The sequence below is a fragment of the Ascidiella aspersa genome, chromosome 2, assembly GCF_963924565.1.
Source record: "Ascidiella aspersa chromosome 2, kaAscAspe10.2, whole genome shotgun sequence".
In the NCBI taxonomy this organism is placed as follows: Eukaryota; Metazoa; Chordata; class Ascidiacea; order Phlebobranchia; family Ascidiidae; genus Ascidiella; species Ascidiella aspersa.
Genome location: NC_139448.1, coordinates 32,931,628 through 32,992,575, shown reverse-complemented (window position 1 = coordinate 32,992,575; position 60,948 = coordinate 32,931,628). Strand labels below are relative to the sequence as shown.

At 37.7% G+C, this 60,948-nt stretch overlaps 5 protein-coding genes and 1 pseudogene across 6 annotated transcripts; 2 read left to right on the top strand and 4 right to left on the bottom strand.

Annotated features, from left to right (window-relative positions):
* Window positions 1-1,958: 1,958 nt before the first annotated feature.
* On the bottom strand, window positions 1,959-2,996 carry LOC146165016 (uncharacterized). The gene has a single exon (XM_083382161.1). The coding sequence runs from the start codon at window positions 2,951-2,953 to the stop codon at window positions 2,150-2,152; it is 804 nt and encodes a 267-aa protein (XP_083238287.1). The 5' UTR covers window positions 2,954-2,996; the 3' UTR covers window positions 1,959-2,149.
* Window positions 2,997-17,560: 14,564 nt separating this feature from the next.
* Window positions 17,561-26,505, top strand: LOC146165015 (sentrin-specific protease 1-like). The gene is made up of 12 exons (XM_083382185.1): window positions 17,561-17,709; window positions 18,791-18,863; window positions 19,413-19,479; window positions 19,959-20,204; window positions 20,442-20,548; window positions 20,842-20,918; window positions 21,242-21,356; window positions 21,996-22,173; window positions 22,903-23,034; window positions 23,705-23,911; window positions 24,814-24,978; window positions 25,611-26,505. Exons 1-12 carry the CDS (start codon window positions 17,658-17,660, stop codon window positions 25,770-25,772), a joined length of 1,581 nt encoding a protein of 526 aa, XP_083238311.1. The 5' UTR covers window positions 17,561-17,657; the 3' UTR covers window positions 25,773-26,505.
* Window positions 26,506-32,967: 6,462 nt separating this feature from the next.
* On the top strand, window positions 32,968-39,566 carry LOC146165014 (transmembrane protein 43-like). 2 transcript variants are annotated; one of them, XM_083383237.1, is made up of 7 exons: window positions 32,968-33,199; window positions 33,298-33,426; window positions 34,963-35,177; window positions 35,634-35,898; window positions 37,124-37,343; window positions 38,270-38,490; window positions 38,802-38,934. In XM_083383237.1, the coding sequence occupies exons 1-6, from the start codon at window positions 33,062-33,064 to the stop codon at window positions 38,467-38,469; spliced, it is 1,167 nt and encodes a 388-aa protein (XP_083239363.1). In that variant the 5' UTR covers window positions 32,968-33,061; the 3' UTR covers window positions 38,470-38,490; window positions 38,802-38,934. The 2 variants fall into 2 exon arrangements, with proteins under 2 accessions (XP_083239363.1, XP_083239362.1); XM_083383236.1 differs by having other exon boundaries at window positions 38,270-39,566.
* Window positions 39,567-40,453: 887 nt separating this feature from the next.
* LOC146165012 (troponin C, body wall muscle-like) lies at window positions 40,454-49,662 on the bottom strand. Its single transcript, XM_083383238.1, has 6 exons — window positions 49,529-49,662; window positions 48,843-48,873; window positions 44,992-45,138; window positions 43,720-43,883; window positions 41,875-41,974; window positions 40,454-40,688 (listed from the first exon to the last, which is right to left on the bottom strand). The coding sequence occupies exons 1-6, from the start codon at window positions 49,529-49,531 to the stop codon at window positions 40,654-40,656; spliced, it is 480 nt and encodes a 159-aa protein (XP_083239364.1). The 5' UTR covers window positions 49,532-49,662; the 3' UTR covers window positions 40,454-40,653.
* On the bottom strand, window positions 45,145-48,832 carry LOC146165013 (troponin C, body wall muscle pseudogene; annotated as a pseudogene).
* A 1,232-nt stretch (window positions 49,663-50,894) lies between the features above and the next one.
* LOC146165011 (uncharacterized) lies at window positions 50,895-60,618 on the bottom strand. Its single transcript, XM_083382471.1, has 3 exons — window positions 60,251-60,618; window positions 54,749-54,887; window positions 50,895-52,376 (listed from the first exon to the last, which is right to left on the bottom strand). The coding sequence occupies exons 1-3, from the start codon at window positions 60,566-60,568 to the stop codon at window positions 51,949-51,951; spliced, it is 885 nt and encodes a 294-aa protein (XP_083238597.1). The 5' UTR covers window positions 60,569-60,618; the 3' UTR covers window positions 50,895-51,948.
* Window positions 60,619-60,948: the final 330 nt, after the last annotated feature.

The following is a 60,948-nucleotide window of genomic DNA, read 5'->3' as shown; positions in this document are numbered from 1 at the left end:
GTTGTGTTGAAATGACTTTTTAAGTCATTTGTAAAATAACGTAGGCTAAGTCAAAGTCTTTTTGCACAACAAGTCAAGTCCCAGTTAAGTCATAATTAGAGAACGTCAACGCCAAGTCAAGTCCTTGACATTAAAATTAAACGTTAAACCATTAAAATTGGCCAAGTCTTCTGATTGTGAGCAATAAGTAAACTAAAAAAATAATACAAAATATTACATAAGATAGCAAGCTTATTGTTTGAAATGCACCAAATGAGATAAATAACCCAATTTTACAAAAAAGCCGAATGGAAACAATTCCATTCAACCCGACACTTCCACTCAACCCGAGGCATTTGTCCCAAAGACTAGTTAAGTCAAATAATTTTTCCCAAAAAACTTAAAAACATTAAGTTAAGGGCACTTAAGTCAAGTCAACTAGCAACATCGGATTTTAACCCATCTCTCGACTTAGACTAAACCTAGTTAATATTATTATACACTATATACACTATACAGCCCTAGTGGATAACACTGTACGCTTGTCGAAGCAAACATTAGTCACCTAGCTGAGGCTTTTTTATTTTAAATTTCAATTTATCCACTTCTCTATAGTTTCTATGTAGACAAGTTAAGCCCGATGTATACCGAACAGCAGACACATTACCTGAACGTCTGCATATCTTCAATAGCATTGTGAATGTATTGGTCTTTCTACAATTCTGTACTGCACACTGATACTCTTGGTAAATATTTTTTTAAACTGTTATTTCTGTGGTCATGTCAACTCTTAGCAAAACATGATTATTGAGTTAGAACGACTTAACAAAATAAACCTCATTCATCTTCACAAATAAGTTAACAAAGTTTTAAATATTAAAACGGCAATAATACGTTTATTTGAATATGAACGACATAGATAAAAGTACTAAAGTTAAGGAATAAAGCAAGCAAAAACAGTTATCTTGTTTTTGTCTGCTTAAATGGTAAACAGCATTCTGCGGTCTGGAATCTAAAATTCGTTTAACAAGAGAGAAAACTTATACGAGAGGCATGGTGGTACTTTTATTAAAATCTTAGTTTTTACGACTAGATTACGCAGTAATAAAATAACACAGCAAGAAAACAACACCACTGACCCCATTGTTATTACAGATGTCAGTTCTTTTCAAGGACTGAAGTAATGTTTTTTACGTATGTAACTACAATACACCAATACGTCGCCAATACAAACGCTGTAATGATATAAAAAGCCAAATAAAATAAACCTTCGTACGAAGCCCAAGCGATCATTTTGATTGTTTTTCACACCTATCCATTCAGTTTTTTCAATTTTGTTACGAACTGAACACGCCGTCTTTATTATGTTTCCAAGAAAAGTTTTTAAGATCTTTCTAAGGTTTAAAACTTTATGCTTCAGTTTGTGCTTCAGTTTGATTCTTATGATGAGGGAAATATAGACCACTAACTGACTGTGTAAAAACGAAAACAATACCGAAATTTTGCAAATTATATCAGAATAATTTAGATAAATTTAGAAGTCAAAACAAGTTCTTCAGGGTTAGAACGTTAAACAGATAACAGGGCGATTGACAGGTTTAAACCCTCTCAATGAGTCTTTAGACTCAGATAATCCTTTATGTTTCAGTTTGATTAATATGATATAAAGAAACAAGATCAACGACTGATTGTGTTAAAACAAAAATGCACTCTTTATTAAACATTAAAAAATTCAAAAAAACATGGTTTCGGTAAATATACAAGTCTTAAACACGAAAAATGCTTTAGAAAAAGGCGTCGAATAGGTTTATAGATCAGTGGGTGGCAAACTTTTTCTTGTGATTGAAAAGTTGGTAGAAAGTGCGACGCAATTATAATTTTACAAATTTTGGATTTAATTAATATTATGTTTGAATCAAAAAATCGAATTTATGCTGCGGTTCGTCATCACTTTAGTTTCTCACGCACATGTCTGGGCTTAATCATATTGACAAGCACTGTATTACCTCAATGGAGTTTATACAGAATTGGAATCATTGTAGGGCGTCTTTGGAAAGTTAAAACGACGCACAAGGGCGTCGCCACGCACAGTTTTGGGATCTCCGGGCTAGTGTATAACAGTAACACTATAGACAGGATTATGCGCTTTCTATAGGTCTGACCACCTCCATTAAACATCCATGTCTCGTTTCGCAAGTGAAGTCTCAGCCGTTGCCGAGTTGCGCGAATGAGAGTTGACGTTTTGCTGGGCGCGGCCGCTGCCCATCCCACGACACGCCCACGTCAGGATTGACTGCCAGTCGTCAAAGGACAGCAGAACGCTGAGCAGGTTAACGGAAAGGTTTACGTCGTAAACGGTGGAGGAAACTTGCCGAAGCGTGCTCTCAGGAAGAGCAAAGACGAAGATGAGCATGGTGATAACATCCGAAGCCACGGAGAGTCCTGCGAAGACTGAGGAGCGCTTGAGGATCGCTAGTATCCTCTTGCTGCTGCTCCCGTGCACGTGGCTCTGTAGAGGATACAGGAAGAGGAATAGAAGAAGACCTTGACCTAGCAGGCTCATGCCGCTGCACATGTAAAGCGGCCAGGTGGTGAACTGGTCCTTTGGCTTGGAAACGCACCCGCGCAGTGAGCGATCGTAGTTTTGAGGTAGAGTGAAGGCAATGCCTGTCGCCGTCATGCCGACCAGGATCACCACTAGGGTGGCCCAGTTGATAATTTGGAGCCATTGTTTGTCCAGGCCGATCATTTCCGGGTGCTGGTAGAGCGAGCGCTGCCTCAGCCAGAGAAATATGTAAATGCTGATGATGGTAATAGAGTATCCAAGTATAGAGGCGTCCATTGCAATTTCGCAAGGCTGAGACGTTGAGTCGAGATATCCAACGTTGAAAGCGAATTGATCCGAAATCAGTCTAATGTAGTAGAGGAAAAATGGCACCACAGCGGCCGTGTACAAACCGCCTGCGTTCACCATGTTAGAGCCGTGGCCCTTTTGCCATTTTCCCGTGCGAATTCCGTGCGCTATGAGACTGATTCCGATCCACGTGGTTGCAATGAAGAAGAAAACGTTGAAGGTTTCGGCGACGATCCATTCGACTTGATGAAAACGCACAACTGCTGATTCAGCACCCATTTTGCTGTTTTTATCTAGTCTGCTGCTAGAAACAAAAACAACAAGAAATTTTATCTTTATCTATGCAGGGTAATGTAGCGCTCTCAAGTCTCAACCGGGTGTATTGTATACGCAAACTTTTGCCTAATCTGTACTGCTTTTATACGTTTTTGCCTTTTTTTGTTAATTTTATATTTAATCGGGTTTTTAAACTTTGAGTTTTAGTGGATACCCAAACCAAGCGTGTACTAAATCAAAGCTATGAGTAAACAAGTATACAACTGACAAAAATTATACAGATTAAGTCGGAATTAGTGCATATCACAACCGTGACAGTCTGGGGCGCCCGCAGAAAATTTTCCAGGCGGGGCCATCAGGAGCGTAACCACAAAATCATAAAGGGGGGTCCTGAATTTTCAACTTTTTTTTTACGTTAATGAATGATGACGTCATAAAACTGTCTGCGAAATCATAGTGTGCATTCAAGCTGCGGTTGAGGGTAAATAAGTTGTGTCTGTTGCACACTTAGCACGTGGTCTTACAGTATGCTTAAAGAGCATAATTTTGCGTTATCATTATTACTTAAAATGGAGACTTTGAAACGTGCACGACAGTCACCATTATACCTCCTTTTAAGAATCTGCTTCAGTTAACAAATGTCGATGTTACACCAACATCCGATATTATAGCGCAGAGACCGAACAGCGAGGGACATACTGCGTATAACTCGACGTTTTTTAGCGAGAAAAAAAGAAAGAAGGTTTGACATAGCGTTGTCAATTGTCGAATGCACACTTGCTAATCAGTCAACTTAAGCAAATAACGAAAAAGAAAAACTTCCAGCGTTTACGGTCGACCAAACAAAAGACGAAAAACGGCGTTTTGCACTCGATTTTGGTTTCGCATTAGATTAAGACACGTGACCCAATTAATTAAAAAGCACGCCGCTTCGAACAGTTTGTTAAACCATGACAAAAACGAACGAAAAACGATGATATCACTTACAAAAGGGGGTAAGAATTCCCGCGCCCCTGGATACGCCCCTGGGGCAATGGATAATGTATAATATTTTTAACCTTCATAAGTAATACATATTACACTAATAAATAATACTAATATTCGCATTTTTAAATTCCAGGGGGCGTGCGGGCGCCCATGGTGACAGTATGTTTTTCATCTGTCCTGATGGCCTATGCGGAATTATTTTATAGCTTTTTTTCGAAAAGCTACTTGTGGAAGGAATACGAAGGGCAGAGGTATTATTAATTGGGTAAAATTGGGTAAAGAGCACTGGGTAAAATTATGAATTTGACACGTAAATGTAATTTTCAGGTTTACCATACGAAAAACGGTTATTAACCAAATCTCGTAACACTCTAATTCTGCGTATACTTGTTTTACGTATAGTCGCGTAATAACATTGCTAGTCGTTTGCGTAAACTTATACATTATAAACATCCAGTTTTCCCAAATCAACGAAGATAAAAAAAATATTACACTATACAAATAAGAAAAAAAGCTTAACACTAAACTTGTAACGAGTCTAAAATTTAAACTCTAAATACATTTTAATAAGTTTAACTTAATTGCAAAGATTATATTATCTATATTTTACAAGACACTGCTGGAATACCTTGTCACACTTGTGCCCATATAGTTGCAAGTAAAGCTATTTTAAAGCATGGCGCTATTTTTATTTAGTAGTGGCCAAGTTTCAGTCCAAGACGGTTATGGAATTGACAAATCAGTTATCGGCTGGAACGGCTTGCGACACTGCCCACGTTCTTTGACTAAACTGACTCTTACAGACTGTGCGTATGTGTTGCCGTTTCACACTTGAAAAAAAAACTCGATATTGTATTTACTACGTTTCACACGTCATTCATTCGGTCATATTTAGAAACAGTTTTGCGAATTGTTTAAGGGCTGCAATGTACATTATAGCGTAGGATTTAAACAACGATACTTTAATTGCGAAGCAAACGCCTCGCTCTATAAATTACTGTGTAAGGTTTTAAAAATGGTCATAAAATATGCAGAAACAACAATTTTGCCTGCGTTAAGGTGTATCATTACGTGGTATTTAGATTACACGACTGTAATAAATATTCTCAGATTGTTTGTGTTCAGGCTGTTATGAATATTCTTAGATTTGTTTGCACAAAGGAACATCGTTTGGCATATAAATGTGTCATAAGCACATTAGGGGTAGACCAATGATTTTCGTTTTGGAAGATAATTATCTTTTAACTATTGTCTTTTAACTATTTGTTTCAAAAAAAGGGGGGGGGGGGGCAGGGGGGCGGGGCTTTATTTGCAACTTTCCCTGGATTATCCACAACTTGGCCTGAGCGAGTCTACGTACAACAAATAAGGTATTTTTGGCGTCAAGTGCAAATTGCCAAAGTGCGACCGGTTTAGCCATTTCAGTGCAGAAGTTTCGATGGCCTTATTCAGCTCTTTCCGTCGATGCTAAAAGGTGACATAACACACGTTTCTTCGCGAACGAACCAGGAAGTGTCAACTAAACGAAAATGCGAAAAAAGCGGGAACGATTGCTCATTACCGGGATAACGTGGGATGGATCATCGGGTAGTTTACTCTGGTTAACCGCTTTCAGTTTTGATTTCCTTGCAACGGCTAGTTTATAGAGAAAACGAATTGCTTTTCTGTCTTTTTTAACCTGGCTATTATAGGATAAGACTAAAACCTAGTTAGTATAATTATACAGCCTTAATTGATAACACAGTATGCTTGTCTAAGCAAATATTTGTCACCTATATAGCTAACGCTTTGGTATTTTAAATTTAATTTTTTTAACTTCGCCTTATTTTGTATGTAGACTTCTTAAGCCCGGTTGTGCCACCGTACATCAGACACTTTATCTGAACGTCTGTATGTCCTTTAATAGCTTTGTGAGTGTATTGGTCTTTCTTCAATTCTCTAGTAAACAATCGCACTCTTTGGTTTAATTGCTATGCCTGCGGTTATGTCAACTCTTAGCAAAATATTATGTGGTTATGTCAACTCTTTAGCAAAACATGAGTCAGATCGATTTAACAAAATAAGTTCAGTTCAGCGTAACAAAATGAGTTAACAAAGTTTAGCCTACTTATGAAAATTGTTGATTTCGACATTACCAGCACATAACAGCTTTACGAGTTTTAAGCTACCATTAAGCTTTAAATTCGGATTGCACCATTTTCTTTGGGTTTAAAGTTTATGAGAAGGTAATACCAAATATATAAAACTATGATTTTGCCAACGTTTTACTGTTAAGATACGAATTGTTTTGCGGTATGCACGAACATTTTTCCGTTTAGGCTACTACTTTTGTCTGTTTTAAGGAAATGAGTTTTTCATTAAACTTTTATGTATCTTTACCATTTCCGCACTATTTAAACTGCCAATTTATTTTTGTAAACAACTATAAGGGCAATTTGTTCATTTGGAATAGTCTCCCTTCACGACAGTGTTTCAAACAGCAGGGGCTACCCTATGACCATGTTACCAAATTGTGCTTCACCTTATCGAATCTTTGATTGTACATAGTAGTTCTAGTTTGTTTTGCCTAGTGTTGTAACTTTATATTCCAACCTAATTAGAACGTAAAACCATTTTTTAAGTAGAAACCACGAAGTTCATTTGCACAATTCTATTTCTGTACAAAGCGAAACACGTAAAACTTTTCCATGAAGATATTGTAAAGACAGGGTTATCCAAACACAACTCATTTTTTTAATAAAAAAATATTCGTAAATCAATTTACCCAATTGTAAACACGTCCATTTCAATGTCGTTTGTGGGCTTTTTAAACTTAGCAACAACACGCTGCTTACAACTGCTGAACAAGTTATCAAAAATATCAGAGTAAAGAAAAGGGTTCAAGGCACTGTTAATGGGAAGCAAAATACCAGCACTGATAATGTAAATATCTTTGGAAAGTGGAACACCAGAAACAGCTAAGAAGCCACAAATACACAACGGAATCCAACAACAGAAGTCGGTAAAAAGCAAACGAGAAATGCGCCTTTGTAATTTGCTGTTAACTTGTTTCTTTCTAGCTTTTGACATTTTGTTGCTTTTAATGTAAATTACTATATAAGATAAAAGCATGAATACAAACAGCATAAAGTTAAGAGCTATAAGAAATGTGGAATATTGCCAAGAAGCCTCATTTACAGAAGCAAACAGTCTCGGTATACAAACGCTAGTTTCACCATAGTAGCCAAATTCACCCCTTATAGGATATTGTGGGAATGTGAAAGTTATCAGTTCCTTGACGTCATACCAAGAAAGCTTGGTAAAATTTTCACCCAATATTCGTTTTGCAAGAAGAATCGTTTTGTTTCGGGAAACTCTATCGGTTTTATAGAATCTGGATGAAAACCAGACATGCGAAACAAAGTATTCAGTCGAAAAATTCATTAGGGGTACGGCAGCCAATAAAATACTAACAACCCATATGCCAATGCAGGAAAAGTAAGCCCACTTCAGTTTCAGGGTTTTAGAAGCAAATGGTTTACTTACAGCATAAAGTCTAAAAGCAGTCATAGTGGCCATTATTAAAGCACTAGCTTGGGAAGCAAACAAAGCAATGAAGCCTAACACATCACAAGTATTACTGGTTCGCCAAGCTGCATCATTTGAGCAATAATCACCTGAAAGTTGAGCGCCTTTAGCAGCTATACCAAGCAAATATAAAGCCATTGAAAAATCTGCACAGGATAGATTTAAAATAAGTGTTTTATTTATTTTTTTGATTGCTGTGGCTTCTTTATCAGTGACTATTTCCCGGAGGGTGGTAACAAACACCAGAATGTTTCCACCCACAGCTAGAAACCCCATTACCCAAAACATGGCTCTGAAAAAGGGGTTAGCAATCATTTCTTTAACGTTAGAAAACACGGTGTCATACTTGCTAACAGCCGGGCATTCGTCACTCCCGTCTGAACAATGTTTATATCCGTCTTCAACCAAGTCGATGTCGACAGACAATGGTTGTTTGTTGTCGCAATAAAACCTCGCCTTGTTGCATCGCGATTCCGTTTCATCTGATCCATCGTCGCAGTGAATTATGCCGTCGCAAACTTGGTCGACGTCGATGCTAGTGTACACTTTGTTGTTGCGACAATTGTGGCGTTTTGGACAGAGCTTCTTTCCAGTTTCGTTGCATCTTGACAAGTCAGTGCTGGGGTCGAGCAAGCCTCTGCACACAACTCCAGGTTGACCGCTTAAAGCTGCTTTCCATGAACACTGGTCGTTGCAAAATCGTGGTCGGTTGTCGCAAACTTTCTTCCGCGAGTCAAGATCGCATTCATCGTAGAAACCGTAACACTCGGGTCTTCCGTCGCACTTTGCCGCCGATATAGTTCCTGATGTGCCATTGCATGAGATAGTTCCATATTGTTCCTTCGTTTGTGTCTGTACTTTACTGCAGGGGATATCACCAACACATTTGATGTTTTCCTTGCATAAAACCTCTTCAATAACCGCGCAGTCTGTTGCATTGTAGCAGTGCATTTGGTTGGGAGGGCAAGTGTCTCTAGCGTCGCCCAAGATTCCCTGGCAAACTGTTTGGTCGTCACACAAACATTCATCGGAAAGATCATAGCAGTCTGGCACCCCGTCACAGACTTGCTGCTGAGATATTATTAGTCGTTTGTCCAAACATAAGAAGCATCTAAGCTCACCATCAACGAAACATAAATCTGATTTATCGCCGCATTGGTGAATGTTGTCGTAGAGATTATTTTGTGGTAAGATGCAATTTTTTGCCTGGTTAGAAACTTGACTTAATGTCGCTGGACATTTAAACCCAAACCCGGAAGTTAAGTCTTTGCAATCAAGATCGGAACATCGCTGTGAAGTATGTTTGTATAATCCGTTATTGCATCCGTAAAAGTCCTCCAAGGGTTTGGCGCAAATCCATGCCCCGGTCTCACATTGTCTGTTCCGTTTATCGCCACATGATCCTAATTCTTTGTCGCAGTTGTGACCATTCCCATGTAAAAGAAAGATGTCTTTCATAGCCTCATTCGAACAACGAAACGCCAAGTGACCTTCCACTTTCAAGTTTTCACAAGGTTCGTCGTCACCGCCTTCGCATTCTTTCTCTCCATTGGATAGAAGTGATGTAGGTATACACTTTCCAGTTTGTTTGCAAGGACTTTGCTTTGTCAAGCAACCGCACATAACCGCCTGATCATTGCAAGCTGTGCAGTCCAATTCGTCGCTATAGTCTTCTTTACAGTCGTTCAGTCCGTTGCAAACATTCCTTTTGAGAATACATTTAGTTTTATCTTTGCATAGCCACTCATCTTTTGGACATGATGTTGTACAATATGTCTCGTCGCTTTTGTCGACGCAGTCCTCATTACCATCACAAACCAACGTTATGGGAATACAAATACTTCCATCTTTACACAACCAGGCATTATCTTGGCATGTTGTGCAGTTTGCCTCATCGCTATTGTCGCTGCAGCTCTTCAAACCGTCGCAACGATCACTTTGTGGTATGCATTTAGTTTGATCTGCACACAGCCACTCATGGTTTGGGCATGATGTTGTGCAATAAAACTCGTCGCTCGTATCAACGCAATCCTTGTTAGCGTCACAAACCAACGTTTGACGAATACATCTACTTCCATCTCCACACAACCAGGCGCCATCTTTGCAAGTTTTGCAGAACAACTCATCGCTATGGTCCTCATCGCAGTCCTTTACCCCGTTGCAAACACTGCTTTGATTAATACATTTGCTGCCTGTTTTACACTTCCAAGGCCGATTGTCGGGGCAAGTTGTACAGTTTAACTCGTCACTGTTATCTTCACAACCCTTAAGTCCGTCACAAACAGTATTTTGGTGAATACATTCAGTTTTATCTTTGCACAACCACTCATCTTTCAAGCATGATGTTGTGCAATACTTCTCATCACTATTGTCGTTACAGTTATTCTGTCCGTCGCAAACTTTTATTTGATAAATGCATTTACTTCCAGTTTTACACTTCCAAGGCCGATCTTTGGGACAAGTTGTACAGTTTAACTCGTCGCTATTATTTTTGCAAGTTTGTTGTCCATCGCAAACACTACTTTGATTAATACATTCACTTCCGTTTTCACACTTCCAAGGCCGATCGATGGGTCAAGTTGTACAGTTCAACTCGTCACTATTATCTTCACAATCCTTAAGTCCATCACAAACATTATTTTGATGAATACATTCAGTTTTATCCTTGCACAACCACTCATCTTTTGGACACGATGTTGTACAATATGTCTCGTCGCTATTGTCGTTGCAGTCCTCATAACCGTCACAAACGAACGTTTTGGGAATACATTTGCTCTTGTCTTTACACAACCTCGCATCATCTTGGCACATTATGCAGTTTACCTCGTCGCTATTGTCCTTTTCGCAGTCCTTTAACCCGTCGCAAACATTACTTTGGTTAATACATTGACTTCCACTTTTGCACTTCCAAGGCCGATTGGTGGGACAAGTTGTACAGTTGGACTCGTCACTATTATCTTCACAATCCTTAATTCCGTCACAAACATTATATTGGTGAATACATTTAGTGTTATCTTTGCACAACCACTCATCATTTGGGCATGATGTTGTGCAATACTTCTCGTCGCTTCTGTCATTGCAGCTCCCCCAACCATTACAAACCCTACTTTGCGCAATACATCTATTTCCATTTTTACATTTCCAAGGCCGTTCTTTGGGGCACGTTGTACAGTTTGACTCGTCGCTCCTATCTTCGCAATCTATAAGACCATTGCAAACACCACTCTGAGTTATGCATTTACTTTTATCTCTACACAACCACCTATATCTTGGGCATGATGTTGTGCAATATAACTCGTCGCTATTGTCGTCGCAGTTTTTCCATCCATTGCAAAGATCACTTTTGGGAATACATCTACTTCCATCTTTACACATCCAGGCGACATCTTTACAAGTATTGCAGTTCCACTCATCGCTACTGTCGTAGCAGTCATTACTTCCGTCGCAAACATATCCTTTCGGAATACATTTATATCCAGTTTTACAATGCCATGCATCGTAATTGGAACAGCTAAACCTTGTGCTCCCACTCATCCACATTCGATCCCCGCTGGCAAAATGCGAAATATCCCACAAACATGCAGATACAAGTAAAATAATAACAATTAATACGAGCTTCATCATTGAAACTATGAACAAATTTGAAGAATAACGGTTCGAAGTGGTAGTAAGACGTACAACATGTTAAAAATAAATAAAGAGTTATCGAAACGTTCAAAAAGTACCTACTTCTCTATGGGTTTTGATATTCTTACCACTGCTCAAACAATTTTACATTTCTATAAGCAGTACCGACTCTGTAAAGTTTTAAGTTCTTCGCCTCTCACTATATTTTTATAAGTGATAATTTATTACTAGCTATCACACTTCCCACTGATGTTTGTCTTAGTTTAAATCCAGTAAATATTAACCTAAATGCACAGTAAATGTTTCACGTACGGCTTTTCTCTACTAATTGTTGGCAAGATTCCCTGCGTGAAGTTTTTTAAGACACCAATGCTTTGTGATTTGCATAATTTCACCAATACTTACCTTTATAGTCGTTCCTATTCGGAACGCACAATAGCATTGCTCGAATATTTATATCCAGGTGTTAACGGCAATGCAGTCCGCTTATGCAAAATTTAAACTTTTGTACACGGCAGCGAATCTAATAATGAAGAATCTTACAATATTCAAGCACTATAAGTTTAACGCTACCCTAAACGTCTTAAAGTGTTTTTAAAGTGTATCTGTACATTTGTAAACGTGATTTCGCGCAATCTTTCACACTCTCTAAACCAGGGGTCGGCAACATATGGCCCGTCGATGTAATTCATCCGGCCGGACGCCTCTTTGACAAATTAGACACGAGTCTATTTCACATAATTTTTGACCATTTTAAGTACGTAGCTCAAAATGGCAAAATATATTAAAAAATATGCAAAACTATTTAAAATAAATATTGGATATAAATTTTTTAACAATTTATTTATTTTCTATTTTTCGGCAATGTAAATAAAAACAAAAAATTTAAAAGAAATACCGGTATACAAAAAAAAATCGCGCTCGCTTCGCTCGCCTGGTGCGCCTTGACTTCAAAGAGTTAACAAACACTGAGCTAGTTAACTTTAAATGTTATCGCGTTCCCTCGAAGTCATTTTATTACACTTTTCATTCGCTTTGCATCAAAACTTTGCTGTCTCTGTAAATATAATTAAACACGTTATCTATCCGAGGCCTGCCTGATTCACAGTTGTTCTAACATTTTAATAACACAATTCTTAGTTATCATTTTGTGCGGCCCGCAGAGACTTTTTCAGGTTTGGTTTTGAAACGCTACTAGAAAAAGGTTGCCGACCCCTGCTCTAAACAAATGGTGCGACGATGGAAGCGCGAAAAATATTCAGTTTATTTTGTTTTACTTAGCAAAACTTTTCATTTAGGAGGAGATGTGACTTATTGGGCACACAAAAACACATGGACATATTATTTAGGCTACTCTTGTTAATACAACACTGAAACCCAGCATCCGCGGAAAAATTACTAAAACTTTTATTTAGAGAGTTCCATGCTACCGGTATTAATAATTTCCACTTATGGAGTTCCCATGCCTACGGCGCTTTCGGGTTGACAAGGTTCACTCAAAACGCAAATATAGTGCAATGATTTACGGAACGCGCAGTTGTTTTGCATTTGCGTAGAGTTAAAATAGCCAAATTTGGGGCTTGGTGACTAGTCTGCAAAAGAGGTGGCTGGCCGTACGCGAGTTTTTCGCATTAGCCTTCTAAAAAAACCTGGAACATTTTTATACTTTTGAAATATTCAAGTTACATATTTTTGTTAAAATTACATATGTAAGGTCTTTTGAAAGAAGCCAGACAGATTTTTTTTTTTCTGTTTTTATCAAGAGGTTGTCGTTTTAAACGCTAGAAAACTAACTACGTTAAAATTTAGATTTTAGAGTCAGAAGTCAATCAGCAGTTATTAGTGCAAACGCAAAACGTCTCCAACAAGCCCTTACATTGAAGACTTGACGTATTGCATTTTAATGATTGTGACTAATGGGTTGAATCTAAGTGATCCTAAATTCTCATTGGGTTTTATAATTGTTATCCGTTTTATTAAACATTTTTAACACCAGAGGCATTGTTTCTTGTGATGAAGAAAAAACCTTTGGTAATTATTATGCACATAGACGGGGGTTCGAGAGTGGGGTTCACAACTGGCGAAATTACGGTCTTGATTGAGGCTCGAAGTCCTTATAGCCGTAACTGGTGCAATCATCAAAAATTTGACACGTTGCTGTATGACTTGAAATCCTTACAACCGAATTTCCGCGTACGCGCGCTGTAGGTTGGACAAATATATAGGCTATAATATTTATCAATGCTCTTGTCTGGTAAACCTAGTTGATTAGATATTACCTAAAATATTTCGCAAATTTCCTGAAATTATAAGTTTGCTGAGTTTTCAGCTTTAATTCAAGATCTTCAGTTACGTGTTTGTACGAATAAACGTAAGAAAGTTAGAACAAGAAAATACCCTTCACCAAAATACATTTCTTTAGTCACAGGACTGTCGTGTGATTGCCTTTAAATTAATAAAAAAAATGAAATCATTTCAACTGTCAAACAAACAAAACATTTATAAAAGAATAGGCTAAAACTTGCCGTTTTAACTTCCCGCTAGTCCTTTTAGGGTGCGATAGACAAATTCTGCCTTTGAAGTGTTTAAAAATGATCAAGACCTCGTTGACTTTAACTAATACTTGTAGACCGCCTGTTTGTAGTACCTTGCAAGGTTAACCATAGCCATTGCGCTTTAGTTTCTGTTTATGAAGTTATCAGAGCTAAATAGGCACTTTATCTAAAACGCTGGTTGATCTATACTTGACGCCCACTATTTTAATGTTGGCGTTTCTGTAGGCAATGAGTCATATATTTAACTATATGCTAATTGTACGCGAAACTTTGTTGCTGCGCGTCGTTTTAAATGTTATTTCTTGGGTTAATAATTTAAGGTTTTTTATTCGGATTTCCAAATTCGGATTGGGTCAGTGGTTCGCCATCCTTAACCTAATTCAACTATATATAAATTAACTAAACAGGAGAGGCTAATCATTGTGCGACAGCCTCAAAAGTAAGCCCCCTTGCCACTAGTCATATGAAAAACAAATCAAGCCGAGGTGAAGCATAAATGACGCACATTTTACTTTTGAGATTTTTAATTTGTTTTAAATCAGTTTCAAAATTTACAATTTCTGAAAACATATTAAATTCTGTTAAATTAAGTTCTTCGCAAAGTGATAATTTATTACTCGCTATCACAGTTCCCACTGATGTTTGTTTCAGCTCTAACTGCAGTAAATATTAACCTGAATGCTCAGTAAATGTTTCACGTACGGCTTTACTCTGCTAATTGTTAACGAGATTCCCTGCGTGAAGATATTTAAGATACCAATGCTTGGTGATTTGCATAATTTCACCAATACTTACTTTTATAGTCGTTCCTCAGGTTCCCAACTTAGCATTGCGACACGACCTTACAGTGGGAAGGTACAATGGCGCAACCCGCAGACAACCTTTCTTTCGGTACCATGCCCTTAATTTGAAACGCACCGTAGCATTGCTCGAATACTTATATCCAGGTGTTAACGGCAATGCAGTCCACTTATGCAAAATTTAAACTTTTGTACACGGCAGCGAAACTAATGATGAAGAATCTTACAATATCCAAGCACTTTAAGTTTAACGCTACCCTAAACACCTAAAGTGTTTTTAAAGTGTATCTGTGCATTTGTAAGCGTGATTTAGCGCAATCTTTCACCGTCTCTAAACAAATGGTGCGACGCTGGAAGCGCGAAAAAATTTGGTTTATTTTGTTTGGCAAAACTTTTAATTTAGGTTTATTTTGTTTGGCAAAACTTTTAATTGAGGAGACGTGACTCATTGGGCACACAAAAACACTAGGCTACTCTGGTTAATACAACACTGAAATCCTTCCGCGAAAAAAAAATCACTGAAGCTTTCATTGAGAGCGCAGTGGTTCTTAACCTTTGGTAACCTGTGTTATTATTCTGCAAGCGTTCATCGAACCCCAAATTTTCCCTCAGTATTCGTTTATTCCTCCTAGCAGCTGCACTGGGCATATTCAAATTATAAACTTGCATTTATGTAGGTTAAATTGGCCAAACTTTCAATTTATAACGTCACATGACACCTTGGAGCATAAAAGAGATTCGAATTTAGCTTGAAATAACGGCTTTTATGTTTCAGAGGACGTTCTCGCCAAACCCTTGAAACAGCTACGACGAACCCCAAGGGTTTGATCGAACCCTGGTTAAGAACCACTGATTTAGTGTTACATGCTACTAATAATTTCCACTTTCCATGTCTACGCTGCCTTTGGGTGTATAAGGTTCACTCAAAACGCAAGTATACTGATTTGTGGAACGCACAGTTGTTTGTTTTGCGTTTGCGTAGAGTTAAAATAGCCAAATCTGGGGCTTGGTGACTAGTCTGCAAAAGAGGTGGAGTGCCGTACGCGAGTTTTTTCGCATTTGCCTTCTGAAAGAACCCTGGAACATTTTTATAGTTTTGAAATGTTCAAGTTACACGTTTTTTTTAAATTACTTTTTTGGATTAAGGTTCAAATCCGGATTGAAAAGTAATCCGTTCCAGTTTCGTAATTACATGGCGCGAAATTCAAGCCAGCTTGAGTGTGCAAACTGCACTGATATGCATTATTACGTAATATTCTAGCAAACCTCCGACGCACAACCGATTTTTCGGCTTAGGCTACTTCTTGCGGTAACAATCTATTTCTGCTTTTTCGTTTTTATTAACCTAAAATTGAAAAAAAATAATTAATTGAGTTAGGTTTGCCGATTAAGTACGTTTTTGACTGTAGAGTGTTTTACCTGGCACACAGATTGTAAGTGCAAGAAAGTTAAGCTTATGTGTGCTGGTTAACGCTATAATATACAAGGCAAAGTGGACAAAATAATGATAAGATGTACCAAACATGACTATTGAAAACTGTATTTGGCGCTGGCCTAGAATCCTACCACAGAGTTGAGCCAAAGTATTACTATTTAAACCTACCCAAACCCGCATCCTAACCCAAATAATGTTCGATTTTGTGGATTCTAGACCAGCGCCTCTGTCACAAATTAGTATCTAACGATTGTATGTAATATTCTTTTTCCAAGCAGGTCATTCTACATTAAACGATTTCGGCCGTCGGCGAAACGAACAGATTAAGCAGCGAGCGGATTGAAAACCACTCCTTTTGACCGATTACGAAACGAGAGAACTAAATTCATTCCAGCGCCAAAACGAGAGAGAATGAAATAACGAAAAATCAACAACGTGCAGTGGCTGTCAACCAAACAAAACATTTACAAAAGAATAGGCTAAAACTTGCCGTTTTAACTTCCTGCTAGTCCTTTTAGGGTGCGATAGACAAATTCTGCCTTTAAGTGTTTAAAAATGATCAAGACCTCGTTGACTTTAACTAATACTTGTAGACCGCCTGTTTGTAGTACCTTGCAAGGTTAACCATAGCCATTGCCCTTTGGTTTCTGTTTATGAAGTTATCAGAGCTAAATAGGCACTTTATCTAAAACGCTGGCTGATCTATACTTGACGCCCACTAATTTAATGTTGGCGTTTGTGTAGGCAATAGACACAGGTATGTCGTAATATCTTATTGTGGTGAATAAAAGCCGACAAGTCAACCAAACTACGCAACACCAGTAGGAGTCATATACGCCTCGTCTGATGGCGAAGATTTTCCCTTTAAACATCAAGTTGTCTTTATATAGCAAGGGAAAAACAGCCGGAGGTCCGCATAGTAAAAATATGTGATTTACGACAGGGATTCTCTCACGAGCAGTTTTAACGTTTATGTAAATAAAACGTCTTAATAGTGCAGTCAATTTGCCCAGGTGTTTATTTGCAAATCTATCGGGAATAAGTGCATTTACATTCTGTTTAATGGGTTGTCGCTCATACGAAAATTGCTTAGTAAGGTATATGGCCTTGAAAATCCCGTGAAGTTTGGCATTTCTTTAAAGTTGGCATTTGTTTAAAGAATATAAAATGCTGTTTTTTCACGCCCCGGCCGAATACTTCTATTTACCTGCATATTATTGCACAAGTTCGTTCGATTATTGCACGAGTTCGCCCAGGTATTTGGAGACTAATTGTTTTATGACGTGACTTTGTGACGTCATCGATAAAAAATACCATTCCTTGAAACAAAAATCCTTGATCAGCCCCTGGTTACGGCCAGTTTCCACAGTCTGAAAATACACAGATTTGACGAAAAAATGTAAGTTTTCTATGAGACTGTTCAAAACTTATTGATACGGATGAACAACCAATCCTGAGTAAAAAATGATAAGTTGTGTTAAAAGATGACCAGTGCTTCGCATTTGATAATAAACCTACTTATTTAACCGCTATATCGTTTATATACTTGCCTGGTAAAATTTATCTTTCGCTGAGTTATGTCTAATACATCTGTTCTTTATCGCTCAAAACTCAATGGTCAACGATCTGGTAAGTTTGGTGCGATAAATTGAATTATATAGTTTGTTTTTTTATAAATCTGCAACTTATAATCAGGGGCACTGGTCTAAAATCCTACCACAGCGTTGAAGAACAATTATAAAGGCAAAGCATAATATTTGGGTTAGGGTGTCAGTTAGTGCTTAGGTAAGGGTGGGTAAAGTATTATTATTTAACAATATTTCTTGACTCACCCAAACGCTAACTGGCACGCTAACGCAAGTACTGGTTGTTGTGGTAGGATCCTAGACCAGCGCCCAATCTGTTTACACAAATCAGGTTTACTCATTTTTTGTATATCATACTTTGCAAGAGACCTCAAGAAGTCTTAAGTGATTAGTTGCCCAAGTCCCACTGTGGGAAAGTATGACAAGTGCACCTGCAAGTTTTTTTAACCTTTCAAAAAGGTGCACCCCCAAAAAATCTGAACTGCATCCAAAATATGTAAAATGCTCGTGCACCCTTATTTATCGCATTTGCATACACTTACAGTGCAAAAGCGCATCGCAAAATCATAAAGTGCACTCATGGTGCACTTCTTTTGACCGATATTTCACCAGGTCACCCGGATTTTTCAGCTGTGTACCCGAGATCTGCCATACTTTCCAGACTGGCCTAAGTCAAGTTATATCATTAAGATTGGTAGTCAAGTTGGGGAATTTGCACAAAAAAACTTTGAGTCAAGTCAAGTAATTTGAAAGCAATACCTTTCATCTAATCTTTGTTTTATGGTACCTTCTAGCCAAAGATTGCAGCTTTTCACGTTCTAAACATTGTCACGCTTATAACCAAATCGCCTTAGAAGTAACTTTTTATTATTTCCAGAGTTTTTGCCTCACTCCTTGTTACCAACCCAACCCATAGCAAAAGGGCCTAAGTCATTTTTTTGCACATGCGCATGAAAAATGTCCTAAAAATGACCTAAGCACTATTTCTATGGTTGGGGATGGTAACAAGAAGTGACTTAAGCAAAAACTTTGAAAATCAGTAAAAAATGACTTCGGCAATTTGGTTATGAGCGGGATGACGTTTAAGTTGCAACGTTGTTAAATTCATTTCTCTTGCTTTCAAGATTCCCAACTAAATTTCAGTCAAAGAAGTTTCACTCCACAATCGAATCGCTACCAAAAGTCTGGTAGAAATAGGTTGGTTATTTGAAAAATTGTATTGAATACGTTTATGGATTTATTTGGTATTAGTAATTTTTGATGTATTTGTTTAGCAATAATATCTGCCAATAGTTTGCGTTTATTGATATATCTGTATCAGTACTTTTTGGCCCAAATTTATATGAAATTATCGTATATTTTTTCTTAAAAATTTGACAAATTTTTTACTTTTTTCCAAAAAAATTTTTTCGTTAGCATTTGACCAAGTTAGTAAGCAAAATGAGAGTATGATAGATATAGATAGATAAACTGAAAAGTTATTTGGATTTTCTTTTTGGTTATTTCAATTTTTGACTTTCTCGCATGTATATATATAAAAAAGTCTGTATGGCATATCAGTAGGCAAAAATGTTAAAAAACAGGTATCACCCAGAACAAGGTGATATATGTCAATCTCTAATTAGTAGTCTAGCTATTTTTAGGATCTGCTGTTCAGTAAGTTAAAACATCTATGTAAATATAACTTTATTCTTTTTTGTTTTTATGCTAAAGATCTTATTTCAACACAATATGTAATTTTCACAGGTCCTCTACCATGTTTGATAAAGTGTTCCGTATTACACCATCGAAAAACAGCAGAATCATGAAAAAGGTTTGTTTGTTTTATTTCAAAATTTAAGCCACCAGTGAAACTTTTAAGTGCTAAAAAACCTGAAAATGTAACAACCGAATAGGGTAATTTAAAATTGTTTAAGATTATCTGAACGATTTTCACTTAACATACAGTAATGCCAGTCTGCATTTCATGGCCTTTTTGTCAAGATCTTGGGCATCAAATTTTCAGGTGTGCAACCCGGTTTTATGCATAGTTAGTTTCAAAGTGCTGTCACACAAAAAACTGAACATTTTTTTTTAAATTTAGTTGTAAAATACAAATTCAAACAAATTATTTTTAAAAAAATCTCTGGTGTTCACCTTTACAGGAAGGTAGACTGGAAGTAATATGCTAATTTCAAAATAAGTCAACAGTTTAAATATTGCATGAAGCATGTTTTATATGTTACTGATTTCTTGTTTGAATAAATTGCCTTAAGAGCAATCTCCCTAAAGCATGCTGTATATTTTTTACAGATAGTTCGAAAACCGCACAAAACAAACGAGGTGGACAGGTGCACAGCAATTCACCAAAGAGAACAATACAGGCTTCTCATTGAACAATATCGTACCAAGTCGTTAGCTGAAACCGCAAAAATTTTCACCAAGCATGACAATGTAAAAAATTCCGCTGCGAAAAATCATGTTGGTGAAAATCTTCCACAAACGCAAATCATTGACCTGTGCAATACTCCACTTACTACGAAATATCAATTACCAGAAGTAAGTCATAAATTATCTGTACCCAAACCTGTTGTTATTTATGTATTTTTTGTGTAAGTTTATTATAATCAATTGCAAGCAGCATATTAACACAACACTGCACAGTGTCTTTGTTTACATAGACTAGAAAGGTTTTGATGTTAATATCGTTTAAAACAAAACAAAAAATGAGAAAATACTATACAATATATAAATATTTGGGTATTGTTTTAGCTATATTCAACAAATTTATTTTAGAAACCAATTACCATCATGTCACAATCAAGCACTGACCGATTGCCTTTAAGTACCAAAGCAAAATCAAATGGAAACCTTCAAGCTACACCATCAGTGTCAAACAAAAGGTATATGTGCTTTTATAGCTTTGAATATTGCCCAAAACCTAAATTAAAATCTATTTAAACTAATCACATGGCAAAACATCCCCCTTATCAACATTGGATGACTCTGCTGGGTAATTTGACTTTAAAAAGTCAACACATTAACACCAAATTCATCATTATACTAATTTTATATCATAAATGATACTAAATTAACAATGCGTATTGTTTTTTTATGTTAATTATATATTAATAACGACTTTTACAATTTTCATTAAAAAATGTAGCCCCACTAATGCAAAATGTTTTTTTTTTAGTGAGAATCGTAAATCACCAGCTGTATCACTACAAGCACAGTTTGAAAAGCAAATAAGTCCAGCCACAAAACAAACTGGTAAGTCATGAGGAAATCTAAATAAATTATTAAAAAAATAATTCTGTTCTAAATAGCGAAGCTAGTTGGAAGGTTGGTTAACAAAGGACTTGATTTTTGACCTGAAAATTTTCATGTTTGTCAATTAACCTATCCCACCGTTTTGCTTTTGGGGCCAAGCTTTCTATTTCATTATTAGTCGTGGTCTAACATTTAGGTTCGATTTTCATGTATCAGCAATGCGTTTATTATCAAGACATGCCAAAATAGTTAGTTTTTATTTAAAAGTTTTTACTTTGTTTTTTTTTTACTTTTCGGCCCATTATGTTGCTTTGATGTTTCAGCTACCAAGTCAAATGACAGTGTCACTCACACCCCTCCATCAGCTGCCCGCTCCCCAGTGATTGATTGGTTCTCACCTTCAAGCCCATACCTTGCTCGCAACTTTGTAGCTGATCTGTAAGTGAACGACACTGAACTTTTCTCTTCTATTTCTTGGATTTTTTCGTTAAATGCGCCTCTGACCTTTATATTTTCAACTGTTTCGTTTGCTGTTTAAAATGTTGGACAACTATAAAATTAAAAGGTTTGATTAAGTTTTTTTGGTGTTTATATGTTATAGTTGCGATAACAGTCCCAATGACTTTATTTTTGTGTACTGGTTGCACAAGGCTTTTTGCGTGGTAACTTTTGAACAGCTGTGCATATGTTTCTTTTAAAGGTATTCTTATTAAATCATGTCCAAAATTGTTGGTTTCTACAAATGCCACAGCGTATAAATTTTACACTTCTGTTGATTTTTTGTCAAATTATTAAAGTAGTAACCTTTTGGTAAATATACTTTTGGAAAAAAAACAAAACTAATTTAAATAATAACCACCAAATTTAATGTTAAAATATACAAAATGCTGAATGAACAAATTGCACGTTATATGCGCCTAATTTCATCACAATTGACCTGACTTTAATATACTTAGGTTTGTCAAAGGACAATTCAAATTTCACTCCGAAGTACTATTTCAAAAGTGTATTGAAATCCAATTTTATTCAGAAAGTATGTAGATAGTCATTTATAACAAGCAGTGACCCATTTTTCAGGATGAGCACGTACGGTCGTCGCGAGCGTGATCGTAAAAAGATCCTCGCGGAAGAAGAAACGCGCGCTCGCCTCTTCAAGGAACAAAGGCAGCTCCGGGAAGATCGACTCTCCGAGCTGCTGGAGGAGAGGTTGCGAGTTGTTCCTGCCGAAGAAGAAATAATTGCCGAACTTTCGTCGGTGCGTTTTTATGTTAAAGCGGTTTTGACGCGTGACGGTTGATCGACCCAGTGTTGTAATAACTTAAGTCAATGGCTTGACTTGACTTGAGTCACTGTTTTCAAATGACTTGACTTGACTTAAGTCTTTTGGGCAAATGACTTGACTTGACTTAAGTCTTTTGGGCAAATGACTCGACTTGACTTGAGTCTTTTGGGCAAATGACTTGGACTAAAATAAAGATTTTTTATGTTTTTCCAACCTATACTACATACCGATAACCGATTTTTTTTTATAAATCTGACTTATGTATATAATTCAAAAGCGAATAATATTCAGTTTATCCCCTATTTTATCATACAACGTTTTTTGCATATTAACTTTGCATTAAGCTTAACGTCATCAATCAAACCCTATTTTAAATAGGTTAGCCATGAAAACGAAAGCGAAGAAGAAATTTACAACTGAGAAAAAATAGGAAAATCAAAAATATAGCATTTGGAGTGCTTGCAGGCACAACATTCACATTAAAATTTTATAAAACCTTTTTTGTTTTGTGGAATGTTTACCGGTATTTTGCTCAAAAGCACATTGTTGGTGTATGACTTGCAATTTTTAACATTAAAAAATGCCAGTTTTATTTACTTAGAAATTTAAAATTTTACCATTAGTTTTTTTCCCTAAAAAAAATTCTCATTTGTTGTCAGGCCATTCCTAGTGTTTATAACATCTCTATTTGCTTTTTGACAGGAAGCTGATGAAATGGTGGACGGTGCCCTTGTACCTTACCCTCCACATGCCAGTCTGGTCGAGGAATTTAACATTTGCATCACCAGGGAACACATGGCAACCTTGAGCAGCCTTAACTGGCTGAACGACGAGGTATTCTTATTCCTAGACTTGCTTTTTTGATCCCCTGCAATTAAGGTTGTATATATGCAGCAGACAATGGTGCTATGGTTATTTATTGACATGCTTTCCTCTGGGAGAGTGATAGTGAATATTCCAACTGATTTTATTGTTGATCGTTAAATTTTGGAGATATAACTCTGGACACGCCTTAAGTTATCATTTCTACCTTACATTTAAAAAAAATAATAATATCACAGCTCATAGAAATTAATATATTTCGAGATACTGAAAAGTTACAATAATCAAATTTCAATCGGGATAGATAAATTATATCAAATTGCATTTTACAAAATTATTGTTAAAGTTTAGAGTTTTTCGTTCAATTGCAATGTTGTCTCCAATTCAATCAATAATGATTCATGCTGAAGAATAAAATCGACGAATAGAAGTGATTAGCATCATAAAAGCATTATAAGCATCAAACATTGTTTCTGAAAGTCCGCTATATAACGGTACCGTTTAATTTTACAGTTTTGCTGTTAATAGCGATGTTATCTCCCATTATATTTATCAACTACCAAAGTTTCACGCTGCAGAATAAAACTAACAGAATAAAAGCGGTTTCTAAGCAATTTCCAAAAACTATTTCAAACAGTAAAAATCTATAAGTAAATGCTGTTTAACTGAGTTTTCAACTCAGGTGATCAACTTTTACATGGAGCTGATCGTCAAGCGATCGAAGGAAGTCAAAGGCCTTCCCAGCGCCCACGCAATGAACACGTTCTTTTACCCCAAGCTGGTCGGCCAGGGCTACAAGTCGGTGCGGCGGTGGACCAAAAGAGTCGATATCTTCACCAAGGATCTTTTCATCGTTCCCGTACATTTGGGAGTGCATTGGACACTTGCGGTTGGTCTTCGAATATTTTTTATTTAAAAAAGCTGGACAAAGGTGTCAAACTACCCAAGGGCGCGATCTCCTTATTTGTTGTTAAAGAAGATAGGGTTTGTCTTTTTTTAAACTAAAAATTTCTTGAAAAGTATAACAGTCAAGAGTACTGCAACATGAAACACAAATGCTCAACATGTACACGGCTTGGGCTGAACCTTGCCTCTAATCACGAGATGAAGTTGTGATTTAAAAGCACCCTTAGTGATTCTCACTAACTGACCTCTTTCGATTTCTTAAGATAATAATAGAAAATGCTATAAATTCTTGAAACAAAGAAAGTTAAACAGCATGAGAAACCACTGACTTAAATCGTTTCGTTTCAACATAAAGTATTTTTCAAATCACTGAATTTAATATAAACCTTCTAACCCCGACTGTTTATTTTACGAACTTAGCAGCTGTGAGCAACGCAATTGTTAATTGTTTTTGGCTAAATTAAGCAATAAAGATTATATTCAGGCACTTACCAATGTAGCCGAACACTACATATTTGATTTTTGTTTTGTACATACTTTAGTAGTTTACTGCGGCAAGTCAGTTTCACATGTTAAAAACCTGCAAAACTCACTAATTTAGTTCATTTTTTACATTTACACACAAAAAAGGAAACATGGTAAATTTACCTGTATTACTTGTCATTGGGTCTTAACAACGCGTACAATTAAATGTTTTGAATTGAATCCTTTTAATTGTCTCTCGGTATGACAAAACAAACGCGTAAAACAATAGAACCAAACAATTGACTTTTCAAAACGTCATTTTAGCTGCACAACTCTCAATGTTATGACTTGAATCATCTTTAAATGGTTTCGGGTATGACGTAACACACATAGCGAACAATGCAAATTGTGACGTCACAGATGGTGGACTTCCGCAGCAAGGAGATCAGCTACTACGACTCGATGGGCGGGCCAAACCACGAGTGTCTGGCGACCCTCAAGCAATACTTGGTGAGCGAACACCTGGACAAAAAGAAAAGCGAGTACGACGTTTCGGAATGGAAAACCATCTGCAAATCTACAAAGGTAGCCGTAATCGTTGGTCATAAAGCAGCTTCCGAGGGGCTAGATCACAGTTGTTATTAAACACATGTGTGTGTGTGTTTCATCTACAAAGGTACTTTTGCATCTGCGTGTATTCTACATTTCGGTAAATGTTTGAGCAAGTTAAAGCAGGGTAAATGACCTGAAATCATGCACTCAATTGCTGTTTGAAAATATATTTTATCTGTATGATATTTTTTGTTTACAGTTTTTGTTTTGTCGTATAACTCTGGTTAATTATTACCTGTTGAAAATTGCATGATTTGCAAAGTGTAGTTTTAATAACTTTTAAATGCTTTATATATGAGCTCGATAGCATTTGGTGATCGTCTGCTAATTCAACTTTTTCGTTGCTATCTCCCTTTATTCCAATAAAAACTGAATTAGACGGGGGTAAATTAGTGACAGTAAAAAACGTTCAAGGTTAAAACATCTTGTAATATAAGTAACGCAATACATGAAATTTAATTTCCTTACATTATAAATAACGCACTACAGTACTGGAAAATTAGAAAAAAATATTCTTACCGCGTTATCTATAATTTTACAAAACGTGCAAAAATATTTTCCTAAAGCAAAAAGAAAAAACCTTATGTTATTTGACAAATTTTCAGGAAATCCCGGAACAGATGAACGGCTCCGACTGCGGCGTTTTCACCTGCACCTTTGCCGAGTTCCTAAGTAGGGACGCCCCCCTCAACTTCACGCAAACCCACATGCCGCTACTGCGTCGCACCATGGTCTGGGAAATACTCAACAAAAAGCTTGTGAGATGACGATGACGTCATCACCAGAGCGAAATGATGACGTCACGGGAATACGCGACGTCATCTCTGATTCAAGTTCAGTCCAATAGGCGGTTGCGTTTGTTTGGAGTGAGATAAACTACAGGAGGTTTAAGCAGTCGGGTCGAGATTTTGGCATTTCTTTTGTGAAATATTCGTCGGCGATTTACCCATTCGGGCATTATTGCTGTAAGAGAGTTTGGTATTCGTGCGAAGAACAGATCGCAGACATATAGATAGGCTTTTTCCTTTTTTGCTTTAAAATAGAAGTCTGTGTGCCGGTTTATTTTTGTTCCAAGTGCTACAGCCGTTATAGAGCCAATGTTACTTGGCACAACTCAAAGTTCATTTGCAGTTAAGTCTTGACTACAGATTGCGTTTAATTATTGCAATACTATGAAACTTTCCCAACGCTATACTGCCAAATATATTCCGCAGCATCAAGATGAATAATAGATTTCCACTAAGAAAACACAGTTTTTTAATAATTTTCTTAAAAAATAACTTTTGCAAGCCGATGGTTTTCTGTCAGTGTGGCCCCTAAAATCTATCCAGATTTTGACATAGGGTGAACAAAAACTTGATATCTACGGCAATACATCTATTCTTGAGAATTATAATTATTCGCTTTATCGGCGAATCATTGTAAACTCTATTTTGAAACACTAACTTTTTTGCACTGTCGCGTAACAGCGTTTCGCCTTTGATTTTGTGTTTTGTTCTGTTCAAAATAAATTGTTTTGCAAGGTTGCGAACCGATATTCGCCATTCAATCACTATACTGTTGTTTTTTTGACCTCATTTTTTTAAGTTCGATTAAATCTTTTTTGAGTACTATTAAAGTTTTCTTTGTGAGATGAGAGAGCACCAAGTTTTGTATTTCAGAAAAAAATAATTCAGTCGGTAAGGGTTGAAGGTTGTAAAAAAATATTGTGAGTTACCAAGAAACAAATTTAATGTTTATACCCTTCGCACACCTTTTGTCAGCTGTGTACAATACATACTCTGGATTAGATCCGGTATACCATTGGCTATACAACATATCCCAGCGTTTTTCGGCCTTTTTTCGCGGCGACCCAAACACAAGCGAAGCTTTGCCGACCTCATTCTCTAAACCTCACTTTTTGTAAATGAACACAGTGTAAGACAAATGGCGTAAATGCATTCTGATTTAATTAATATGCGTCCTGTCTTAGTATTTCCTCTGCAGTTTTCTCACTTTGAGATCTCTTTCCCAGTACAGTACCAAACATATTAACTACTGCAGTCAGCGTCCTAACCAAATTAAACAGTCGCGAACCACAGTTTGAGAAAAACATACTCGTTTAAAAAGACACGCTAAGTTTTTTTTATAGTGTAATATCTCTGAAAGTTGTGCCGCTAATCAGCTGATATTTTCACACAAACCTTTGTTTCAGCTATCCATCACAAACTTTAAGCTAAAATATTAATATTTATAAGTTATAACAAAACAAGCACTGCCGACTGCCGTACATTGTAGCGACATTTCTCTGGTTTATTGCGAAACGATGCGCATCACAGTGGCAAGAGAGAGAAGAAAAACAAAACAAAAAATAGAAGCAAAAAATAACGAGCGAAAAAGTTTCGCGTGTCAGCCGAGAATCTGCCTGATGTGATGCTGCGAGCCTTTGTGGTGATTCTTACCAGACGCATTGTTATTATTGTTCGAGTTGTTCGCGAAACTCGGCACATACTTAAGCTGCTGGTTCTGCGGCAAGCGGTGGTTGTAGGAAAAATAGGGGGCGTGGTGGGGCGCGGGGTAACCACCCCCCTGTTGACCCAGGGAGGTGTGGGGGTGAAAAAGTGCCGTCTGACCCCCGATTTCGGGGTTGTACCCCACACAAGGGGGATGACCCACCACGGCGGCGTGGGGGTTTATGTTTTGGACCCCGGGGTACATTCTTCGGTCCCCGCTGTTGTTTGGGGCGATGGGGCAAGGTGGGTGTGGGTAAAGTCGGAGGGGGGCCGGAGGCACTTGGTTCTGGGTGATATTTGGCCGGGGGTCGTTGTCTGGGCGTTGGGGCTGCTTCGAGATTGTCGTTGTCGTGCATTGGCCACCTTTGGAAATCAATGTGATTAAGTTAAAAAAAATACTAGTTTAACGCACTTAAAAAATATATATATACGAAACGATAAAGCTGGAGCATAGCATTACCTTTCGCGCTGCTCGACAGTTTCTTCTTCTTTGAAGACGCCGAACTTTTCTGACCTTTTCGCTTTTTGGTAACTTCAACTTGAGGTGTTGGCACTATGGCAAAACACAAAATATGTGAAGTTCATATGAAAACTATACTTAACATGTCCGGGTAAATGAAGACAGAATTTTACTCGGTATTTTTTCACCACGTGTGTTTAAATCGGAAATGCAGTCAACCCAAGTAATGTTAATAACAAAAAGTAACCTTTTCGCCAAAATAGGCACACATATTTCGTAGAAATTGTGACTTGGCTGGGACTTAACTTGTTATTTATTCAAAAAGACTTTACTTGGAATTAAGTTGTTTTACATATGACTTGAAACCGCTTGCTCGTTATGACTAATAACCATTATATACGAAAAAGTAAATTTTAGCAGCCACCAACCTGAGGTCAGCATTCCGCCGGAATTCAGGTTCGCATTTCCCGCCGAGGACGAATAAGCAGCCGGCGTCGAAGACTTATCGCCGGCGAACCAGCCGACATTGGGCGGCAGGGCCTGGGTGATACGACCTCTAGGGGTGGCCCCGATGTGGGGGTGGGGCCGGGGGCGCTGGGTTTGGGGGGCCGCCGTCGGTGTGATGTAATGGCCGGGCGAAAAGCAGTCGGGAAACGGCTTAGGGTGCGAGCTATCAGCAATGGCTGGCTGCCATAGCGAGGTGGGTACCTGGTGTTGCTGCTGCTGTTGGGGCTGAGTGTAGGCAAAGTGCTGCCTTTGTGTGTTATGCTGAGAAGCGTGGTTACGTGCTATAGAGTAGGACAGCTGCTCCATGGGCACTACAGGGGCGGAGTGGCTTTGGGCGCCTTCCGTATGCAATAGGTCGTGCAGGTCGAGCGGCAGATGTTGGTCGCGGCGCCGCTCCTGGGGAACAAGTAAGTGCTCTCGCCCGGGAGCGCTTGTTCTTATAAAGGCGTCAAGCTTTCCTGTACCTTGGCGTGTTGGCGGTTCCGGTGTTGTGAGACCCTGTAGTGTAAAGATATGCAAGTTACTGTGTGTTTGTTTCGATGTTTGTACACGTTTTCGGGAGGGGGATGTTCGCCGATACGACAACTAGGGATGTCCGGTAATATCGGAACTCACACGATACCTGAGCTCAAGTGGTAGTATCGGTACTCTCCCGATACGCCCGATACTAGGGCGGTATCGGTGCCGAACCGACAACAAGTTAACATAGAAATTTCGACAATGATTTGCAATTTAACGCAGAGATTTAAATTTGAAACGTAAATTTATCGAAAATAATAGTTCGGCAAATTTCGGCCAAATAACCTGGAAAAGACCTTTGTATGATTTAAGTTTATTTTTTTTGTTGGAGCATAGCAGTAACCTTATTTTCGGTATCGACATAAAATATCAAGTATCACACATCCCTATTCCTGGCAGAACTCATTGGCCTGCCAGCAAGCAATCCAAGAAAGAAGAATTGTTACGAAAGTTCCAGAAAGATGTGCCACGAAACGTCACAAGGGATGCATACAAACGCGTAACGAAAACGTAAATGTCTACTGTCCAATATTTAATATCATACTTGGAGCACATATCGGCCTACCTGCAAACAATCAAAGATGTCGGTCTCGAACGACTGGTGCATAACGTCCTTCGGGGTAGCGCCTGCAAAGTCGAGACCTTCGTGTTCCGCGGGAGCTTGTTCCTTCTTTTCCCGCGGAAGCAGCGACAACTGCGGGTCGTCGTTGCTCTTCATGAGGCTGGCGATGTTAAAGGAATTCATGGCGGGCCTCTTCTGCAATGCGCTCGAGTCTTTGGCGGCTGCTATGGAGTTCGAAACGCTGGTGTCGACTTGCGTATGTATTGGACTCAGATTGGAGCGCATTGCTTCAACGCCGTTGCTTGTTGGAGCTTCAGAGCGAAGCCAGGCAAGCAGGTTGTCGTCTACTTGCGGCGACGGGGAAGGAATATGCTGCGTTAGTACGGCTTCGTGCTGTATGCTTTTGTCTAGTTGAAGGGACGCGGGCCTATCAGTTTGCCTTGGCTGCTGTTGCTGTTTCGAAGCGTCTGGTATTATTTGATTGCCTTGCGCTTGTATTGGCAATAAGGTGTTGTTTGGTGGTTGAGGGTCGTTTTTCTCTGCTGCATTTTGCGCCAAGGGTGTTGACTTGCTGCTCGGCGTTTCTAGGAAGCTTTCCTTGTTTGCCAAGGCGTCGTTTTGCCGGCTTATTTGCTCCACGCTTTCCACAGAAATTTCGTTGTCGCGAGGTGCGTTTTCCGTAGCAGGATTAGCGTCCGAAATAGTCTGGGCTCCTCGCTCTTGGGATTTTGAGTTGCTTTGGTCTTTGCTGGCGAAGCAACACTTTAAAATGCAAAGCAGCGCGGCCACGTTCCAAAAGTCGGTTATTCGTTTTTGCACGTCTTGGACTTTGGCTCGGTCCTCTGTGGCTGCTGACGTCACACAATCGTCGGATTGTTTTGCTGATGACGTAACAGTCGATTCGGTATCGCCCGGCAAAGAAACAGTTACTGCAGTTGTATTTTCTTTGCCTAATGACGATGTTTTATCAGTTTGCGGTTCTGATGCAGGGACAGTTGCAGATTCGTTTGGCAGGCCATTTTTGGAAACTGATTTTTTCTTTGTCTTGCTCAAATTTGACTTGGTCGTCCGAGAAATTTTCATTTTCCATGGCTAAATTTAATAAGAGTATTAGGTTGTTTTTAACTTTTCAAAGCATTACTTTCTTCAGTATTGGTTAAAGCAAACAAAATCTACAAAGGTATCCAACGTTATATTTATCAGTTTGGAACTTATTCTTCATTTTTGTCCAATAAATTACCTCATTTTTATTGAGGACCGGTGGAATAGCGTGAGATAATAAAACAGCTTGGTATCTCTTGGTTTCTTCTTTGAGTTCTACAACCTTTTGTCGTAATTCTTTTAGCTCATTATCTGAAAGAAAAACTTTAGTTTTAGTAGTATTATAGACCAGTTTACCATTCCATTGCTTGAAAAATAGGTAATGGTTCTAAAGAAAAAAAACTGTTTGACTTTATTTTAACATACAAAGGTATTGTCTTGTAATGTTTATTATGCCTTTAAAAAATATTAAATAAACGAGGTAAAATTTACATTGAGAATAGCTATTGATTCACGTGATTGGCATATTTAAAATGTTTGTAAAATAACTAAGGTTTATCTTGGCTGTGTTTAACTATTTTGTTCTTACATAAAGATTCAGAGGTGTTGGATTTCAGCACTTCTTCTTGCTTTTTTACCAACTTCATGATATAAGAAGTTGCTTCCTCAACCACTTTTTCTTTGGTCTGCAAAATTAAATCAAAGTTTAAATGTAATAGTATATTTCATGCCACACAAAACCAATATCAAAAGCTTTCGCAAGAAAAAACATCAAACTTATTTTGTTTTAGACAAACACATCTACCTATACATACAATCACTAATACACTTGAAATATTTCATACCATGGAACGATTTCCTTTGATTGGTAAAACTTCCTTCAACTTTAAGATATTAGCAGCAAGTCTTTCTTTTCTATCTCTTTCGGCTGCAAAGATTAATTCAACAAAATAGTTAAAGTAACGGTTTTAAGAGACTTGTTCTATGCCAATTGTACAAATTATATTCAGAAGCATTCTTATACAAACAATGTACTTACAAGCATTAACATTAGTCTTGTTTTCCACCTTCCATCTCTTTTTAGACAGGGCTCTAGTTAATAAAAAAAAACATAATTTACTATCTTTCTTAAACTACTGCTTTTTTGATGCTTTATATTTGTCAGGTGTAGCAAAACCAGCTTATTGTCAGGTGTAGCAAAACCAGTGAAATACTCGAGAACTTTTCTGGGGATATTTTATAAATATTTAAACTTTTTTTTATTTTTTCAGAGCAATAATATTTCTTGGCCCATCTGCTTTCTGTGGCAGGCACACCCTATATATTTTATAGCAATCTATGTGCACATCTCGTAAATAGTATTCTGCTCTGGTAGCATAGAAAACGTTAAGTGTGTATAAACCTTAATTGCACAATTCCAATTCCAACATCTCAAAGAAAAGTGCAATGAAATGAAACTGCACTGACCTATGGAGAGTTTAATTGCCTAAAAACACAGTTCATTTTTTTGAAGGGGCATTTAAGTGCTACAAAATTGTTAGGGAGTTTTTATTATTGCATTATCTACACCAAAGTTTTGTAACTAAACTGACATATGGTAGCAAAATGCTTGCAATACTATTATCCCAGGCTGACAAGTGCATTTAAACACATTGTTTTGAAAACTGCAACAGTTGATTATGTGAAAAACAAAATGAAAAACTAAGTTAAGTTTTCGTTTTTGGTTGGTTGCAAGAACAAGAACTTTTTTAAAGGTGTTGCAAGAAAAAAAGTTAAAAATGACTGATATATAGCATAGGTAGTATAAAAGCCTATTAAAATAAAAATGCACAGTGTTCCAGGTTATAAAGGACATGTAATTTAAACGTTATTTTGATTTCCTAGAACACTACAACAACAACAACAGTATGTACCTTTTATTGGAAGCTGCGTTTTCATTGCAGTTATTATTGAGAGATGTAGGTTGGCCGTTTTGTTGCTCAGTTCGTTTTATTCCATCGCCTACTTGCCAGCTGTTGTCAACAACAGACTTGACAAGGGTCTGAAGTTCGTTTATGGTGGTCTCCATCTAATTTACATTTTACATCGCGCGATAATGCACGAATACTCAGCAAATAACATTGCAGTAATAGTTGGGATGAATGCCAACGAAAATCCGTAACGCCTGAATATAAAATTGCTGTTTGTGGACTAGTAAATTACTTTGCTAAAACACGATCTGAAACAACTAGAATATAGTTTATCAGTGCGAAAATCAAAAAAACTCTTAGAAAAAATCAAAATCAGCTTTTTGTTTTTGAACAACACGGAGATTTCTATGAATGAACTTATTTCACCGAAAAATAATTTTCTAGCGTTACGCATGAGTGCAGATGTAAACATAAAAATAAATTTGACACCGAAACCAAGCTGATTAGTGATTGCCACAAGATAAACAATATTTTATCATAGTAAACGTCGTTCTCTTGCGAAAAAATGGTTAGTGACAGACATGTTGAAGTAACCTACAAACAAAAGCCGTCTTTTTTGGCAAGAATTGGCAAAAGTACGTCCGGCGTTGCTGTTGGTTTCTGTATGTTCTTGCTGTCTTTCGTTGTCCTGTACTACAATGAGGTTAGTGCTTAATATACGGTGGTTTTCTATATTTTTGTTGTTTGAAAACCCTAATTTATTTTGTTTTTGATAATACTACCCTTTTTCTATCTTTTCAGGGAAGCTCAGTTGATGTCAGCGAAATGCTCAATGAAGGCCAGTCCCTCGTAGTTCCACTTGATCCATCTCAAATACATAAGTACAACAACATGTTGGTTCACCATATTGGATTTCTTCAAACGGATGAGGTCAGGATTAGGGATGTATGATTCATTTCATTCCAATACCGATACCCTACTGTGAAAAGTATGGCAAGTGCACCCGCGAGTTTTTTCAACATTTTAAAAGTGCACCAGGAAAAAAAAAATACCTTTACCCAAAATATGTAAAATGCTTATGTTCCTTTATTTAAACGGTGGCTCTTAAGGCGAGAACAGGCGGCTGTCTAAGTCTCTTTACATGTTCCTTGTTACACAAGTGAACACGTAACACCGACTGCAAGGAGTACGCCGCTAAAATACCTGTCCTTAACTTCTTGAACTCTACACAGAGTCACTTCACTCAGTTAATATTGCTTGTTGAGTATATATTTAGAAATCTCAGTAAACACGAAATCATAACATAGTAATTCAAGCCGGTAGTTTAAAAGCCATTTAAAGTAGTATCCATCGCGGAATGTCAATAACACTCGGTTCAGATGCTGGTCACCCGAGGTGAACTTTTTGACCTGTGTTGTACTGGACTTTTTTGACCATGCACCCAAAAGATCTTGACGAGATCTGCCATACTTACCAGCAGGGCTGCGGAGTCGGTTAAAAACAACCCGAGTCCGACTCTGGCCAAAAAAATACACCCGAGTCTGACTTCTGCCAAATGTAAGATTTTGTCGAGTCCTGAGTCCAGCTCTGACTCTACAGCCTCTATTTTACCCATTTACGCAACTAAATTAAGGTGGATTTTCTGCAATCCCTTCATATTGATGTCATAATTAATCCACCCGCATTACATGGTTTAAAAATATTTCACATTTGCTATTACACTTTTACAACTTACATTTTGCCGCCTTAACACTTTTAAAATTTGATACTGCGCATGCGCACGTCGGACTCGGGACTCGGGTAGTTTTACGCGGTCTTACTCAAGTCCGAGTCTGACTCCGGCAAAACCAACCGACTCCGTCGAGTCCCGAGTCCGACTTCGGCTCCGCTGCCCTGCTTTCCAGATTGGTAGATGTACAATGGCAAAATGTTTTGTATTCCGATCCTATACCAAATATGCTCAAATAATTAAAATAAAGGAAATCAAAAGTAATAAAGGCATTTTTTGGGTGTATTTGGCAAAAAATGAGGAAACTAAGAAGAAACTTAGTTTTCCTCACTGTTAAACCATTTAAAAATAAATACCTTTTAGAGTCGAAGTTACCAGACTTCTTTGCATTGCAAATCATGGATAAAACTCCTATATTAATTATTTGGTATTGCATCGGCACCAATACCACCCTAGTATATTAGACGAGCACCGATACTGCCAGTTGTTTTCAGGTATTGGTTTAGTTCTCATATTCTTTTAGATACGACATTCCCTGTCAGGATGATAACCACTATGGTTATGTGAAAATTTAATTTTAAGGTTGTTCAAGAATATAACTCAACAGTAGGCTGTTTTAATATATTGCCGAACTGTATACATTTCTCCCTACATTTTTTTGGGTGGACATTCAATAAAACTTTTTTCTCTGATTTTTTCTAAGTTAATTGCTAATTTACTGTGATATTATACCACAGAAAATTACTGACTGGAACTACCATGTATCCTTTGGCTGTGTGAAGCTGAAACGACATGTTGAGGTTTATCAGTGGGTGGAGCATTCTGAGTTGAAAGAGGTTGATAAAGGCGATGAAATTCGCCAGGAAAGAACTTATGTCTATAACACAGAATGGTCACCAAAACTTGAAAAAAGTCGAGATTTTGCTGAAGAGCTTGGTCATGAAAATCCAAAGTTAGTAGATTTATTTACAGAGTAATTTACAACCAAAAATACCTTTGGAATTTCTTTCCTAACACACATATTAATTTAAACTAAATGGAGATAAAATATTTGTGAAACTTATTGCATTTTTAGGTTTTTGGATTTAACATATTTGACTAAATGGCACAGTGTTGGGCAGGGTCTTTTATTTTCTTAAGAACTATTTTTAATTTTGGTTTAAGTCACTACAGTTCTAAAGTAATTTGTGTCCTATGTGAAATTTACTATTTGGGGAAATAGAATGGCAAAATTACATTTTTGATTTGCTTGTAGGGTAAATAATCTAGTTTGGTAAAATTAATTGAGAAAAGGCATTGGTGTGCCTTGGAAAAGAAACTAACTTTAATAATTTCTTATGTTTTTAAAATAAATAAATATTTAATTTAATTCAATTATTAAAAAGTTTAAAAAGTGTTTTTTTATTAGGGACTTTGTACTTGAAAGTCAAGAATTCACAGCTAACAGTGTTCATGTCGACAAAGTTGCATTGTCATCAACACTGATTGCCAAAATAAACTGGTTCGAACCAGTTCTTCGGTTACCAAAGGCAGAAAAAAGTGGAATGCAACTTCACGACAAGTATTTCTTCCATGGTGACCCTGCCAATCCAAAAGTTGGCAACTTCAGAGTTTCCTATCAATGTGCAGGGGTGTCACTCCTAGAACATCAAGCTCAGAATCCACCTGATAAGGTTTCTCTTCTTTGTTTATTTTAAAAAAAGTAGCATACGTCGTGTCTGGGGTGATGGCTCTAGTATTCAAAGCAAAAAAATAAATAAATAAATAAAATAGCCAAAAAAATGAGGCTTAATCAAATGTTATCCTAAAATTTCTTAGGGCAGAGGCCTAGCCAGCCCAAGAGCTACATTTCTTACTTGGTTAACTGCAACTAGCCACATATTTAGCCAGAAATGAAAATTACCTGTTTCTCCCTCACTTACATTCACACCTTTCCTCAGCTAGATTAATACCAGAGGTACCCTAACAATATTTTATAGATTATGTTTAGGTGGCTTTTATTCACACATTTAAGCAAATTTTATTTCACATGAATAGGATATGATCAAGACAGGATTCCATAATTTTGTTTGAGGGGGTATGACGAAAGGCGACCCCTTATAAAATAAGTCTCATGCGCAAATATGCAACTGAAAACAAGCATGAATCAGCTATTTTCAAGGGTATGGCGACAAAAGACTTCGTCCCTTTAAAGTTAGCAAACTTTCACAAGATTCAGGCGTGTGTGCGAGACTCGTTCAAAATTCACAGCGATAAAACAACGTTCAAAATATAAAGCGATAAGACAACGCGCAATTTAGTGGTTATCTTTAAGCACCTGCCGGTGCTGGAAACAAAACGTCCGTTTTGATGTTCATCGTATCCGGCGTTCGGTGTATCTGCCAGGATTCGCGAAACAGACGGTCTCGCACATTTTTATCTCCTTTTTTCTTATTGTGATTTTACTTTGCGTCTTGTTGGCTTTGTGTGTCAGTCCCTGACGAAGGCTTGCTGGATAGTAAGCCGAAACGTTGGTAGAAAATAATATATATTGCCAGAGGCACCTGTTTTAAATATGTTGACAAGATATACCAAATGGGCTAAAACAAGTGTAAAGCTAATGAGTTTAGCGCAAAACTGTTTGCATTTAAGTGGTTAAAATGGGCACAAAATTCGGCTTCAAAATATTTAGGATAAACCAAATGTATCCCTATCTATTGGAAGGTTTTATCTAACATGTTTATACTGCCTTTATTGGTGGAAATGGTATTTTATACTCCATGCAGAGTGGAAATGTTATAAGTAAGTATCAGTCCTATGTTACAATTTTTAATTAAAATTTTAAATCAAACAAGAGCATTTAATTTACCTTAGTATTCTTACAGAGCCCGCTAAAATTTTGCAAAATCCTATTTACAGGTGAGCATCATTGCTATGCTACAAAACGACCAGTTTAAGCCGTTTCCAATCACAAGGAGTCGATCAATTGAGTTTCTCTACCGAGGTTCACTCAGCTCTGAACAGATTTTCGCCTCTCAAAGATCTGGCAACAATTTCACCACGTGGCTCTGTCGTTTGGCCGGCTTTGTCTGCATGTACATGGGCCTCAGCATTATGTCAAGGATCATAGTCACTCTGGGTAAGGGGAAATTGCTTTGGTATTGCGGTTGCTTGGATGAAATGAGATACACAGTTGCTAATCTATACTTCAGGTGTTTTTGGACTAGGGTCCATGGACCACTTGTTGGTACGTTTAGGGGTCGATAAAGGCCTAGTTAAAATGTTATTGAATGATTTAAGAAATGTCACAATTTAGAAAAAGACAATACATTTAGAAAAAAAAGATGGTTTACTTAAATATACTTGTTTTACGACGTCAAATTATGTGCCTTCTCTAAAAACTCAATGCCTTCCCTCTTTCCGCACAAAAAAAAGTTTAGGAACCACTGCTCTGCTTAAACTAATATGTACAGGATCAGTTACTTTAAAGTTCCCTTGCCAAATATAAACGTAACGTATCATTAGAACACTGTATTCCCCCTAAAAAAATTATTTTCCATCTATATACCAATTAAGACATAGCCTTATGGGAAACTAGTTTTGTGTTGTTATGAGTATGACGTTTTAATTCATATTTTATATATTTTTATGTTGTATTTTTTAGAAAGGGGAAGATGTTTTTTTTCCAAATTTGTGTGAAACTTTGGTGTATGGGAAGAATGTTGTTTTCTCGAATCTAAAGAGCTTAGTAACCGCAACCTGTTATCTTACAGTAAAAATTAGTTTACCAATTCTACTACTCTTTTAGGACTGGGTAACACGTTGTGTCTATTAAGACACAAACCCTCCTATTTTAAGCGTTCAAGCCAACCAAAGCCATTGCTTATTGCACATATCAAATAACGGAATTTCTAAATTCCACAGTCGATTTCTGGCCTAATAACGCAAGTATGTGTAAACAACTTGCGACCTCACCAAACCTTACATAAAAATTAGGCCTCTTAGCAATCCAGAGACGCTTCTCATGGTAAAAATCCAACAACAACCTTTCGTATGTTTTTTTAGTCGATTGGATCCCTATAGTGAGAAGCGTTGTCCCGGCAACCGTTGCCTTCTTCAATTTCACGCTTGCAGTCTGGCTCTCCCTGCTCACTATCGCCATCTGCTGGCTGAGGTTCCACCCCTGGTTCAGTTCAGCGGTGCTGGCAGCTTCTGTGGTACCTTGGATACTTTATAACCAGAGGGCCGCCTCATACGTTAGCTAGCTGCTGTTTCCTGTTTTCAGTGTAAGTATAAGGGATTTTTGACTTATTTTTGTAGTACTTCAAGCTTATACTCTGCGTTATTATTACTGCACACAATTTTTGAAAGAACTGGTGGATTTTTTAACGTACATATAAATATGCTTACATAAGAACCAATTTATGGGGATTTTTTATATTTTAAATCTCCTTAACACTTTTCTATTGGCCAGTCTGTTTTTGAACTCTCTCTTAAAAAATCGTTTTGAGGTCGACTGGTTGCGATTGGTCGTGGTTGGATTTGGGTATACCTTTCTGTAACTTTTATTTTCATATAAAATCATAAAACTCTCAAGATTTCTTATGCGGCGTTTCTACAATTTGGAGGAACCAGAGTACTGTGTGCTTTCTTCTTTTACTATGCACTTCTTTTTGACGATCACACAACACTTCAAAGTAAACTGCTACCAGAGGTGGCCGTAAAACACATCCTCGAACCCACTCGTATTGTTGCTTATTTTTAGTTAAGTGCAGCGTGCAAGCACGTTTAAATAAGTCAGCTACATATGAGTCTTATTATGGTTAAAACCTCGCAAGGCAGTTTGTGTTTCAGAATAACTTACGCCGTTTCAATAGCTTCTGTAAAGTGATTTTATTCGTTATAATTCAAGGCTAAACTTAAGAGATATAAACTACTTTTGGTGCTTACCTCTGCAATTTTACGGACATGAAACATGAAGCATTAGGCATAGCAAATGGACTAAGTCTCAAACTGTTGTCAAACGTAAATACCCGTTGTTGTATAGTCCTAATCTACAAACCTGAACGGTTCGCTAGGCATGTGGGTTTTGTAGCACAGGCAATGCTACTTCTAAACATTTATGAGGTATTTGCATTTTTTTTTACCTGTCAAAACTTAAAATTAGGCTGACACGGCTGCGTTTTAACGTGCCCGAAGCGTTCGCTTAAATTGATTTCCCAACCAAACTTAGTTCGCGAACCGCTGACGCACAACAGACCACCCGATTGCATTAGCACCTTCCAGATCTTTGACATGGAATGCTTGGCCAAAACCACGCCAGTGACGCCATTTGGCATGAAATATTGTCTTTGAAATTAAATTGCAATGCCAAAAAGCTGGTTTTGTCGTATTTAATCGTCCAATTTTGGTGTAGGGTTTAATCAAAAAGATATTTGGCGACCACAACGTATTTAATGTAGTCGTGCAACACAGGACTTTCCTAGGGAATGCTCACTGCAGTGCCCTGTGGCAGCCATACGTACCCTGTCTAATTGATCAATTCTTGCGCAATTAAGGATCGCCCATTTCGAAAGTTCGCAGTCGATATCTCTGGGGATTCAACCTTGTTAACTCTGCTGCACAAACTTCAAGTGCCGGCCGCCAATATCACTTAGACGCCTAACAGCCACTCTATATATTGCTATTGTTTTTGAAAATCGCATGAACAACTTAAGAATTGTGAGTTCGCGGACGTTTTTATCGGCGATTTACTCACTTTTGCAAAAAAATTCTAAGGTTTAAGAAATGTGTTTTACGTACTAGGCCTACTGCGGATACAAGCCGCTGATTTATTTAACCTGTTTTCGTTTATTGGGATGCTTAAAACAGCCATCCATAATTGAGAAAAAAGGTATAAATTATTCGTACTTTTTTTGAGTACGGAGGATTTCGATTCTAAGAAGTAAATGAGGCTTTTTCTTGGTCCGGCCATTCGAAGTCGCCAAATTCTTATATGGGCCGAAACATTAGAGTAAATAAGGGTATTATTGTATCGTACTTTTTTAACCTGGGTGTAGATTAGGATTTTAAGAAGTAAAAGGCGCTTTACGTGGTACCGCAATTTGAATTCGCCTAATTAATTACCATGTTTTTGTGCAGCTAAAACTTAAACAGCACAATATCAGTGTGCGAAAAAAAGCTTTCCCTATGTATTTTAACGTATTTTTTCAAACTGGCTGCGAAGTCCGATTCAAAAGAGAACTCGGGCGCTGTTTCGTGGCTATTTAAACTGGCCTTTTATTCGGGCAGGCGACGCGTTTCCAGTTTTTGGCGCTTCTACAATGACGAAAGAAACATTCGGGGCGACTTTGGACAAGAACAATGACTTGTTTGTTGTTGTGTTGTGATAAAATAACGGTGATTGTTCCTCGCGCTTTCTCCCGAACTTGCGTTCAAATTTGTCGGATCTAGGCGGGAACGAATTTCATCCAGTTCACCCATTCTGCAAGTTGAAAAATCATTTTAAGTTTCAAGTTAAATTATTTCAAAAATAAATGAAGTCCTGTACTCAATTTGACAGCCAAGTCATTATTGGAGTATGTAAACTAGAAGACTTCGGCGTAAAAATGAAACGTTGAACTATTTAATTTGGCAAACTCGGGCGATTTATGAGCGACAGCTCTTTTTAACTGAAGCTATTTGACTCCATGACTAAGTCCAAGTCAAGTCTTGGTCCAAAAGACTTGCACGGTTTATTGTATTGAACATGTTTTAGTTTTGCCAAGTAATTAGGTTCACCCACACTGCAAAACAAAAAAGGAAGTCCGAATGAATACAAATATTGTTTTTAGACGATTACTATTTTAGTTATGTTAAGCAATTGCCGAGACTACGCTATCATGCTCCCAAGCAATGGGCATTGTTTTTCTAGAAATCAACGTCACAGTGCTAAGTATGAAGGTCAGGCGACACTTTATAAAAATGTTAGAATATTTGTATATATTATATATTTCGCTGGCTATAGTTTTTAACATCAAAGTATCCGACCTGAATACTAGCATTGTTAGACTATGTTGCTGCCACTTTTCTGTTAAAATCGACATTTGTTTTGCAAGGGTCAAGGTGATTTTAAATATCACACATTCAATGTAACAATAATGCTCAACGTCATTATATTGTTTTTTTTAAAACAATGTTTAAATAATAGAGTTAGCTCCACCAGGCAACATATCAATAGATAGAAATCGCTCTTCTGGTGTAAACGAAGTATAAATTTTTAATTTACGCAAAAATTCTACTGTGCTAATGAAGTTTTATTCTGCTGTATTACGGTGGGTTAAACTTCAGGACAACGTTGATCTGTATCACCCTAAAGCAAAAAAAAAATGTTTTTTCAAATAATGGAATGCAAATTAGCCGATGATAACTGGTTAAGTGAAAATGTGTATATTTCTGTTTTTTTATTTACTGCATGGCATTTTGAAAAAAACCTTGCTCATTTAAACTAATTGGGTTATAGTTTTTGCAATGAAAAAAAAATTTAAAAAGGCTTATATTTTAAGGGTCATGGTTCAGAAATTTAATTCATTTACCGCATGACATTCTGTAAAAGAGGCGTTGCAGAATGTTAAGTACGTTGTTTAAAGTATACTGTGCAAAACGGCAACGGATGTTATGCGACTTTTTACCTTCATAATCGAGCTGTCCGTCTTGATTTTTGTCGCCATCTGACATCATCTCATCAACCTCCCACTTATCAATGCATTCACCGGTTCCTACCAATGCCGCCTGGTTGAAAAGATATACGTTGTTACAGTCGGCTAATAACATAACTAGGCCACATACAGTGTTGTATACAAGTCATTTGTGAAATAACTTAGGACCAAGTCAAGTCATTTGTAACAGAAGTTAAATCCAAGTCAAGTATTTTTTAATTAAACAAGTGAAGTCATAGTTAGAGCAATTCAAGTCCTTGTCACAAAAATTAATCGTTAAACTATTAAAATTTATAAATTCGTCGGAATATGAGCAATACTCTGGTAAAAAATAATCTAATACGCAACATAAAGCAAGCAAATATTTTTATGTGCAAAACTTAAGATAAATAACCAATTTTGCTAAATATAATAAATGAAAACACTTTATTTCAACCCAAGTTATTTGTTTAAAATACTCAAGTTGAGTGAAATCGTTTGTTCATACGTCAAAGTCAAGTCATTCACTTAAGTCATTACAACACTAGTTACTGTAGTTAGCTTAAACAACATCTCGGGCTATATTGAATTAAAACAGGCCAATCAAAAGAATATTTCGGTCGTATCGCTCGTGGTTGGATAGCGCTGTAAGGTAACGTAAGGTAGTCTAGCCATGAAATCTCTTCAGTCAGCGACAATTTGATTAAAATAATTCACCTGACGTAGTTTTAGCTTAATATGTCGTGAATCTGTCTGAACATATACAAGAATCGCACATCTCTTAAATCCGCAACCCAACAACACACCCCCCTCGTCAACAAAACTCCAAAACACCATGACGAAGATAGCTTACGACTCAAATTTGCCCGTTTATGAGTTAAATGTAAGTACATTTTTGTTTTTGAGTTGTAAATGTAAGCGAAACGGCGCTCGTTAAAATATTGATTGCCGGTATCCCGTACCGGTATTTTTTTACAAGACGATGACCAAAACTATAATTTTCGCCTGTTTAAGTCTCGTTCTGAGACAATTTTTTTAGTTTTAATCCGTAACGTCCCTTCTAATGATATTTTTGCCAATTTTAACTTGAATAAAATGATTTTCTAGTTGCCCAAATCATTGTCGACGACTCGTTGCATGTAATTATATTAAGATTTTAACACAAAATCCACCCATTAAGTTCCCTAAAGTTCCGTTTTATGGCGGGACATTATGACATCATCTCTAAAAACTTATGCATTTGGGTATGAAAAGGATTTTTCTTTCACCCGCGTTTTGACGGTCATTATATGTTTGCGTAAAAACGCTGTTTTGTAATATAAAATGCCATGAATAGGTATATCGAACATCCCGCAACGGCAGACCAAACCCTATCTATGTTGCGAGTTTAAAAAAAAAGCACAGACTTTTGAGCAAAAAAAATGTGTTAATAAACATTGACCTAAGTACAAGGCTAAGTGAAAAAAAAGTTTAAATTTTTTTTAAATTATTTTTTAAGTTTTTCACTCGTTTTGACAGCCTTTATATGTTTGCCTAAAATATCTGTTTCGGAATATAACACCATAAATACGCATATCGAACATGCCGAGACGGCGGATCAATCAGCGCTATCTTATGTCGCATATTTTTCCCAAAAAACTAAAATCCCAGCACTTTCATACGTTTGGACATAAAAATTATTCTACCCTAACCCCTCGTTTTGACGGTCATTTATATTTTTCCATTTATTGGTAGGCCTATATATTACGGCAAATGCGCATATCTCACATCCTGAAACGGCAGACCAACCAGTCCTATTCATGTCGCAAGTTTTCCAAAAACAAAAATCCCAACACCTACCTTAAGCTCTTCGATGTCGATGAAGCCGTCGTGGTTGAGATCGAACAGGCGGAAAGCCTCGGCCAGTTCCTTTTCGTCTCGCTCCGGGATCTTGGCCTCCTGGTCGGCCTGCATCTGTCTGTACATCATCAGGCAGAACTCCTCAAAGTCGATCGTTCCGCTGCCTTAACGCGACCGAAAACAGGTTAAACTGGCTTGACGTGGCTCGTGAATCTGTTGGGCTTTAGGTACACTGGTAAAATCTAGTTGGGATTTGATTTATGACAAAGATAGCGGCTTGATTCTGGCAAAGTCAAAACAGAATAGCTATAGCTGTTGATAAATTGTAACAACTACGTTTACCAAATTGTAAAGAAAACTTGGAATTTGATATTTTTAAATAGCCGAATTGACTGCATTTAGGTAAAATTGTAAAAAAAAACTGGATTAATACATTGTAAAAAAATAAACTGTCTAATCGTTAACAAATCTAAAGATCTCGGTATAAATTTAAATCCGACAAGATTCAGAATAAATTAAAAAGGAGATAAAATAGATTTGACGGAAACCTAAGCTTTTTTAAAGCAAAAATAGGTGAAATCGTGCACAATAGAAATGAGGCAACTACGTAGGGTGAATGCTAGATTAAAAAGACTAAAGTTCAAATAACAAAAAAAAATGAGCGCTAATAAACAATTGTAATTAGTCATGCATTTTAAACAAAATTAGTTCACAAAAGTGAAAAAATAACAGCAAGCCATGCAGATACTAATATCATACGAGTTGCGAAAAACAATTCCGGCAATACTTTACCGAGTACTCGCCGAGTAGAGACGCTGAACGTTAATGCTATATAGGTGGTGAATGGTGCTGTCGCAGTGAAGTGAAGTGATCACCAGCAGCATTTTTCAAAACATGCCAATTGTGACGTCACACAGTGAAATTACCCGCCGAGTAGAGACGCTTAACTCGCTAAGTCCTACTCGTTGGTCGCTATACGAAGTTAATAGTACGTGAGTGTTGAATGGTGCATTCTCAGTGAAGTTAAGTGACAAGCAGCAGCAGCGGCATTTTTCAAAATATGCCAATTGTGACGTCACACGGTTGAGTTACACGCCGAATAAAGGCGCTTAACTCGCTGCTCATTCAATTCCAACCCGTTGGTCGCTATACGAAGTTAATGAAATGTAGGTGGTGAATGGTGCATTCGCAGTGAAGTTAAGTGACATGGAGCAGCAACAGCATTTTTCAAAATATGCCGATTGTGACGTCACACAGTGGAATGTGCGCTACCGTCGACGTCGACCTCCTCAATCATCTCTGTCAAGTCGCTCTCAGTGGGCGTTTGACCCAGCATTCGCATCACCTTTCCCAGCTCCTTGGACGAGATGGTGCCGTCCTCAGAGTCGGTCACGAAAATGTCGAAGGCCGCCTTGAATTCTGGGCGCGGAAAGCAATTTTAAACGACTCGCATTTTCATATACCCAGGGCCGGATTGACCATTAGGCAAAGTAAACAAGGAAAGGAGGCACCACAGAAATTTTCATAGCCGAATTTTCAATAGTGCTTCAGTAATTAATGAAGTGATTGGAGTTTGTCAGACGACTTAGACCTCAACAGTGGCCCGGTTGTAATATATTTTTGCGTATATTTATTTTTCAGGTATCATCTTAAACCTCTCTATATTTTCGATGTATAATTATAATATATTACGTGGTTTATTTTGTTTTTACTTTTAATGACGCATATAGGGCACCACTGTATTAAGTTCTTAGGGCCATTAAAACGCCTCGGTAAAAAAAATGTGAAACTGAACTGAAGTTTAAATACAATCAAAGTGTGTTTTTTTTTAATTAAACTACCTAAAAAATTGTTTCATTTTGGAAATTGAAATTATTTACTTCATTATAACTGCAGGTTTTTCGCAGGCGAAAGGGAAAAATAAATAACCTGGACACCAGTATTGCCACCTTATAAGTTTGTTATGTCCTGCCATATTAGTGCGCAATAGTTTTTCTGAGTGCAAAAATGTGTGAAAGTGTGCGCAGTTCTGACATGATTGTTTAATTTATTTGTGAACGAATACTTTTTGAGTCTTCAAACTTTTTGTTTGATTAAGACGCACCTATATAATTAGTAGGCTATGTACAGCGTTGAAATGAGTGTAAGAACACAACCGTAACTATTCCAAGGTAACTTAGTTTTTCAGGCAAAATTTGTCTGTTAATTTTCGGCCTCCTATAGAATTACCAATAAAACTTTGATTTGATTTTCAACATCACCGTAGCCCGTCCAATATACCAAAAGTTGTCGATGCAAATCGGATGTCTATACGCAGCATTTCGTTCATAGCGAAACTGACTGTCGCCTAATGTCTGCTGTCAGTTGATGTGATCGCGCAACAGCTGTTCCACCGCAAACGTCTTGTCTTGCTACTGGTAGTTGTCAGTCGCTGTAAGTAGCACGGTGACACTTCGCATGTGTTGGCTTGCGAGAGATTCATTCTGTTCTGACTGTATATATTGACGTTGTAGAAACTCGACACTCTACGACTGTGGTAGTTACGCTAATAGAACAATATATTTTGGTGAATTAAAATGTTCTTTTAGTAGTCGCTAAACCTAACAAAATTAATGTCACCAATATCGCCAATTCCGCAAAATCGAATGTTTTGTTGCCCGACTCCACAAAATAGCAAAGACGTTTCTCCAAGAAACAAGATCAAGATGTAGCCTATAGGCCACAACCCAAGTCGATAGGATCCTGGATAAAATTCCCATTTGCCCTTCAGTTGCTTAAATATTTCATGTTTATATCTTGGCCTTTGTTTCGTGCAACCAGCCTGAAAAGCTGAAGGCTAAAAGGACGAAGAAGGGACTTGTAACTTGTCAAAGTCTCCCGTTCACAAATAGGCTGTATGACTCCACTATTGTCGTTTAGTGGATTTGCTGCTAACAACACTCACAAGAAGTGAGGGGATATTCTAACAAACGAATACTGTAATTTCGTCCAACTGTAATTACCACGCAATGTAAAGCTTCTTCATCGGACTAAAACGTTCTTATCTGTATCCTCTTAACCATGCAACCTACCAGAAAGTTATCAGTCATGCAACAAAAAGTTAATAAGTCAAACAAAATTACAAGTTTCCAAACTGGCTATAAACATCATTCCAAAATCCTTCAATTCCTACAGCATCCACATCATTGACAACACAAAGTTCAAATCAACTCCAAATTCGGCAGTTATCCTTTTCTCCAGCTCTCATTGTTTCTCACCATCCATGTCAACCTCATCCACCATCTCCTTGAGCTCCTGGTCGGAGGGATTCTGCCCGAGGATCCGCATCACTTTGCTCAGCTCTTTGGTGGTGATGGTTCCGTCGTCGGAGTCAGCCGTGAAAACTTCGAAGGCCGCCTTAAACTCTGCCGCGCGCGCATTTGGCATATACATAATGTTATATTGTTAAGAACACGATTCAGTGGAATAGGTAGTGGGTAAAGACGGCCGTGTTGTAATGGCTTAATTCAATGACTTGACTTAAGTACGCTTAGGTCACTCTGTTCAAATGACTTGACTTGACTGAGAAGTCTTTTTGGAAAATGACTTTTTGGCAAAATGACTTGACTTGACTTAAGTCTTTTAGACAAATTATATGGGTTGAAATTAAGTGTCAGCAAAATACTCTAGCAAAGCTAGCAATTCAGGTCAGACACAATAAACAGATCTTAAAGATATATATATATTTCGCCAATCCAAGGCATCGTCAGTATATCAAGGGATCAGGAATTAAGGTCGACATTTATCTTGCAAGGGTCAAGGTGATTTCCATTATTCACATATTCAGTGCAACATATCATTCACCCAAAATTAAGTGTTCTCATTAAGATTTGTTTTGTAAAATAAGGTTATTTATCCCAAGTTTTGCACGTGAAACAATTTTTTCTCCCTCTATTGCCTTTTTAGCATTTTTTAGAGCATTGCTCATAATCGGACGAGTTTACCCAAAATTTGTATCAGGGACTTCTTGGAATTGACTTGCTTTAATTATGACTTGACCGGGACTTGACTTGTTATTTATTCAAAAAGGCAAAAGCAGGACTAATGCACAATATTCCGAAAAACGACTAAATCGGAATACGACCTAAACCCGTCAGATTAAAGCCTTAGGCCAAGAAACAAAGTCTTTGTATAATAATCCCTGACTCAAATCCTAAGCCTAGCAAGTAACCCCAAACAGGGGTAAACAGACCAGAGCCAAAACAGCCGTACCAAAGACGCAGTTTAAACTGAGGCACCCTAACGTCGAAACCAAAGCGACCAATACCAGACCGGTGGCCTCCGATCGTCCCATATCCCCACCCTGAAGGTTTGGGTGTTATTGCGATATATTTAGGACTTATTTGGACGGGTTTCGACAAGATAAACTGTGGAAGCTTACTCGCATAACCTTAACACTCATAAACAGAAAGCCAATATCTACTGTGTCCCTGTGTTAAATCGTTTTCACAGATTTCGTTTGGCCCTTGTATACCTCCCAACGCTCCTAATTAGGGCATGTTCGCTACGAACTTTAGTGTGACGTTGTTCTTCGATGGTCGTTTGTGCAAGCTGGCTCAGAATTATTCGGGTTTCGTTAAACATGTACTTTCACTTCAATTATGTTTACTGTTAAGGCTATTGGCACTTAAAGATCGCCTAGAAGTATTGCTATAGTTTCGAGATTATTCCTGTTATCCTTCGTCAGCTTTATAAGCAGATAAAACAAAAACAAAAATAAACGCACCTAACACTATTCAAACACCTTCAACACAGCTAACGTTTTGTGTAAATTGAGTTGAGACTAGAAACTAGCGAACTTTATGTTGTTATGAATATGTCCGAAGTGAAAAAAATCTCCCCTATAAAGATTATATGCACAGGGATTGCGTAAAATAAAACAAATATTGTAACGATATTGCTAGATTGCTAGCTAAACCAAATATAGATACCACCTTTTTAAAGTTCCTTTTACAAGCGGTATCATAGCGTAGGCCTATTTATATTTGTAATTCGCGCTGCGTGTCACTCGTTTGTATTCATTAGTTCAACCTATGGCTATTATAGAGAATTTTGATGTTAAACAAATAAATCATTTTTCTTACCACATTTCTGTTCTTCTGATAATACAACCTCCTGCGTTTTTAAAAATATATGTTTAAATGTGATTTTGAATGGTAAAACAAATATTACTAAATGTTTATTAGAGTTTGCCAAACGCATTTTCTGTTATGGTAATTCGGTAGCGCCACATCGTCACCATTAACGTCGTTTTTTCTACAGAATTAAAAAAAAAGGTCCACAAGAAACGTATAGGTCTGAATAGAAATCGCTTTCAGACTTGCTATCGTTGCCTAATACATGATACTAACTAATTTCCAAATAAAATTTATATAATATTTTCAAAAACGAAATTTACCGAAATTGTCATAAAAAAAATTGCGAATTAGATGTAATTTTAGAATTTACAAAACATTTTTTTAAATATTTTCAAAAAAACTATTTTTCTGTGCGCTTATTTTCTCTACGTTATTTTACACGTTGAGCGAATATTTTTAATCAAAATCGCCCATAGTTGTGCTCCCGTGAAGAACAATAACCAAACAATAAAAATATATAGTTTTTGAAAACGCTCAATAAAAAAATCCGTTTTTCTGAGCGCTTATTTCTTCCACTTTATTGTTCACCTACAAGCAATTTTTGGGGGTAAATTCGCTCATAATTACTCTCCCGTAAAGAACAATAACCCCACTACATTGACTCATAATAGCATTACCATTAACGTACTCACCATTTTGCCTGGGTCACTTTAGTAGAGAGAGCGCGAGAGAGATAGAACAACAGCGGTAACACAGCACAGACTGACGAGCAGCGAAATGAAAATAGCTCTAGACTCCTTGCGCAGATCTATGCAGCCGGTCCCACAGGGCTGCGTCACCCAGAAGCGACAACTGTTCAGATTAGAAAGAAGAAGGCCCAATGTGCCAATGACGTAAGCGATAGGAATACGCGTCACCGTTCTTGCTGGACTGACTGTATATGCGACACGTATAGAGGCGGTATAGGGACGTGCTGTCATGTATATGGCCTTGTTTTTTGCCCACTCTTAAGCTATTGACTTGTACGACTGCGAATGTATGTATTTTAACAGCTTAGATCGGCTTCACACTTTACCTTTTCATCACGTTATGGATTACATTTGGTTGTACTGTTCTCATCACTTAATCCCAGTCTTTTACTACATCTTGCATGAACACATTGACCAACTTAAACGTGGCTGTTCTGATCATTGGTGAAATATACGCGGGTGTTGTTTTATGGATGGTAAACTAAGAAACATCGATTAAATGGTGAAAATTTAAATGCTTTGACCCACATGTTTGTGAAAACTCCCGTGTTATGTCTTGTTTATAAAACGTTGTTTACAAGAAATATTTATTATGAGTGGCGCTATCTGAACGCTTTCGTAAAATGCATTCTAGATTTTGGCAGAGGTGATGTGCAAGTGTTATGGCTTGGTGAGCCTATAGTTTTTCGTTTCATTATTTTTTTATGCAGCGTGATTAAAGGCTTTCATTTCAGTGTTTACAATTGATTTGCGCTTGGCTTATACATCTTGCGTTTTAAGCGCGAATAAATAGTTTTTTTTACGGTTTGAATAATTGGCTTAACATCTAGTATTTTGTTCACCTCTGATTAACAGGCTAATAATCACGGTACAACAAATAGGCTACTCTTAACCTTTAAATAAGTAATTATACAATTAATCTACACTTGCTAATGCTGTCAAATAATTTATTATCCTAAAAAATCAACAGGAAAGATAAGCCCCGGCTAATATAATACACCAGTCATCTAATTTTAAAGTTGTTGCGCGGACCCCGTGAAAATTTCGCACCCATGCCGAGCACCACGGACCCCAGTTTGAGAACCACTGATCCACCCGGTCGGAAATGCCTTTCTTAAAGTTTTTTCATGTATTTCCATTCGCTACTTTTTAAACTGCTTAGTTTCGAGTGATGTCTCTCATAAAACAACTCCTTAAAGTTTAGGAAAGGTTTTGTTGACAAACGATAAAGAAACTGTAAACGTCGTAAAATACTCGCGATAAAAACAAAGAAAAAGTTTGCAAAAACAAAAACACGATTCAGGCGGGCACGTTAAAAACCTATAGAAATTCAAAATTGTATTGCAACACCTCAATTTTAGTCGCTGAAGTAATACAGAAATAGCTTTGCAAATGTTATGATTGCAATATAGGCAAGCATTAAAAAATCGAAATTTGGGGTATGATTGTATTGTAAATAATACCAAATTTATTTTGCAACCGTCCACCTATTACATAAAGGTGTAAATGCAAAATATTAAACATACTTTCAGTAAATACACTAAAAAAAGTAAAAATTTGGAAAAATGCTGATCATAACTTTATCGTTTCCCCTTGCCCCTGTTATTCTTTTTTTCTTACTCAAACATATAGCACAGATAAAATATTCTTTCACTTGACATCGACATAACACGAGACACCTTGGTGTTTGATAACTTGAAACCTGTGACGCGCATTGGTCAGGACCAGCCCGACGCAAAACACGCACGTTCACAAGTCTGTCCAATGCAGGGGTTCTTAAACTTTTTTTAACGCCGAACCTTGAAATAAATTTGGTTCGCGTAAACTAGGGTTGGCATGGAATTTTAGGGATGACATTTTAGAGATGAAATCGTAAAACAAGTACACTTAAAAGACATGCTGTTCTCGGTCCAACAAATGTGAAACCGAAATAATTTCTATAGTTACCTTTAGGATGAAAGCGCTCAAGCGTTTTTGGCGATTAAACTGTTTTCTTTAAAAAAAATATTATTCATGCACTAGGATTTATTTAAGCCTTTAATGACCCCCTAAAACTTGTCCACGAACTCACAGGGGGTCCATGGACCCCAGTTTAAGAATTTATGGTCTAACGCCACAGGTACATCTGCCCGCCGTTCCAATTGCCCAACCCATCACATTGTTTCCAGTATGTCAAAAGGCTTTAACGCCGATCGTTCTCTGTATTGGACACACGAACAAAACAAGAACAACAACCGGTAAACTGCACCTAAAAGGTTAAAACGCCGGTTATCAGGGTAATAGGTTTGGCGAAATTAGTTTGTTTCTTTGGTATGGACAGTGGTGTTAATTGACGGTCGTTTTCGCCAGTCCGCGACCGCAAGTTATACAGTTGGCGGCGTTTGCGGCTGATTCGAGTTACTGACTGTAGAACTCTCCCGTTCGCGAGTCCGAATCGTTTCCCTTGCCACGATTTGCGAAACCGTTCGCAGCGCGTTATCGAACAGCCTCGTCAGCGACACCACGCGGAAAAGGTTTCTCCCTCTCCCATTGTCGCTACGCGGCGCCACGGAGTCAGTCGTTCGCTCAACCGCGCTTGAATATTCGGGCGGCGATGAATCTTGGACCGATTGCACCGAGTCCGTGCCCTGTGTTACGTCACCGTTCGTGATGACGACACACGAGTAGACGGGAGGGGGTACGTCACTGCTGGTGTCGTCATTCGTGACATCATTGCTCCAGTACACGGCGATCGCGTCGTCTTCGGTTTTCGGATCGGCGACGGCGATGTTGGAAAATGTTCCGGCGCAACCTTTAAAGCAATTATAGATACTTATTTTAAATCGAGGCTTAGTGATTAAAAAATTAGACAATTTTAGGCTATTAACTGAAATCAGGACATGCAGCAAGGTAAACGACCTAAACCGACATCTGTTTGTTATTTTTGGTCGAAATTACACTTTTTCATCAATTTTGGTATTATTATAAATTAGATGAGGAAGTAGGATGTTTGTACTTTACTTTATTTAAAATAGGCACTTTATTTTTTATTTAAAATAGGCACTTTATTTAAAACAGGCTAATATAGTTATTCTTTAAACCCTTGTAGAGTTACCAAATCGCCTCAAACGAAGCACATTCACCAAAAATAAAACGTTTTTTTTTTAGAAAAACGAGTAGGCCCTACCTTAAAAATTTCGGGGTTTAGCATCTATATCATAGACATAGAGCCTAAAATATTAAACTTTTATAGTCTATTGGCAGTATATATGACGCCTAATGAGTGGTGGAAAAAAACGTTAGGTCGGTATTTTACATGAGAAAATAATTTTTGTAAATGGCAGGAGAATTCCGGCCGCATACTGACACATTATCACAACCATTCCACCGGGGAAACTCCATTTTCTATTTAACTTGTCACGTCACCTAATTCGGCCTGACGTCTCGCTTAACGACAAACAGACTTTCTTCAACCACTAGTCGATGACGTAACACAAGCGATTGCTCGAAGATAAAAGACGGATTTTGGGGATAGGTTAATATAGAACAAGGCGTGGTGTTCTTGGTCTAATCTTAGCCAAACCCAAATCTGCCATCGACGCATTTTTAGTCAAGTAAAGGCAGCAGTAACAATATACCTATTTTGTGGATATTTTTGCTTGTTTTTTAGAAATAGATATTTATTTGATAACGATTTTCAAAGCCACAAGACGTTTCGATACGATCTTTGTATCATCTTCAGTTATTGTTACTTGTGGAATACAAGTAAAAGTTAAAGACGTTAACTTAAGATGATACAAGGTCATATCAAAACGTCTTTATCAAAATGATTTCGATCTACCCGACCTTTTTGGCTTTGAAATTCATTTATCAATCTTCATTACAGATCCATGCATAAGCTTCCCTACATGTTTAGTGTTTATAAAGCTAGTTTCCACGGAGCAGCGAAGGTAAAAATTTTGTACAGAGTCGGTAAATTTATTTTTCAAACTTGCCGGATTGAAAAAGAGCCCAGGATCATTTTAAATCAATTGCAAATCCTACGGTTGGTCAGTCGGCGAATTATTTTTTTCGGAGCATTAGATAGCAGATTAAATTACGACGCATTCTCGCTGGACGACCTTATACGGCCGGACCTGGCATTTGTATTTCTACGTAAAGCAATAATGGACATGTAATTTTAACGAAAAGCGAGAACCTAATGACCGTTGTTCACAATATGTGACGTCAAACTTAATCGTTTCGGTAGACCAGCGGCGAAATTGGCAGACGTTTAATTTGTAGAGGTCATTGGACACGTTTTTTATTGTTATTGTGGCCTTAATAAATGGCAAGAGTAAAACTACTAATTTTTCAGGACAAAATTATGCAGCAGCCCAAAGTTGGCATGACCGTTAAAAGTACGAGTAAATAATTTTCACTTTTAAACAGCTGGTTAAACATATACTTTAGACTTTCTTGTCTCAGTCAAAATCAGTCACTATAGGTTCTAGTTTATAAAAGAAAAATATATTTCGCCAATCACGGCATCATCAGTCTCTAAAAACCGAATACAATAAACTAGAACCTATAGTGACTGATTTTGACTGAGACAAAAAAAGTATATTGCACTGGTTAAACATATGTTTAATGCCATTCCGTCTTTACTACCCCGAAACGCACTATATAAAAATCGATACCCGACGCCAAGTAATGGTATCGGTACTCGTCCGATACTAGGGTGGTATCGGTGCCGATCCAATACTAAATCTATATAGAATTTTCAGCATTGATTTGCGATTCAACGCATGTATTTCTACCTTCAAAGGTATTTTTTTTAAATATACAAGATTAACAACTGAACATAATAAACTTTCTTAAGCTATTGCAAATGTTAATTTAAAAACCTGGAAAAATTACCTTTAAAAACTAGCATTTAATTTATTTCGCTTATATGAGCATAGTAATGACGTCATTTGGTATCGGATTATATCGCGGTAATTTTTGTCCAAAATATCTTTTGTGGGCATCGGAATGAAATGTCAATTATCGGGCATCCCTAGTTAAAATAAAATATTAATTTGGCATCGGATCTGCAACATTGCCATCTTATAGTATCGGACGAGTACTGATGCTATCACTAGGCAGTCGGCATTGGATCATATCCAAAACCATAGAACATCTCTAAACAGCCCGTGATCTCACCTCTCTCAACTGCAACTTCAAGTTGCCTGGGCGCTGTTGAACCTGAAAAGTCGATATCGGCGTAGCTGGGCGGTTGGTCGTCGTACCGCCTCCCTATAGGAAGGTGCGTCTGTCTGCCACCTGTGGAAGACCTTCCTCTCTGAAAAAAACACAATTTTCAGTTAGCGTGCAAAAAAATTGTTTATGGTGAAATGTTTGGTTGGCTTAGAAAAATCTAAAAGTATAAGGTACTGTATTTGTTTACAAAAAAAGATTGCTTAGTCTTAAAAAATCCGGTTCCGTATAAAAAGTTGTTCATTCTCGTTTTTGACGCAATACCAAGAAATTTTTGTTCGTAAATAATTTTTGTTTTTAAACGAAGGTCTCAGAACCAAAAGTTGTGATTCGTTTACGAACCGTTTTCTGCATTTGCGAATCTTTGACTCATGGACAAATTTCTGATCATTTAAGCTGTGAAATTAATGGTAAAATAATTTGTGAAGATTAGCCGTATAGCTAAAATGTGTTGTTGTTTATAAAATGCTTTTTTTTTCGGGCCATGTCCCTTCTTCCAGGCCACCTAGGCATGCCACGAATGTATTTAAATCAAGATTTCAGTTTAAGGTATTTGTGTTCTACATCGAAAGATAACCTCAAGTTTCATTAGGTTATTTGTTTTAGACGCCTCGTCATGACGCAACTTTCTGACGTCATCTCTGAAAATATCTAAGCGTTCCGTTGAGACAAATATTTTGCTTTTACACCTGGTACATTTACAAATTAATAGTTCGAACTAGATGCAGAAAAAACGGTTCCTTGTCTTACGCTGGCGTTTTGTTAACGTAGGATTGGTGACCTAAATGGAGTCCTTCTCACAGGAAACGGCCCTTAAGGACAGGTAAGTTTGTTTGTAAGCTTCACAAAGCTGCTATTCCGTGTTTGGTTAACCTCATTCCGCCTCGTGACCGTCTCTCAGCAGCCCATCGGGTCAGCTATACACGAAGAAGCTTAGTTGGGTTATGTTTGGTTGTTTTAAGAGTGTAGGCAAAAAAAACACTTACCTAGATTTTAGAAAATCACAATAAATAAGTTTTGTGTGCGTTTAACCGATCTGCAAAAGTGTCTCACCCATCAATGGTCTTCCGTAAAAAAAATAATTTACAGCTTTAGGGGTAACTGTGGAAACACGAGGGATAATTTTTGAAACAGAAATAAAACATGTTTATTCATTTATTAACTTCAGGTCATAAAATACAAGCTTTTAAAACCAATAATTAAAATCCATAAAAAGTTATTTTTAACCTTAACTAAAAAGTGCAAGGAGCCACTGTTCTACACAAAACATTTAAGCTCGTCTGCTTTGTGTAAAGTCAGGGATGTCCAACAAGCGGCACGCGTGCCAAATGTGACACGCTACCAAATAAAAAATGGCACGCAAGTCCCCCAAAAAACACTAACATTTTTATTTAGCCAATTGTCAAAAAAAATACAATTTGTTATTCAGTCAATTGTCAAAAAATACTGAATTTGTTTTACAGCCAATTGCCATTGTTTGTTCACAATACAAAACAATCCTAGCAATTACGACATCGAACAATTACACATCTGATAATAATATACCATTGTACTGTGGTGAAGGGCTGGAGGCTAGCATTAACACAATTATATAGCTTGGTGTGGAGTTACAATAGTTAGCTCACCGACGAACACTTAGATGCAGTAATGCGCATTTCTACTACACACTTTGGCACGGCAAGAAGTTATAAGATTAAAATTGGCACGCCGGCATGTTTGAGTTGGACACCCCTGTGGTAAGTGATTTATTTTTGAAAGTGATATCCAGTTCGAATTGCAGTGTAATTTTGTCGCTGCAATGAAATGAATCGCATCAATCTTTGACTTATAAATGTCTGACTCAAATTTGAAGGCGACTGTGTGCAAAAATTGTATCGCCCCAAGCGCATTTCTTGCACCTTTTCTGTTGACAATTTTGTCTTGCATTAACGAAATGTTGAGTTTGTTAGAATCAAACAAACGGGTTATGTATGTTAATGTGCGATCTGATTTTTTGAGAGTATTTTTAAACGCTGTTCTTTTACTTTTGCAAATGTTTGAAACGCTGTTTGACGTTTGTAGATATTGTTTGTTTTCCGAAACTGTTTTTTTAGCATGCTAAACCTGTTTTTTGGGCCGTAGTTGGAATTTTCGATGTCCGCATGCTATAGATATCAGATATTTGTGTCGTTTAATTTTAAAACAGTCTGGGCATAGAGTTTGTCTGTCACCAGTATTCCACGGTTTTAGTTTGCTGTCACGACTCCTCTAGATTTCTGTTTAGTTTGATATTTATCTTATTTTTCAACAGGAGAGGGGAGCTAACAAGTATTACATCGTTACAAACCCACACAAAATGAGTTAAGAAACACACTGAACTAGAAGCGAGACAAAGCCTCCCGCCAGCAGCAGAGTCGTAAATTACTCGCCAATCGCCAGGCTAAAACGCATTGTTGCAGCTCTGCAGCTCTGCGTGATACGTTTTAAACGGGTCAGACCAGAGGAGTTGGCATTAAGCTTCAGTGTGCCCTTTCTAGCCTTTTTAAACCACAGTACCGTCGAGGTTTTAGACTCAAAGTCGACTTGGCTGCTTAAAATACAATGCTTTTCTACGTTGACTTTAAGGGTACGGGTTACACACTACAGGCGATTTTGTATAACTATAAAGCAACAGTTTACTCTCACATATAGCCTTATTAAACCACTCTTCTGTTCGGCTTTTAAGCTCCTGATCAAATAGGGCCCTTAAAAACAATCATTTTTTTTACTGTTTTTTTATAGAGCTCACCTTAACGAATATCTGGAGACCTATTGGTTTTGGGCTAAACGTGGTTGAAAAGAATATGAAACACAACATACACCCTGTTCAGCAGTATAAACTGCAGTTAAAAAAGAGTAAAAAAATACGTGTATTTATATCAATGTAAGCCTTATGTTTGTGGAGATGTCCATGTAAACTTTACACTGAAGGAAAGAATCGCATTGGGAACAAAGCAAAGCCATGGGCTCTGTGCACAGCGGTCAACTAAAGCAGCCATTATTATAACGATACTTTTCGGGGAAAGTTCTACATCACAGAGGAGGTGACCTTCGGCGACCCAAATCCGATTATTCAATTCCACGCATTGCTATTTATCCAACGCCAGTCGGACTTCGTAAAGGTTTCTTATTTCTTAGCTTGGCTGGATTCAAGCGGATTTGCTTTTCGCTTTTTGGCGTCACAATCGATTCGATTATGTCGTCACGCGGTTATCGCATCGTTTAAATTTAAACCAGCAGCGTATGTAGGGAGTCTATATTCAAGCAAATATATACACTGCCGAACGCTCTTATTCGAAGCGAAAGCTACAGTGTAAATAAAGAAGAATGTCCTCGTCCCAAGAAAACATATTTCCTGGCTTGTCGTTGGCTAATACTCTGTGTGCGCAACAGAAACACATTAAAATCCGCCGTTTCTCAGCAATTTTCCTTGTACCTAAGAAAGCAGCGGTTTAAATTTTAATTATATTGGGGTGTGGTCTATCTAGGGTTATCATAATCTGAAAGTAATCCTTATTCGGACATGATTACAAGGCGAAATTGGCCCAGAATTTAACGTGCACAGACAGGACACATTGCTATCGGATTATGCCCTACTGTATTTTAATAGTTTAAATATTAAACATAGGTAGAGATTTCGATACGTTTTATAGAATTCCTACAACACCACATAACTTTTGGGGAAGAGTTGGGTAAGCCGTTGTCCCCGGCAAACCGTTAGGTTCGCTTGGTATTGGGGAAAGTAAATCTGTTTTATTTCTTACTTTATGTCTTACATTCGTAATTCCGTCACCCCCAACCACAAATAGTTTTTACAATAATGAGGATTTGTAATTGCAAAGGATGAAAACTATTAGCGCCAAACGTTTCGGCAAAATTTGGTCTTCAACCCATTGATTCCTAACGTATGGTTCGCGACAAAAGTGGGGTCGCTTGTCAAGATACAAAAGAGCCCTTACACTTGGCAGACAAAATTGATAGCAAATAACTAATATTAAGAAAATTGTAAGAGTTACACTTGGCATATAGCATTATTATCTCACATATGCAATTTGTTCAATCAAAAATCGCTTTAGTTGATAAAATTGGACACGTGTTTAGTACATTTTAGAGTTGTTTTATACGAGTAATAAGCGAAGACAGACTATAGGTTTACCCAATAACACAACGCCCAGCAGCTAATGCTGTACTGCTGCCTTCCGTAAAGTTTAAAGTCATATGCGTCGTCCGAGGTTTTTCTCCGAAACGGCAAGTTATGCAAAATAAGTGAGATTGATAAGCCACTGCTGCAGCCTGTGCCCAGCAGGCCAAGCGGTTCGGGCCGTAATGATAACACGCGTGTTTACACTAGCCTTGCAAAAGCTCGTCAAACGAGCCAGCTACAGCCACTGTACATTGTTAACGGCATAAACGTTATCGTTATGACATCACAGAGCAGTGGGCGTGCAGCCTACGCTAAGGCCCGTCTTTATCAGTCGTTGATAGCGACACGAATATTTTGAGAGTTCTTACTAGATAGCAGCATTGGTTAGGCGCCAATTCGAAGCAAAATCACTGCTAAACACTGCAGCATTCATCCAACTCGTGAGATGGAAGCCAGGTTGCTTGGTTGTCGCGCCAAAGCTGAATTTGCACGCCGGTTTTTTGAAAAAAAATGCAATAATGTTTTTGGCTTTTTAACTGTCACAAAGGTCGAGTTTGTAAACTGAATTTACCAAAAAAGTGTCTTGCCATAATGCGATACCCTACTGTTTGCATGCAAATTAACCTGTTGCGCTGCCGCAGATTGCATTGTGACACAATATAAATGCCCTAAGGATCAAGCGGCATTGTTCTAACTATTTATTCCCCCGGAAAACCGATGAAACAACCTCGTTTAGCAACATTATTGTGAAAGCAGCTTGACTCCCAAAACTAAATTTAGGACCTATATTAGGAAGTGTCCTAATCAACCTAAAACGAACAAAATCTCGTTTTGCGAAGTAGAATAAGGAAAGCAATAAAATGTAGGACATCGTAGGGCTAAAGTCCCTCTTCTTAGCAACGTTGTAAGACTAACATGACTCTAGAAAGGGTTTTCAACCTTCATCATCCTTAAACGTTACATTTAAAGTCCTTCCAATACCTTATTGTTAAGATAATACAAAACCTTAGCTAGAGCGCACTTATTTAGTCTAAGTCAGTGTTTCCCAATCGATGGGTCGCGTCCCAAAATTGGGTGGCCCTTTGATTTGGTTGGGTCTCCTTTCGCCTCCTATAGTAGTCCACACGGTTAGATTTATTGAAATTTGGTTCTAATTTTAAAAGTTTTTCCAATTTAACCAATATATGCAAATATTTACTGTTATACTACCATAGGTAATTGGGGTCTCCCCGAAAAAGGCTCGTACCGAGCGTTTAAATTAACTTCAAACGAAGAAAACTCCTTACCCGTCTCTCCCAGCCCGGCTGCCTCTGCCTGCGTCTCTTTCTGCAAACCACGTACATCTTGCAGCAGCACAACAGCAGTGTGGTCACAATGGCGATCATGAGCACCATGAAAACTCCTGCCGTGATATTGAAGTCCATGAAGCCGCTTTTACCGCCGGCGTCCGGGTTCCCGGGCGTTGTGAAAGCGCCAAAGTCCAAATCGGTGCCGTTTTTGTCGGCCGATGCCTGCAAACTGCTGCCGCTGTAGTCGGGACGAATTCCCTCTTCGCTGTTGCCGTTTTTTCGTTGCTCCTGGTCTGTCATGTCGTTACGCATCATTGCGCACGCGATCGGGCATGTCACACTGTGGCGGCTTGACGTAAAATCACCCTAGCGCTGTTTGGGGGGAAATATAAACGTGTGAATGTCACGTGGTAATAGCAGTGCTGTGAACCAGTGTTTTGAGTTTTCTTCACCCCTAGCATCTATCTCCAGATTTCGTTCACCCTTGTCTCATGATATGATAAAAGTATCTCGTCTATATATAACAGCACAAAATGACTTGGGTTGTTTCGATTTTTGTTAAGATCAACTCAAGCTAAGTTTTACCATTGCAAATGTACGATTTCTCGAGTCCAGAAATATAAAGCTACAAAAGCACAAAAAAACACAGTCACCAAATTTTTGTACTTACGCACTCAGTGCAAACCAACTTTACT

Coding starts and splice junctions, on each gene's coding strand:
- LOC146165016 (XM_083382161.1), bottom strand. CDS start 2,953: ATGGTGAACGCAGGCGGTTTGTACACGGCCGCTGTGGTGCCATTTTTC.
- LOC146165015 (XM_083382185.1), top strand. CDS start 17,658: ATGTCTAATACATCTGTTCTTTATCGCTCAAAACTCAATGGTCAACGA. Junction 20,549..20,841: donor CCATCAGTGTCAAACAAAAG/GTATATGTGCTT, acceptor TTTTTTTTTTAG/TGAGAATCGTAAATCACCAG. Junction 21,357..21,995: donor CGCAACTTTGTAGCTGATCT/GTAAGTGAACGA, acceptor CCCATTTTTCAG/GATGAGCACGTACGGTCGTC.
- LOC146165014 (XM_083383236.1), top strand. CDS start 33,062: ATGGTTAGTGACAGACATGTTGAAGTAACCTACAAACAAAAGCCGTCT. Junction 33,200..33,297: donor TTGTCCTGTACTACAATGAG/GTTAGTGCTTAA, acceptor CTATCTTTTCAG/GGAAGCTCAGTTGATGTCAG. Junction 37,344..38,269: donor AAGGATCATAGTCACTCTGG/GTAAGGGGAAAT, acceptor ATGTTTTTTTAG/TCGATTGGATCCCTATAGTG.
- LOC146165012 (XM_083383238.1), bottom strand. Junction 43,884..44,991: donor TGAGGAGGTCGACGTCGACG/GTAGCGCACATT, acceptor GGTCGCGTTAAG/GCAGCGGAACGATCGACTTT. Junction 41,975..43,719: donor TCGACATCGAAGAGCTTAAG/GTAGGTGTTGGG, acceptor CTTTTCAACCAG/GCGGCATTGGTAGGAACCGG.
- LOC146165011 (XM_083382471.1), bottom strand. CDS start 60,568: ATGATGCGTAACGACATGACAGACCAGGAGCAACGAAAAAACGGCAAC. Junction 54,888..60,250: donor AGCCGGGCTGGGAGAGACGG/GTAAGGAGTTTT, acceptor TGTTTTTTTCAG/AGAGGAAGGTCTTCCACAGG. Junction 52,377..54,748: donor TGAAGTTGCAGTTGAGAGAG/GTGAGATCACGG, acceptor ATTGCTTTAAAG/GTTGCGCCGGAACATTTTCC.